This window comes from Cupressus sempervirens, chromosome 7 (genome assembly GCF_028749045.1).
Source record: "Cupressus sempervirens isolate cs-2001-9-10 chromosome 7, ASM2874904v1, whole genome shotgun sequence".
NCBI lineage: Eukaryota > Viridiplantae > Streptophyta > Pinopsida > Cupressales > Cupressaceae > Cupressus > Cupressus sempervirens.
The window spans coordinates 585,612,358-585,684,446 of record NC_143124.1 but is presented as its reverse complement, the minus strand read 5'-3'; the positions used below and the strand labels follow the sequence as shown (position 1 = coordinate 585,684,446).

General features: G+C 33.9%; 1 protein-coding gene across 1 annotated transcript; it reads right to left on the bottom strand.

Annotated features, from left to right (window-relative positions):
* Positions 1 to 50,271: 50,271 nt before the first annotated feature.
* On the bottom strand, positions 50,272 to 53,253 carry LOC149548121 (large ribosomal subunit protein eL8y-like). Its single transcript, XM_089792146.1, has 6 exons — positions 53,183 to 53,253; positions 52,842 to 53,111; positions 51,450 to 51,619; positions 51,162 to 51,290; positions 50,952 to 51,044; positions 50,272 to 50,833 (listed from the first exon to the last, which is right to left on the bottom strand). Exons 2-6 carry the CDS (start codon positions 53,095 to 53,097, stop codon positions 50,702 to 50,704), a joined length of 780 nt encoding a protein of 259 aa, XP_089648272.1. The 5' UTR covers positions 53,098 to 53,111; positions 53,183 to 53,253; the 3' UTR covers positions 50,272 to 50,701.
* Positions 53,254 to 72,089: the final 18,836 nt, after the last annotated feature.

The window sequence follows — 72,089 nt, the reverse complement described above, 5'->3', positions numbered from 1 at the left end:
GAGTTTGATGTGTAGGAAGAGGAACCATGAAAATTCTTGGGGGAAACAAGTGCCAAACCTTGTGAACATAGTTTAACCAAGGTGAATCTTTGGAAGATTCAAGAGCCTCGTTGTGAAAGTATTTTTCTTCGTAATTGTATGGTTGCTTGCTTGTGAATATGTTTAGTCATAATGTAGATGCATTAAGGACACATCATGGTGAAGTGTAATGTACTTTAATGTGTCACTTGACACTTGTATCTGTCTATGTGTGAATGACATGTCACCTAGAGTGTTGGTCACAAGGTCACTTAATCTTGGTCTTCTCCTTTTCTTCCAATTAATATTTAAGTACACCCACTTGGGAGAGAGTGTTAGGATGGGTCAACATCATGTTGATTTTCGAATTCAAGCTTGCTAGGGATTTCAGGGGGTCTAAATGGGATCCTAAAGTGTTATTTTATTGATAAAAATCCACCCAAATGGTAGTACAAAATGTTAGGGGCCTAAATTTAACTATTTTAGTGATTACCTAACTTAGGGGACCCCTTAAACAAAGCTCTCTTGAACCAATTCAAAATTTTGAGTTTCCCCATGAGAGTACCTTCACAATCCCACTTGGTCAACTTTCTTATTTTGGAGGAGCAACAATGTAATAAAGGGGAGGCTTGATGTTCCTACTAAAAAAGGGTAGTTGAGAGTCTTTTTAGTGTGGGGGTGGGGGGGGGGGGGTGACAAATTAGTGGGTTGTTCACCCACTCTCTAATTTTAGAGATATTTAGGTTTGAAGGGAGGTTAAGGGAGCCCTACTACAACCATCATTACCCTATCTTGGACCAAGGTTGGTGTTTTTTATTAAACTATGCTTCACTTTCCTTTCTTCTTTCTGTTAGTATGGCAAAGAAATCTGCAAGTGTGAAGGTTTTGTTGATGGAGCATGCATTTTGTTAGAATCTTGCATTGTGGGCTTTGGCATTTTGTTCTGTAAATGTGAAGGTGTTATGTGTTCTTGAAGATTTCCTTTAGGGTTTTTTTGCCTTCTTGATTTTCTTGTTTTGAATGTGAGTGCTAAATGTGTTTATGGGTGTGAAGGCTTCACTCACCCTTGGGAGGGAAGAGAAGCCTTGGATGAAGGGCATAGTTAGGCTCATCGTTGCAGTTGAGAGAGTTACCTCATGATGAGAATTTGTTTATTTCATGGAGTATGGGCTCCATTGAAGCCATATACCTTTGTTATTTTGGGAGATAGAAGGGGTTTTGTGTGAATAAGGAGATGTTTATGATGGCCTTGAGAGGCAAAATGCAATGGCAATATGTTGTTTATGTTTGGCAACGGCATCTCCTCTTTGAAGAGCCCACCTTCACCCAATGTGAGATGATTCCAATAGTGAATCATTGTGCAAGCCATGGGAGGGAGTTGTTTTGTGTTTTTGTAGTGTTTTTCATGCATTGGCAAGGATGTATGTGTCTAACCCATTTGGTTCTTGTTTCCCCTGCTCGGTGGGTGGCTTCTTAGAAGCCTAGGTTGGGAGGTGAGCCTCCATGGTTCCTTGTGTGGGTGTGTTATGTGCAATTCTTGAGAAGATGCAGCCTTTGGAAAGTATTAGGGCCTCACTTTGATAAGTGGAAAAGATCCAATTGTGTGAAGAAAGATCAATGTTCATGTCATCTCATTGGGTTGTGATTTTGTAAACCTCTATTGTTATTCATTGTGATGTAAGGAGATTGTAACATTTTTTATCACCTAAAAAATTGTTGAAGGAAAGATTAGGAAGTTGTGTATATATATTCATACCTTACCTATAAGGAAATGGTTATTAGAAAATTGATGTGTTATTGAAAAGTTTAGTTTGAGTTGTAAAAGAGATTTTATCATTGTTACCATTTGAAAATTGTGGAAGGAAGGGTTGAAGGGTTGTATACTTATATTTCTACTTGTAATGAAATCTTCTATGTTAAATTTCATGTGTTATGAAGAAAGATTGTATGAGCCTTTTCTCCTTGATGTATTTGTAGATATGTGCTTCATAAATGGCATGTAGAAGATTGTTATGAATAGAGTTGGTAAGAATCAAAATAGATAAGTTGCATTGAAAAGATATATGTTGTGCATTTCATAGCTTGGAATAAAATTATTATGTTTGGTAATTCACTATACATGCATAAATATTTATTCATTTGGCTCTCAAGTTCAATCAAGTTTTTTAAGAAGACATAACCATCCTACCAACAAATATTTTTCACTAAAAAGAAAAGAGAAAATTATGAAGGAATGAAATGAAATTTTGCATGAGTAGAGAAAATGCATATTCCAACCTTGCTATAGGTCCACATTTTCCTCTCTAGAAAATGTATGGGAAGGGAAACAAATTCTCCCCTAGAATATAGAGAAATATTTTAATCAAAGGATATTCTTAGATTCTGGTGCATCAAAAAAATTGTAGGATAATACTTTGCTCAAAAAACAAAAACAAAAAGAGACTCATACATTAATATTATACCTAGCCTTAATCAAAGAAGAAAACAACTCCCTTAGGATCCCGTGACCCACGTGATACCAATAATAATATATATATAAAGAAACAAATAAGATGGGGACAAAAGAAATATATATAAAATGCTTAAATCTAACATCTACTTTTTAAGTACTAGGGAGTATCCAATGGCAAGGATTCCCATCAAATGTAAATTTGAAATTACAATAATTTAAGAATCCTTCTTCTCCAAGTGTTTCCATGCCTTTTGAAGGCCTAGGTGTATATAGCAAGGACACAAGATGGGGGGAACATTGCTCACAAAAGTCAGCCCCCAAATCCCAATCTCCTCCCACCTTGGTTTAAGGGCCATGCATTGGGTTTGAGAAAAAAATGTTATGCAATGAAGGAAATGCTGGCACTAGCTAAATAGCTGAATATTTGCACCGGCTCGCCAGTGCCCGTTCCCCATCGACATCCCAATCCATGCCCACCATACCATGCTACTATCACATCAGGGCCATACACTCATCCTTTGTTCCCGTATTTTATTGTAGAGGCTAGCGTTGCTGTCATTTAAACTAATCAATTTCTATGCCATGTGAATATTGAATACTAGTTGATGACTGGTTATTCTAAAATTTTAAGGGGCTTGTTAAACTATTGACAATTGGAAATAAAGCTCAAGGCAATTCAAATTTTATATGCCAATTAAATTTATTATGTTTTATTCTAATCTTATTTATGAATTTATATTTGTGTTTAATGAGTATTAAAAATAAAACCTTTATTCTTTTAAGTAATTGCATAAATAATAAGACGATATAAAATTTTATTAATTTTTTTTAATTAAATATATAATTTTATACTTAGAATACAAAATTTATTAGTTTAGAATTTATTTGATGTAATCTTTATCAAATTAAACATATAATTAAATTATAATTATATTTACATATTATTTAATTTATATCTTATGCATAATGATTTTCAATGAAAGTTTCTCATGGTTTTGATGTTTTCTAATTTGTATCTTCTTTGACTTAAAGTTGTGTGTGTAATCTATTAAATATTATTGTAAATTTTAATAAATTATTTTTAAAAACTAATATTTATTATAGAATTACTTTTTATTTAGTTAATAATTTATTTGATGTAATCTTTATCAAATTAAACATATAATTAAATTATAATTATATTTACATATTATTTAATTTATATCTTATGCATAATGTTTTTCATTGAAAGTTTCTCGTGGTTTTGATATTTTTTTAATTTTTATCTTCTTTGACTTAAAGTTATATGTGTGTAATCTATTAAATATTATTGTAAATTTTAATAAATTATTTTTAAAAACTAATATTTATTATAGAATTACTTTTTATTTAGTTAATAATTTATTGAAAATTTTGAAAACTATAACCAAAATAAATTATTTTTCATAAAATACAAAATCATTTTATTTTTTAAAAATGGATATAAGAACTATATTAATATTTATATTAAAAGTTATAAATGTATTAACAAATATTATGATGGTTTTATATTATACGATTTTAATATTATATATAATCTAAAATCTTGAAGCAATGTTATCCCTAGTAGTTAAATTAATTCTATGTAATTTTAAAAATAATAGTAGTATGTATGTTACAATCTTAATAAGTATAAAACATAATATATATCATGTTTTAAAAAAATTATACTTAGAGATAGAATTCAAATAAAATAAATCTAATTGAAACTAGAACTTTTTTAATTTTAAAAATTTAAAATAGAGTTCAAACATAATAAAGCATAAAAAGAATAATTCAAATGTGAAAAGGTTTTTAATTATAATATTAAAATATGATGGAATGAGAACGTCAGCGACTGAGGAGGAAATGCAACTACATTTGAAGCTCGCGGGCGAGTTTTTCCTGCTCTGCTAGGGCCTATGTAGCCTAGCCCGCATCTGTCCTGGTTTTGGTTGCGTCTGTCTCTGGTTTTGGGGGTCGTTGTTTGCATGCTCCTATTTCAAACGCAAGTTCTCCCTCTTTCCATGAGTGAATGCCTATTATTTTTTGGCCATTGCTACATTTTTTTTTTTTTGGGGGGGCAGGGGGGGATCAGTGGTGTTGTGGGTTGAGGGGCTTTTTCCCTATCCTTCCCTCTTTTGCTTGTTAAATCGGGGTTAGGGGTGAATGGGAGATCTTGGGGTCGCTTCTCCCTTGCCTCCTGGTGAAGATTTGGAGATGGGTGAGCCAGCTTTGATGGTGCATGCCAGTAGTAAGGCTCTGAATGGTTTACCCCAATTGGGGGAAGGAGAATCTTCTTCAAATGGGAAGCTCTGATTACAAAAAATCAATGGATGTTTGCAGAAAGCTGAGGTCTGGCCAATCTTGGTTATCCAACTAGAACAGGTTTCAAAGGATGTCGAGTACTAGAGCAATCATGCTCTTATTTACAAATTTCTAGGCCTCTGCCTTTCATTGCCTATGTTGGATTCTTGGGCCTGTCAGGTGTGAAACCCAAAAGGAGATATGGAGATTTTGATAGCAGCTAATAATTATTTTATGCTTATCTTCTCATGCATGTCGAACAAGAATAAGGCTTTTGAAGGCGGCCCTTATTTCTTTAATCAGGTGGGGCTCTTCATCAAACCCTGGCACACAAGCTTTAACTCTATGGAAGAAATCGTCTCTTGAGTTTCGGTGTGGGTTCGCCTACTGAGACTTCCTTTGGAATTTTGGAGGGAAGATATTCTCCACTCAATCTCAATGCTTCTATGAAAACCTGTGGGATCAACTTCACAGACTCAAGATCGTAAGGTAATCCCTTTTGCTCATATTTGTGTAGAAGTTGATTTAAATAATCCATTGCCAAATTCTTTGGAGATTTGTATGGGCTCAATTTCATGGATTCAACAGTTGGACTATGAGACCTTACCATTTAGATGCAGAATCTGTCATGAATATGGGCATCTACTTTGTAGATGTCCCAGGTATAAGAACCCCCCCTTGGATACTCCAAGATCCCCTAGGGAGGACAAGGGAAAGGCTAAGGGATCTAACGAACCTATTGAGAATGAGGGATTTATGCAAGTTATATCTTGCAATAAGGGAAAAGGTAAGAAGAGAACTTGGATGGATAGGCAGACTGATGACACCTTTAACAGGTTTGAGGCTCTTGGAGACATGGTCCAAGAGGAAGGCATCCCAGTTGAGCTCTCTTCTGAGGCCAAAAGTTAGCATGAGATTCAAGTAGGGGATTCGTAGAGAGAGGATCAAATTCCATCTATAGGGGACCTACAGGCCAGGCAGTTGGATATCAATTTGCTCCCTCTTGTTTAGGATATCAAAGATCTTCATGGATCATAGGGTTCAAAGGGCCTAATTTTTGTGGCTCTGGACCCCCCCATGCCTAAGGGGACCTCCAATTCTGCAAAGAGTAATAAGGCTCCCCTTGTTTTAGGCATACATCAAAAACCCTTCAAAAAGGGGCCTTTAGATAAACCATCAAAAAGTGGTAGGAAGACTGATCAGGAGAAAGTGAAGATAATGGGTGAGAATTTGGTTGAGCTTGGGTCTATGAAACCCATTGATTCTCATTTCACCCACCCCCATAAATGATTGTGTTATCATGGAATGTAAGGGGGTTGAACAACAGCCCCAGACAAAAGGTTGTTCATAAATTAATTGAGTCTCAGTCTCTTGATATGGTCTTTATTCAGGAAACCAAACTTTCTTTGGATGGATTGGCTAATTGTTCTACGTATATCTAGCCCCAGGGCTCTTGGTAGGGGGTGGAGGCTGTGAATAGTTCAGGTGGGATGGCTTGCTTCTAGGACCCAAGGAAAGTCTCCCCAATATGGTGGAGCTCCATTCGGTCCTCCATGTCTTTGATCGTCACTAGCTTTGAGAATGGAGAAAGGTGCCTTTTATCCAATATTTATGCTCCTACAAACTTTGCAGGTAAATCCTAGTTATGGGCTCACATTAGATTCATCCGATCTCTAGAACCTTTTTTACCATGGATTATGGTGGGAGATTTTAATGCAATTACTAGCCTGGAGGAAAAAAAAGGTGGGCTAGCTAGGCTGGACCCATCTTCAAATCTGCTTAGAGATATGATTGGCTCACTATTTCTCATTGATGTGAAGCCAACCAACGGTGTTTTTACATGGAATAATCAGAGATGTGGTGGTGAGGCTATCTCAAAAAGGCTTGACAGATTTTTGGTATCCTGTTATTGGATGGACAACAAGTGGATTACTAGTTTTGAAATTCTTGACTGGAGGGCATCAGACCATTGGCCCATTAAGCTTTCCATCACTTCATACAGAGTCACCAAGAATCATTTCAAATTCTAGTTGATGTGATTCTGAGACTTGTCTTTACCTAATCTTATGGTGGATTGGTGGTATGAGGGGATGCCTATCATGGTATAGCCATGTATACTTTCAATAAGAGGCTCCAACATGTGAAGTACAGACTTAAGAGATGGAATAAATAGTGTCTTGGGTATCTACATGTGCAAAAGGTTGCTTCTCAAACCAAGCTAGATAATATCACCTGCCAGATATGTGACCATGGGTTGAGCTCTGAGTTGAGTATAACTGATTCCTCAACTCTTAAGGATCTGGAAGAATGGGAGCTCCAAGAGGAGATTTTCTGGAAGCAGAAATCTCATGTTGATTGGCTTCAGGAGGGGGATAGGAACACTGCTTTTTTCCACAACTCTATTAAGGCACGAAGGCATGGGAAATCTCTACCCTCTCTGGTCCTAACTAATGGGACCCAAATCTATTCTAGTGATGATATTTCTAGGGAAGTTGTCAATTACTTCTCTGATCTCTTTTCTAGGGAAGATCCTAGGTGCAGGACATCCTTGATTATATCCCTCACCTAGTCTCTATTGAGATGAATGACACCCTCTTATGCCCTATCTTACTTCCAGAATTGGAGAAAGTCATGTTTAATATGAAGAAAGGTAAGGCCCCAGGTCTAGACGAGTTTCCAATTGAGTTTTTCCAAGAATTCTAGGAGATAATTAAGTATGATCTCTTAGATGTGGTCCAGGAATCATATAGTAATAAACAAATGTTGAAGTATTTGAATTCCACTTTCTTGGCTCTCATACCTAAGAAGGAAGGGGCTAATTGGTTGGATCAATTTAGGCCTATAGCTTTATGTAATGTTGTCTACAAGATCATCACCAAATTGATTGTTGAGAGGCTCAAGCCTATCCTTGGTTCTTTGATCTCTGCTAAACAAGATGGCTTTGTTGATGGAAGACAAATCTTGGATGGGGTTTTGATAGCAACAGAGGCAGTCCACTCTATGGATACTTCTAAGGAGAAAGCTATGTTCATTAAGTTGGACATGGCCAAAGCTTATGATAGGGTGAGTTGGCAGTTCTTACAGAAAATTCTTTTGAGTTTTGGATTTGCTGCAGAGTGGGTCAATTGGGTTCTTAGTTGTGTGACCTCGGCCTCCTTCTCAGCTCTTATTAATGGAGAACCTTTAGACTTGTTTGGGGCCTCTTGAGGACTTTGGTAGGGAGACTCGCTATCTCCATACTTGTTCATTATATGGTAGAGGGTCTTGGCAGGTTTTTAAAAGCTTAGGTGCGACAGGGTCTTATCCAAGGATGGAGCTGGAAAAATGATCTTTCCTCATATTCTCATCTTCAGTTTGTGGATGATACCATTTTTATGGGCATGGCTAGAATCGATGAGGTAGTGAATATTAGGAAAGCTCTAGATACCTATTTGAAAGCCTCAGGTCAGAGAATTAATGATGATAAGTCTTCTATTTATTTCTTTAACATGCCTCATCTTATTCAAAATAGAATTTCTAGAATTCTTAGGTTCCAAATTGGCTCTCTTCTACTTATGTACCTCGAGGTCCCTTTGGTCTTGGGTGCTTAGTGGAGGGACTATTGGTAGGGGATTTTGGACAAATTCAAGCGTAAGGTTAGTCACTGGACTTACAAATGGTTATCTTCTATTGGGAGAGTGGTTCTACTAAAGACTATGGTGCAATCTCTCTCGATTTATAGGTGGTGTGTTTAGGTTCCCCCCTCTAATCTTGTGAGGGACTTTGATCCTTTATCCCAATAATTCCTTTGGTCTGGTAATCTTCTATCCTTGAAATGGAGCTTGGTCAAGTGGGAGTTTGTGTGTAGACCGAAGCAGGCTAGTGGTCTTGGGCTTCGCTCAGTGGCTCTTGTTGCCATGGCCTTGGCTACCAAGTTGTATTGGCGATGGTGTAATAATCAAGATCAAGATTGGGCCAAGATTCTTTCCCAGAAGTACTTTCCTGGTACAAATTGCTCTGAGGTGCCAGGACTTCCTTTGGTGGGTAAAGGCTCCTATATTTGGGATACACTTAAGAAGGGAGCCCAACTAGTGAAGGAGGGTCTCTTCTAGTTTTATAATGGAGGCTCGGATACTCTATTTTGGCAGAACTCTTGGGACGGCCATCCTCCCATTCTCTCTAGTTTTCCCCAGCTTCTTCCCCTTTCCCATTCTTTTACTAATGCAAGTTGGCTTAAAGTGGAGCATTTTAAGATTGTCATACGCCTAGGTCAGGTTGAGGTGGCTTGCTAGAAGGATTCTCAGGAGTGGCTAGTTGGTGGCTCTAATGAGGACCATGCCCTTCTCTCTAGAGTTTTGGAAAATAGGTTTTGTAGCTCTCTCAAGGGGAGGGACAACTTGGCTTGGATTCCTAGTCCAAAAGGTAAATTTACAGTGGCCCATGGCTATGCTACTCTTGACAGGAACCTACACGGGCTAACTAAAGTGCACTAGTGGAAGGTTTGGAGCATCTTTTCATGGCCCAAATGTAACTTTTTCTTATGGTTGTTGGCTCAGAAGAAATGTCTCACTTGGGAGAATCTTCACAAACAAGGCTTTCAGGGACCTTTGGTTTGTTGTCTTTGTTGGCACAATGAGGAGTGTGCTTCTCATTTTTTTTTTCTCTACCCCTTTTTGAGAGAGATATGGCATAGATGGTGGGAGGTTTGGTGTCATGGTTGTATTCATGCTTCTTCACTTATTGATTTTTGGGAAAGTTTGGGCTGACCTCCATTGAAGACTCCTTTCTTACAAGTTGCCTAGATTGTTGGACCGATCTTCATTCTTTGGAACCTCTAGTTGGAAAGGAATCATAGAATTTTTTGTGATTCCAAATTAGGAAGCTACCAACTATGGGAGAAGATTCTCAATAGGCTTCAGGAGATGATTTATGCAAAGTGTGATATGTCTGTTACTATTGATCCTGGGGATCAAGCTATTGTGAGGAATCTGAACCTAAGAGATAACAGCTGAGGATGCACTCCCAGAAAAGGACCTAGCCATGTTAAGCAAAGGGTTTGTCAAGATGGGAGGCGATCTCCTCCCCCGGTTGGGTTCTTGAAGATCAATACAGATGGGTCTTCTCGGGGGAACCCTGGTCATGCTAGTATTGGGGCTATTGGTAGAGGTAATGACGGTGGTGCAGTTTTTCTCCTCTCTATGTATAAGGGTCAAAATTCTAATAATTTGATGGAGGCCCTGGCTCTTAAAGTTTCTATTGAGCATGGTTTCTCTTTAGGGTGGCAAAGGATCATCTATGAGTCAGACTCTTAGATTGTTATTGATATGCTAAATAACCAGAGGTTGGAGGATGTCAATTGGCAACTTGCCTCTTTGGCCAGACAAATTGTTAGCCTTTGTAGCTCCTTAGACTCTATCTCCTTTCTTCATATCCCTCGTGAATGGAATAGAGTGGTAGACTATCTGGAAAAGTGGGCTTTGGAGAAGGTAGATAGATGGCATATTAATGGTAGGGATGAGTTACCTTCTGAGTATTTTGAGATTATTGATCAATTGTTATTGGAGGACAGGAGTATGTAGTGTGGTTTTGGGCCTTTGGCCATTGCTTTGTAACTTGCATTTGATTCAATAAATTTTTACCCCTCTTTTTCCAAAAATTATAATATTAAAATATAAATTAATAACTATATATATATAATATTTAGTTCATTTAATTTGAAATATATTTATAATATTTAAGTATAAATTATCAAATGAATAATAATAACACTAGAATCTTTTTATATTATATTTGATCTTTCAAAAATATTATTTAATATAATAATTCAAATGTGAAATTTTTTTTAATTATAATATTAAAATCATACAATTATAAATTAATAGTAATATTTATTAAATATATATGTTTTATATTAAGTTCATTTAACGTGAAATATATTTATAATATTTCAATATAAATTATCAAATTACTAATAATAACATAAGCTTTTATATTATATTTGATCATTGAAAAATATTACTTAATAGAATACTTATTATTAATATGTTGAATATAACTATAGTTTAATTATATAATTGATTTATGAAGGATTATATTAAAATATAGTTATAAACTAATAGATTATTTTACTTGTAGTAAAATTAAATATCTCTCTTCTATAGATCTAGAAGAGTAGAAGAGTTATTGTACTCTTTTTGGTTATTAACCCAACATGATTGTACTCAACTTTGTTTCCTAACTTACATAACTTATTGATGTTTTCCAATTAGGTAACTTTGATTTAATATCCATAGTTTTTTATATCTATCACAAGTTGTAACTTGATTATATCTCTAACATTTACATAGTTTTTACATATGTTCTACTTTATGCCCAAATTAATAGATGAATCACCTTCCTTTCATGAGTATGATTTAAAATGTCAACCTCAAAATTAATTTCAATTTAAATAAATACCTAACTACTAATTTCAAGCGATAATCTATCACCATTTTCTTTTTTATTGTAAGTCTACATTGACTAAAAAAATTTAACTTGTTGTATTGTTATGCCACCAATATAAATTTAAAATTAAACCAAATTCTAATTAGTAGAAACAAATCAATCAAACTATTTTGTTTATTTTATTTCAATTTAAAGGGAAAGATCGATTTACATAAATTTCCATAACCAACAAAAGAAATTGTAAAATTGGACAAGGAAACAACCATCATTTATGAATCTACACAGACTCCAATGTTCATGTGGCATACCAAATTACTTATTTGATTGACAACAGCACTCTGACTTCTACGTGAGTTAGTACGAAAGTGAAGACTGAGTGTGCAGTCGTGACATGACAGCTGCATGGTATGGTGGGCATGGATGGGGATGTCGATGGAGAATGGGCACTGGCAGGCCAATGAAAATACTCGACTATTTAGCCAGTGGCAAAAATGCTTACCCAATTTGTGAGCAGCTACATCTCCCTAGGTGCCAAGATGGGCATACACTTAAGTGGTGATAAATTAACCCCATCAAAAAAAACAATGCCTACCTTGCTCAAGTCGACTAGGTCATGATTATGGCTCTAACATGATGTTAAGAAACATTCCCCATGATGTCGCCCTTGGACTTTGGAAGAAAGGGCCACCCACCTAGGTATAAACATTGAATAGGTGGCAAGTAGAGTATTTAAAAATAAATGTAGTTAAGCTAGGTGTAAAATAGGGTACTTGGGATCTAGTTATCATGTTTAATAAAGAAAAGAAAAGGGTTTATCTGCATGGGTAGTCACATGTTAAAGAGTATTTGATGATATAGTATTTTTCTAAGGTTAGTAATCAAATTGGTCTTTCTCTATTTATTTTTAGAGGTGTCTATTGTTAAAATTTTCTATTAAGCCCCACTTCATATGTTAATAATTAAATTATCATGATATAATTAAATAATATGGAAAGGGAAGATTATAAATAAAATGGAATAATATTAAACAATAAATGTTAGAATTGAACAAAGTAAGAATAGAGGAATAAATTAAATTAGAATTATTGAATAAGGACAATGATTCTTTTGAAAGTATCATTGTATAAGATTATGAGGGAATAAATAATGAAGGATCGAATCGTATGCGGAATTATCTAATCATAACCTAGATTATTAGGTATTAACAGATGGTCATGTAATTTTAGGATGCAGTTAGTAAAATTAAAGAATAAGTTTAATAATAATGATAATAAAAATAATTGAATATTCTACTCTGCTTATGAACGAAAATGTCGAACTTCCTCAAACCTATGAAAAACTCAGGGAAGAAGTTCCTACAAAAGAGATGGAAAAAGAATTCAGGCACTCAAGGGAATAATTGGCAGAGATTCCCTCTAGCCAATGGTCAAAAATGGCAACATAAGAACCCCATAAACATACAAGATGATAGATTTGCAGTTGAAAGAAGAAATAGGTTTGAAGTTTTTAATCATCTCGTTGGAGAGCCTCACAGTCATCAACGGGATAGAGGGCTTCAATGGCAAAAGAAAGAAAACATTTGCATGGATCCCATTTCGAAAATTCCTTTTGCATACATAGAGGTATCTGAAATCCCTAATCTTTGTTCTTTTTTCACAGTCAAACATTTAGATAATCAGCTCTGAGTCTTCAACTTAACAAAATATGCACACCCGGAGCCTCATAAACACTATTTAATCACATTGGGTTAGTCACATCCTGAAACACCTCAGTTTGGAGGGCTTTCATCTAATTCAAACCTTCCTTCATCTTATATCCCTCCACATCACCGAATCACAAACAAGTCTCCTCCATCAAACCCTAATCCACCTGCTGGTGTGACCCTACATAAAACTATAGATAAGCCATTCAGTATTTCAATTAAAGAAGTTGAAGATACCTAGAATGAATGTCTTAAGGGAGTATTTTTCACAATATGGAATGGTCTACAGAGAGGCTTCCCTCTATTATCTAATTGGCTAGAGGAAAACTACAAGGACCAAGTAAGTATTTTCCACTTTTCGGATAGAATTTTGTATTTACAATGTTTAGAAGAATCTATTAAAAAAGAGTTTCTTTCAGTCTCTAAATGTTTTTTTAATGGACATTGTGTTAAATTCATAGAATGGTCACAAATTTTTAATAAAGAAAAGGTAGAATGTATGATTCCTTCCTAGTTTGTTTTGCCATCTCTCCCTTTGGAGCTATGTCATGTAGATATTATTAAATCTATAGGATTTTTGGTTAGTGAAGCCATAGGTATTGAAGCATCCCTTTATTGTTGTAATAGTGTTAAGATACTAATCAATGTAAATTTTAATTGTCCAGCAGAATTTAAGGAATTTATCACTAACAAGGCTTCATATGATATCAACTTTCAAATATATAAAGGGAAAATAGTCGACATATTGAAATTTGATGAATTACATAAAATTAGACCCAAAATCCTCCCCATCACTTTTGATTTTAGAAGTAAGTTCCCCTAGATGAGAATAATGAAGAACAAAAGAATTCAGGACCACAAAGAATAGACTTCTCCAATAAAATATCAAAAAGATCATGTAGTTCAGAATGAGCCGTTGCATATTAAAGATACTAAAGAGTGCTTATCAAACAAAAGAAGGCTTAAATCAGTAGTAGTAACTAAATCCAAAGACAATATAGAGATGGGTTTGGATGGAATGTCCCCAAAAAAATAGAAAGGAAAAAAGAAAAAGGAAGCAAAGAAAATCGGTAAGGACACAAGCAGAATTGAAAATGGAAAACTTGGCTCTTTATAGAAGCAACAAATAATTAGTGATAGAATATTTGATGTTTTAGAAAAGATTGATACATCAATTATAAAGGCCACAAACAAGGACACAGAGCAAGAGGAAACTTTATATATTGTCCAAATAGAACTCGATGATGAAAGCAAACGAACAGATACTGGAAGAATAGGGAACCATTCAAAAATAGATATCACAGAGGATCCTTTAATACAAGAGAATCTAAAAGAGACAACAAGGAATGTCAAGGATGTTTCCCCTAATAAGGATCAAAAAAGGGATTTGAATCAAAACAAGGAATTATTAAGCCAAGTAAGAAAGACAGATAAAGGAGTAGAAGAATTAGGAGAGTCACAAATCAAGGCTTCAGCAACATTAGAGATTCATGATATAGTTGAGGTAGAAAATGCTCTTCTTTTTTCCTCACCTAAGGCTAGGGTGGAGGAAACTCCTCCTAGGACAGAAAATTAGGTTTTTCAATAGTAGGCACTGGGTAAAAGTGTTGAGGCAGAATCATCTACTCCACAAAATGAAGGATCCAGAGGAGCCTCTAAATTTTGGCAGACACTTGAATATCATATCTCTTCACCTTTTACTCCAGTGGTTAACCAGCCCGATATGCATGATATGGATAGAAATTTAGAAGGATCTATTGTTAAAAAGGTTTAGAATTTTCTAAACAAGGAACTAAATTCCCCTCTAGAGGAGGGCATGCCATATGCAGATGACGAATAACTAGATCAGCTAGCTGAGGAACTAATCCAAGTCATCAGTTTGGACAATATAAATAATAGCATTGTCTCTCAAAAAGAGAAATTGATACAAAGAATCATCAAATTGGGGGGGGAAGACTATACAATAGAGGATCTCAAAAGAGATATATCAAAGATTGAGATGGAGGACAATTTAATGGATCAGTATGAGAAGGATGGGATCAGCCCAAAAGTAAATCAGGAAAAGAATAGGATAAGCAATGGCAATATGGCAAAACTCAACCATGAGGGTTTGGATAAAGATGACATTGGAAGTAAGATCTGCAAGGAACTAGAAAATGAGGAGTTTAGAAAAATAGAGGATATTCGTCTCCTTTAGCACATAGCCTAATTGAATATCAGCAAGACCTTAGTTTACATATGAATCAGGAAGGACTAAGCTCTCCAATTTATGGCAAGTTAAAAGGAAAAAGAGGTAGGAAATCATTAAAGGAGTTATGAGAGACTGAAGGAATTTGTAGGGAATAGAGGAAAATTGATGAACTTCTTAATATGGGGAAGGGCAAGTGCCTTCCCAAGGCACCACGAGGATTACCACATGGAATGCTAGGCACCTAAATGTTCCTAGTAAAAAAAGGTTAATCAAACAATATCTAAAGAATTTTAACTTAGAGGTAATTTTAATACAAGAAACAAAATTAAACAAGTTAGAAGGTACTAAATTAAATAAGATGCTAGGTATATGGGATTCAATTTTCCTAGAGGCAATAGGCGCATCTGGTGGGTTAGATATTATTTGGAATTTGAAGAAAGTAGATTTGAATTACCTAGTGAATAGTAGTAATTGGATGTGTGTTAGTACACAGAGTTTAAAATCTGGTATGAAATTTATTCTACTTAATGTATATGGTCCAAATAGTGTCATAGGGAAAAAATCTATGTGGGATGAATTAAGTTTAGTTTTACTTAATTATAAAGAAAGTCCTATTATTATGGGTGGTGACTTTAACACCATTATAAGCCTGGACAAAAAAGTAGGAGGTACACAACATCTTGCACCTTCATCTCTAAAATTTAAAGCATGGATTGATAAACATAGTTTGATAGAAATCCCATTCAGTAATGGCTCATATACATGGAATAATAAAAGATAGGATGACGCTTATATTGCAAAAAAGCTAGCTAGATTTTTTATAGTAGGTAACTTTACGGATTATAATAAAAACTTCATGTCCTCTATCCTGCCTTATGCAAGATTAGATCTTTTTTGGTGTGCGTTGAGCTCTCTAAACTATCTAAACCTCCCAGAAATCTATTCAATGTGAAAAGATGTGGTTTCAAGATTCAAAATTTCTTGAACTCATCAGGATGTGGTGGACTTAAGCAAGCTTTGAAGGATCTAAAATGTTTATTTTTGTCTCTAAGCTCAAATTGCTGAAAGAAAACATTCTAAGGTAGAATAGAGAACACTTCAATAATATTTTCAAAGAAAAGTTGGAGACTGAAGAAAAACTAAAGAATTTGAATCAGGAGATTAAAAGATATGGTATGAATTATGAGAGTTACCTTTTAGAAAAAGAACTTCTTGCAAAACAGGAACATATCCTCTCAAAAGAAGAAAGTTTTTGGAGGCAAAAATCTAGGGACAAATGGTTGGATGAGGGAGATCGTAACACAATTTTTTTTCATAACTCAACCATTTATAACAGATCTCTAAATAAAATTACTAGCATCACTAACCCTTTGGGTTTACGCATAGAGAACCCACAAGAAATAGAAGACACGTTAGTCTCCCATTTCAAAAGTTTACTTAATAATGACAAAGGATCAAATAGGGAGGCACATGCCAAAATGCTTAAATTTATCCCAAAACTGATTACACCTAAAGATAACAAAAACCTAAATAAACCAATAACTCTGGAGGAGGTTTGAATTGTGGTTTTTAATATGAATCCTAACAAATCACCAAGGCCTGATGGTTTTCAGGCCTTTTTCTTCCAAAAGTGTTGAGATATTCTAGGGGAAGACCTATGGAAAGCTATTGAAGCATCAAGAAATGGAGGATCATTGTTGGCAGAAATCAACTACTCCTTTATTACCTTGATTCCCAAAAAGGATGGTTCAGAACACCATGGTGACTTCTACCCTATAGCCTTATGCAATACAATTTACAAAGTCTTCTCAAAAATTTTGGCCAATAGGCTCAAGGGTCTTTTGCCAAAGTTGATTTCTGAAGAACAAATAGGTTTTGTTCCAGGGAGATCTATCTTGGATGGTATTCTTACAATTCAAGAAACCATCCATTCGGCATCTAAAGACAAAGTCGCATGTATGTTTATGAAGTTAGACATACAAAAGGCTTACGACATGGTTGATTGGCATTTTCTTTGCAAGGTCTTAGAAGCTTTCGGCTTTTCTCATCAATGGATTAATCTAATCTTCAAGTTTATTTCCACCCCTAAGATTTTGGTTCTTATAAATGGGATGCCTGAAGGTTTCTTTGAAATTTCTAGGGGCATTAGACAAGGAGATCCATTATCTCCTTCTCTCTTCATACTAATGGCTGAAGCTTTTGGTAGAGAAATTTTGAATGCATATTTGAAATGGAAGATCTCAAGAATTACTGTAACTAGAAATGGTGGTTGTTTGGATTAGGATGCATGTTGCTTCTCTCACAAGGTATATTTTTGTTAGGTTGTAGACATCTCATTGTTTACTAACTATTCTAATAGAAGAAATGATAACAATGTTTAGGACCTTTGTACTTTGCTTCAGGGAGCACCACCAATAGTATGCAGATGATAGTATTTTACCTGGCAAGAGGTCTATTCAAGCTTTGGGATTTTAATATATTTTATAAACCTATATGGATGCTTTAGGCCAGAAGGTGAACAAGGAAAAGCCTGAGATATTCTTCCTGAACACCAATTCAGATATGGACAACTTGATTTGTAGGATCATGGGTTTTTAAAAGGGACTTTTTTCGTGTAAGTATTTGGGCATTTCCTTGGAAAAGGGCTTGAAATATAGCAATGTTTGGTTGGACACAATTGAGAAGGTGGATAAGCGGATTAAAAGTTGGAAAGATAAATGGCTCTCTAAGGCTGGTAAAATTACTAAGATTAGATTGGTCCTTTCAGCCATTCCAATCTTTCCTATGGCTTGTCTGCCCCTTTCTAATTGGATGTCCATGAAATTTGAATCCAAACTCAAAATTTTCTTATGGAAAAATAAAGAAGATGACAAGAAATTAGCCCTTATGAAATGGGATAATTTATGCAAATCTAAAGAATTTGGGGATTTAGGGATTAAGAAGCCACAATGGCAAAATGAGGCTTTGGGATAAAAACTTATATGGAGGTTAGACAAGGAATATGATCACAAATGGGACAAGATCATATATAATAAATATCTTGATCCAACAGATTCTGAGTCACTTTTTAGAATGAAAAGACTGCCAAAGGATTAGAGTGCTAGAATTTTATGTCTAAGTGTCAGAAACTGATTAGTAAATTTTTAACATGGGATGTGGGTTCAAGTGATAAAACCCTATTTTGGGAAGATTCTTGGGACAGGCACCCTCTGATCCTGTCCTCCCCTAATAATGAAAATCTTAAACTAAGATTGACATCTGTATGGGGCAGTAAGGTAAGGGACTATAAAACCAAGGAGGTATCGGATGGGGTACTAAAATGGAGGTGGCATTTGCTGGATGAGATAGGTTTAGATCCAAATTACTAAAGGCCTTTGAGAAGATTATTTCCAATAGAAATATCAAAAAATTTGAAAGGTCAAACAATCTTATCTAGGTTGGATCTAAGGATGGTATTTATAGTGTAAAATAGGGGTATAAGGCTATTATCCATTCCCAGAGCTAGAATATTGTTGAGCTACTGCTAAATTTGTGTTGGGATGTAGCCTGTCTTCCAAAGGCTAGTTTCTTTTTGTGGCTAACTCTACAAAATAGAGTCTTAACCACTAACAAATTAATGAAATTTGGCATTATAGGCCCTTTTTGGTGTGTTCTATGTAAACAAAGTAGTGAAGATGTTGATCACCTATTCCTCAATTGTCCATTTGCACTTAATTATTGGGAATAGCTCAGGGCTCAACTTGCTTGGGCCACCCCTTTTCAAAACTCCCTCAAGGGGGGTCTATAACAAGCTTTGGAATAATTTCCCCTCCATAATGGTATGGGAGTTGTGGAAGGAGAGAAATCATCATATTTTTCAGGAAAAAGAAATGAATGTGGATAGGTTTTTACTAAAACTAGAAGCTTCCATTGTTGAGGTGTTAAATGCTCGTCTTAGGAAATCTATTAAAGAAGAAAGCTCATTCTCTATTTGGGATGGAATTATGAAAAAGAACTAGTCCAATCTTATCAGTCCACCCCTGGTATACTCGTAAAGAAATAAGGAGGCAAGGGCTGATTGTAAGTGGGCCCCTCCTCCACAAGGATGGCATAAACTCAATTTTGATGGCGTGGCAAGAGGAAATCTAAGAGTGGCTAGAATTGGATGCATAATAAACTATGAGTGTGGCAAGTGGATAGAAAAGCTAGCATCGCCCCTATCCCCTTTCTCTAACAACTTGGTCAAATTAGAAGCATTAGAGAAAGGTTTACAACTTTGCTATAAACTAGGTCTATCTAAGATCATCATCAAGGGTGATTCTCAGATCGTCCTTAATGTAATAAGGAAGTGAAACACTCCTAATTGGGTCCTGAACTTAAAGCTTCAAGAAGTTCTCATGATATTATATAATTTTGAGGAAATCCAAATTGGTCATATATTTCAAGAAAGGTAATAAAAAAGTAGATAGGCTAGCAAATAAAGGCGCTGATGGAGAATCGATATTGATTTATAATAATCAGTAGCCTATTTAGGTATATCTTTACAATGGCCTAATATAACCAGATTTGTTTTGGAAGATAAAATAGACATATAAGAATAAATAAGTGCAATAGGCCATATATTTACTCTTAATCTTATTTATGCTACCATCAGGTCTCTTTACTCCACAATAATTAGGCATACCTAGTCTGTATGGATGGGTTGCGACTTATCATTATATTCTAGCTAAGATGGTATATACTTTTCCTCCAAGCTTCTTAGACTAACTTTCTATCATTTGGAGGTCTTGGTGGGATACCATTATCTAAGAGAATAGTTAAAGTATTCCTAATATTATGAAGTTCTAGTATGATGAGTAAGTGCAACTACACATGTGAGGTGTCAACAATAGCTGTCATGATCATCTAAGATCATTGTCGAGTATAGGCATTCATTGCAATTTAAAGGTGACATAAACCAAGGTCAAAGTATGATGAGAAACTATTGGAGAATGGTTTTTGAAGTCTTTGTAGGATCTTTGCACAGAAGCCTTTAGGATTTCCATCAACTACATATCCTATTTTTGCACCGATGGAGATGAACATCCATGTTTATCATACGATTGAGGAGAGAACCATGGCCTTTTTAGGGAAGGTCAAACCTAAGAGATGGAGTTGCCTCCTTAGATCTGCAGATGACATGACCTGCTTTGTTGTAAGTAGATCCATAGGTGAAGAATTTTTTGATTACAAGGCTACTTGGAGGACCAATAGCACCATAATTGATTCATTCATAGGTGTCATGGTAAGGGTGAAGATTGGTAGAGAAGATATAGTAAGGCTCTATTTTGACATATTGAACCCTGTTTGGAGGAAAGGGCTTGACAAGGCAATTCATAGCATCGACAAAAAATTTAGAATCCCATTACTCGAAAAGTACATGGGCCTCCCTCTGGGTGCAGCTGATCTAGAGATGGCTCCCCATCAACAATCCCTTATTGCTAGGGAAAGTTTGGCATTTTATAAGGAATGGCCACACATGGAAGCTAGTGTCAATTTCCTCTTGTGCTGGTGGAAGATCATTATGGATGATAACAAGGAATGGGTCATTAATTATCTAAAGATGTTCAAAGCATATGTGCAACCGAGTGTGGCTTTCGATGACCTCAATGCCCTGAATTTTTGCATCCTCAATTCAAAAAAGATGAGCAAAGCCAAGGTAAATTTTGAATTACCTCCAAATTTCTTCACGAACGATTCAGATGATGTCCCTGAGATGATAATGGTAACTTGGAAAAAGTAGGATATGGGTCGGATTGGCAATTTTTGTAACCAGTAATAGGGTTTGGATGATATATGTTTTGTTGTATAGGAATGTATGTAGTAGGATTATGGGTTTTTCAAAAGCCCCATGAAATAGTGAAGTATGGGGGATTTTGAGGAATTCTAAATACTGTAATTTAAAGACTTCTATATACTCAATATTTTGCCCTTATTATATACTTACTATTTGGTGCTTTCTGGGGTTTTTAATTTTGGGATATATGTTTATTTGGTAGAATATTTAGATTAATATGTGCTCAAAGAATGAGATTTTTATGAATAACAATGTCTTGCTTATGATTTGATGGGATATACTACGTATAAAAACATACATTCTTGTGTTCAAATGGATTATTATATGTATGGCATCCTAGCTTATTTTGCAATTATCTTACTATTTTGTCAAGAATCGAATTCGGGATACTTACAGTTAACATGTTTTAGGATTAGATACAGAGTGAATTAATCTATTTTTATGAATTGAAACCACAAAATTAGGGCTAAATGAAGTAAGAATGACTTTTCTCTGAAAGATGGCTACTGGATATGATTGTATTGCATAGGATTTTGTGAGAATGAAACCGATTCATCCTCAATAGTTAGAATTTGAATATGGACAATTATTTTAGGACCTGATGTGATTCGGTTTATTATTATTAATTAATTTTGATGCTTTGTGTTAGAATAGATGTCTGAGTTTCATTGTCCCCCAGGTGTATGGTTCTATCAGGGCTAAGATTTCTCCTAGCTTAGTATCATGGTGAGTTTAGGATGTTGTTGTTCTCATATAGTTAGATTTATTTAGGTAATATTTTATGCTATGTGGCACTGAATTAGATATGACACCAAGTGGTATGATATATTGGAAAGATAAAAATATGCCATAGGATTTCTATTATGTTTAATTTTGGTTTGCTTCCTTATAGATGAAACAATGAAATTATCGTATCAAATTAGTGATTTCCTTTGCATGGTTAAAATTTGACAAAGGATTAGCTAACCTAGTTAATGCTTTAAGATGTTTTGGAGATAGTTTTTTTAGATAAGTACATTTGTGCAAATTGGGAGTCGACATAGGCTTCCTAGACTAAAATATGGCGAGAGATTTGTATTAAGATAAATTTATTACCCATGGGAATGCCCATGTACATTTTTGTAATTATTATAAGGATAGGGGTATGCCCCTTTGAATATGTAATAATATAGGACAAAAGTCTCGAGCAAGACTGGAGGTTTTCTTCTCCGTTCTTTCCTACCAATGCTCGTTTGAATGGAGTAATGCTATGTAACTTTAATCTTTTATTTAATGAAATGATTCAAGGCCTTGGCTGTTTATCGATCAAAAAAAATGATAATAAAAGAAAAATAAAAAAATAAATGAATAAAAAATAAAAATAAAGTAAAGAGACAGATGATATCTCAGGAGTTCATTAAAGGGATACACAAACATGTGCAATTACATGCAAATGAAAGATTAATGAGGAGGGCAACTATTTTTTAACCACATTATAAAACATATCTGCATTTTTAAAAAAACTAGAAATAATGCTACTCCATCAATACGAAAATTGAATCTTCAATTACTGTGGCAAAGTGCCTTAAATTAAGAGCAAAGAAGATGGAAGGTGTTATATCTGCAATATCGTTAGAATTTAGTATGGAAACCTAGTAAGTCAAATAGGTGTTCCCTTATAACAACACTTAAAAATCTAGTTTTCAATTTAAACTGATTTTGTTTCATTGACTACTCTACCATATTTAAAATTAGTGGGAATACATATTGACAAGTCACCATTCAATAAGAACGTTCATTATCAACCTAGAACTTTACATAAAACCTATAGTACACCCTTCAAAAAAAAAAAAATTGCAATGTTTTGCCTCATAAATTTAGGGCATGACACACACACATTATTCTAAGGAAATCACCAACAAATAGAATGAAGTATATATCACCATAACATATTTGCACTCTAATAGGACCACATAAATTAGTATGAACTAACTCCAAAATATCATCAAAACAATAAGTCTTGCTCTTAAAACTAGGCTTTTTCATTTTTCCCATTTAACATAGTTTGCACACTCTTTTATCAGATTTTCTCAATCTTGGTAACCCTCTTACTCTTTTCATCTTACTAATGCTTGCCAAATTATCAAATTTCATGTGACACAACCTCCTATGCCATAACCAATATCTTCAAAATGTCCAAATAGAAAAGTATCCTCATATAGGTCTAGGTAGAACAAGTAACCTCTTGTTTGATCTTCACTTCCAAATGGTTCACTAGTAGCATCATAAATCTTTGTCTTCTTGTTTTGAAATTCAACGCGGTATCCTAAATTGTTCAATTTTGCCACAATCAACAAGTTATTTTTTGAACCATCAACACGATATGCATTGTCACATCTAATCTTGTCATTTAGCATAATTGAACCTGCACCTTTCACATAACATGGTGCATCATTTCCAAACTTAATACTACTTCCATTATAATGTTATATATTTTCAAACTTACTTTTATCACCAATCATATGATGTGAATAACTACAATAAATTATCTAGCTATAATTCTTATTCACATGTGAATTTAAAGCAGTTTTCTCATCTTTATTAGATTCATCTTCCATTGCAACATAAGCAACTTCTTCATCATTTTCATTAAAATCACTATCAGAACCATCTTCTTCAGCAATGTTATAAGATTTTTTACATTTGTCTTTGTATTATTTTCTTCATCTCTCTTTCCTCAGTATTTGTTGTCTTTCCTTTCTTCCTTCTCATCTCTATCAGGACATCTTGTAGTAATAGGACCAACTTTTTTACATGTAAAGTAGATTATGAGTTTGCCTTTGTATTTTCCTTTTCATCTCGATAGCCTTCTTGCTAATAATGTTTCTAACTCATCAAGATCATCATCTAATTCACTATCACTATCTGCATACTCTTCTTCTTTATTTTAGATCTATGAAGGATTATTTGATACTTGAAAGTACATTCAACACTAGAAGGTGTATAGTTATCAAAATTTGATAACTCAAATGTAGTAAGTCTACCAATTAGACTATCCAGGGTCAGAGGATTACTAGGTGTACATATCAGTTCTTGAATTGTAGATACTCTAATTGCATAGATATAAAGTAAATTCCTCAATACCTTTCTTATCGCAGTATGATTAGATATGTCTACTCGAGCTCCTCTAATAGGATTCACCACTTCCTTGATTCAACTACAATAATGTTTAACAATTTATCCTTATTTCATTCTCATGTCATCAAACTTGCCTCTCTATTCTAGGAGCATCATGGGTTTCCTTTCCATCATGCTCATTTTTATTCATTATGCATGTTAATGTCTAGTTACAATTATTGTTGAGTTCTTGTGTGTGTTGAGCTATCCAATATTGGCCAAGCATTCCTATTTGTGCTGAGTTATCTAGTGTTGGTCAAGTATTCCTATATGCATTGAGTGAACCTAATGTTATTGATGCTCAGTTTCTTCTTGGGCCAATTTTTTCTTTGATTGGTTCCTAGTTTGAGCTTATTGATGTATCTAATTTGGATCATATATTTGATGTAAGGATCTTGTCTTGGGATGTGTGCAAACCATTTTAAGGTCAACTTTCTATTATGTAATGACCTAGAATCTTGTGTAAGTCATTTTGGCAAGCATATCTAGGGGTGTTTATTTTTAGATTAGGTATTACTTAGAGATGTTTAGAGGAAGAGTGTGAAGTAGAAGAGTTGGAAGTCCAAATTAAGGACATATGAAAATTCTAAATTTGGGATTTCATAAATCTTATTGGTCATAACCCAAAGGGCCTTATAGTTGGGCATGTATATTTATAATTATATGAATCAATAAATCATTTTTTTGTTTCTTCTCTCCTTGGTGTTCTTTACTATATTTTTTTCTTTCATTATGTTTACCCAACAAGGTGGTTGGGTAGTTAGGTGTGTCTTTGGCCTAGCTTTTTATCCCTCCTTGCGTCAAGTGGTATAAGAGCTCAAGGTTCATCCTTGAAGAGATTGGATCATCTAGAACCCTAAATTGATTTGGTTGTAGGGTGGAAAATCTACATTTTTGAGCTATCACTTGTCAAGGGTCACAATCTTGCAGGAACCTATTTGTCAAGATGGTTGTAGGTAGAGGAAATGTTGACGGTGCTATTATGGACATGTTGAGACAAATTATAACCAAATTATATATTTTGGAGATAGCTCAAAGGAGAGGAGCACATATTCATTATGTGAGTGATGATGAAGAAATTACACCAAACCCTAATCCAAAACCTGAGGAAGATCAAGATGAAGAAATATTGTTCGGAGTATTGTCTAGGGAACATTCAAAGCCTATTGTGGAAGTTGCATCTTATGATGAAAATTTGGATACCAATCTTGTGTTGGATTGGAACTTTGAGATGGAGAAGTTTTTGAGTTTGAAAACACTCCTGATAATATGAAGGTGAAGATTGCAATCACTAGGTTGAAAGTTCGTGCCTCACTATGGTGGGAGCATTTACAAACGGATAGAAAGAAGAAGAAAAATAAATATCAGAACCTGGTTGAAAATAGTGAACAAGGTGAAGCAGAAGTTCCTCCCTATTGATTACCAAGTTATCTTGTTGGGAAAGATGCAAAATTTGAGACAAAAGAACATGACTGTGAAGGAGTACACTAAGGAATTCTATAGATCAGATATCAGACCTGGACATGTAGATGATGACATTGAGAAAGTTATAAGATACTTGAATGGATTGAGATCTAGAATTCAAGATGAGATAAGTTTTGTAAAATTGGAAAGTATGGAAGAAACATACCAATATTTCTTGAAAGCTAAGGAAATATTGACAAAGAAGTAGGAAAAAAGATAGAGGGGTAGAGGTGGTAGATTCTAGAGAGGCAGATATAGATCTTATGAAGAATATGAAAGATCTAATAATTATGTGTGAGATAAGGGAAAATATAAATGGAAAACTGATGAGAAATGCAAGACCGAGTGGAAATGTGGTAATTCTTTCCAAGGAGGTACTAACCCTTAGCAAGGAAGAGGTAATTCGTATTCTAGAGGTGGTTTTTGTGGTAGTTGTTTTAAATGTGGCAAAGAAGGGTATAGATCCTTTGAGTGTAGATACTTTAGTAAAAATGAACAAGGTAATAGAAATGTTGTAATTCAAGGAGATCTTTAGGGTTCACCTTGTGGACCTAAGGTTGGAGAAAACATGATGGTAAGGAGAAATTTATAATAAGATAGTTGATGAGGAGCTTGTCCTAAGGAGAAGTCTTTTTAAGACCAAATTCAAGATGGCATGACAATGTTGCAAAGTGATTCTTGATAGTGACATTTCAATAAATTTGGCATCCAAGGAACTGGTTACAAAGTTGTAGTTGCAGAGGTTGAGACAACCTAAACCCTATCATGTTTCATGGGTCAAGGATGAGCATAAATTATTGGTAAGTGGGCAATGTGTTATGAAATTCAAGATTGCAAACTATATTGATGAAGATTTGTGTGATATTATGCCTATGGATTGTTTACATATTTAGTTGGGTAGACCTTGGTAGTATGATCGAAATGTTGTGCATGATGGTAGACTAAATCAATATATACTTTGGGTGAATGGAGAAAAGAAAGTATTGTGTCCTTTGATCAAAGATCCTGATGAGATGAATTGTACTACTATTAGAGTTTACATGGTTAATGGAAAACAATTTGAGAAAGGGATGAAAAAGAACCATGTTTGTTTTGCTATAATTCCTAGAGGGCCGAGTTGTGATCATAATGACCAAGCAATAGATAGAGGCCGAGTGACAAAAGAAATTGATAGTTTTAGTTGAGTGTCAATAGAAATTGAAAGGTTGTAAAATGAATACAAGGAAAGTTTTGTAGATGATATTCTTAATGGTTTACCACCAATAAGAAGCATAATTCATTGTATGGATCTAATTCCTGGAGCTACTTTTTTGAATTTAAAGCACATACATGATTGACACCTATACTGAATGAAGAACTTAACAAACAAGTGTAGGAATTGTTACAAAAAGGTTTGATTAGAGAAAACTTGAATCCATGTGTTGTACTAGATGTATTAGCACCTTAAAAAAATGGAGAATGGAGAATGTGTAGAGATTCCAAAACTATTAACAAGATAACATTGAAATATAAGTTTCCTATGCCAAGGATGGATAACATAATGGATTACTTGAGTGGAGAAAAGTATTTTACAAAGATTAATTTGAAGAGTGGTTATCATCATATCATAATCAACAAATGTGATGAGTGGAAGACTGCTTTCAAGAAAAAAAGATAGTTTGCATGAATGGTTGGTTATGTCTTTTGGTTTGACTAATGCACCTAGTACTTTCATGAGCTTGATGAACGAAGTTCTCAGGAGATTCTTGTGTAAGTTTGTGGTTATTTATTTGGATGATATTCTGATATTCATTTGGAAGTGCATATTAAGCATATTAGATAAGTATTAATTAAAGAGATTGAAAGAGGAGAAGTTGCTAATTAATTTGAAGAAGTGTTCCTTTAGGAAAGAGGAGATTGTGTATCTAGGATTTATGATTTTAGACGATAGTTTGAGAACGGATCCTAAGAATGTTAAAGAAATTTTGGAATGGCCTACACCTGAGAATGTGGTTAAGGTAAGATTATTCCATGGTTTGGCTAGTTTCTATAGGAAGTTTATCAAGAATTTTAGTTTTGTTTGTAATGCTATGACTGAGAGAATGAGAGGAGATGAAAAGTATTTCAAGTGGACACATAGAGCTGACAAGAGTTTTGAGACATTGAAACAAAAGGTTGTTGAGTTACCTAGATTGGTTTTTCCTTATTTCAATCACTGGAAATATAAGAGGGGGTAACTAAGAGGGGAGGGGTGAACTAGTTACTGCTAAAATAAATCCCAGATCCCTTAGATGTTAGTACAAAATACAAACTAAAAACTAAAATCTGTTAATGCTCAGTAAACACAAAACGTTGTAACTTGGTAATTACTAAAAGTGTTCAATAAATACTTAACATGCAATCTTTAGATGTTATCTATGATTACCATTACTTTAACTTAGATGCAAACATATAAAAGAAAATAGCATGAACACATTTGACACTAGGATTTAACACGGAAACCCAATTTGGGAAAAACCACCAATTGCAACTAGTTACTATTTTCACTCTTTTAAAGTGAGCCCTATTAAGAGCCAACCCTGTTAAAGGCTAAAAAACACATTGTTAGGTGTGACCATATTAAAGGATTTAATCACTCTATTAGGAGTGGCCTTGTTAGAGGTCTTTAAAAAATTCAATAGAACTACCACCTTGTTAAAGGATTTACAAATAGCTATTAAGCCAACTCTGTAAGGATATTTAGATCACTACTACAATGGTTAGAGAGTAATAATGAGATGACTTGATTTGAATGCAACTAAATTGTTAATTACAGATCTCTATTATGGCTTGTACTTGATCCTTCCTAATTGAATATAGCTTTTTTGCTCCACAAGGATATTTTGCTTATCCTTCAAATTTGCTTCCTCTCTTCATCTTCAATTCATTGACCATATTAAAAGATTTAATCACCCTATTAGGAGTGGTCTTGTTAGAGGTCTTTAGACAATTTAATAGAATTGCCACCTTGTTAGAGGATTTGCAAATAGCTATCAAGCCAACTCTGTTAGGAGATTTAGATCACTGCTAATATGGTTAGAGAATAATAATGAGATGACCTAATTTGAATGCAACTAAATTATTGATTACAGATCTCTATTATGGCTTGTACTTGATCCTTCATGATTGAATATAACTTTTCTACTCCACAATGATATTATGCTTATCCTTCAAATTCACTTCCTCTCTTCATCTTCAATTCATTCATAACATCTTTATTGCTTACTCTTTTTCAAATTCTCAACTTGACCTTATACATATATCTTTGATATTGTCAAGTCAGCTCAAATACAACTTAGAATAGTTAATATTCATCACCTCAATTAGCTAGAATTAATAGATAAATCAATTAAGCTTAATATACCAAAATAAGAAAATTCTTCGTTAACTGTCCCAGCTCGGTAGAAACTAACTCAGAAATGATTTCCTGTATTAACCAACAAAAGTTCAGTTAACATTGCAGATTCATGAAAATCCTTTGGCAACTAAGTGAGCTTATTTAGCACTGGTTCCATCCAACTTTCCTTCATTAACTAAGTGAGCTCAGTTAACACTCATCTTCTACATACTTTCCTTTGACACCTGAGTGAACTTAGTAGACACTACCTTCTGAACTAGGCAACCACAAGAATGCTCAGTAGACATAAAAAACTATCTTTACTACCCGAGTGAGTTCGACATATACTGACTGATAATGATATGAAATTTGTGTAACATCAAAGACAATACACAACTAATCAATTGTATCCAACAATCTCTCTGTTTGGCATTGATGGCCACAACATGTCATAACACAATGAATTTTTGGATTTATTCTTGGGAACTCCCTCTATCATTATGAGCTCTTTCTTTTATTAAATTCTTCCTCTGTTTGCAACAACTTCTATCAAGTTCTTTCACAGAACTTTCTCCCTCTTACAGCAAATTTCTCCTTCTTTGAATGTCAACAATTTCTCAGAGATATGACAGTAAACTTCTCCCTCTTTGACAACACATGCCAAAGATAATAACTTTGTCAATATCATTGTACCTTAAGTACTAATTCATTTTCAATATGCCCTTGTCAGTTTTGCATCAATTGATTGATCTTCAACTTAGCTCTTATTGATGTATCACTAAGCTTTATTTAGTGAACTCCAGATAGGGGAATAACCCCTAGCTTACTTACCTCTTAGATATAGAAATGCATCCTTAGGTAATGGCTTGGTGAATATGTCTACAATCTATTCTTTTGTATTAACATATTCCAATATGACTTCTCTATTCTGCATAAACTCTCTTAAGAAATGATATTTTATAGCAATGTGCTTTGTTTTGGCATGCATCACTAGATTCTTTGATAAATTGCATCGATGTTGTCATAGTACATGATTATTGGATCCTTGATCTCTATCTTCATTCCTTCCAATAGTTGTTTGAACTAAACAATGTTAGAACAATTAACTACTACTACCACATATTCTACCTCTGTTGTAGATTGAGATGTATAATTTTGCTTCTTGCTTATCCAAGACACTGATCTTTTACCAAGAAAGAATGTTCCACCACTAGTGTTTTTTCTGTCATCAATACTTCCTACCCAATCAAAATCAATAAATACCTTCAAGTCTAAATTGCCTCCAAGTTTATATCATAAGCCACAGTCTTAAGTACCTTTAAGATATCTCATGATTCTCTCAATTGTCATCATGTAATTTTCTTTAGGATTTGCTAAAAATCTTGCCACTATACCAACAGCTAGAGCAATATCAAGCCTTGTATGTACTAGATACTACAATTTTTGTATCATTGATCTATATTTGGTTTGATCTACTTTTTTAGAATCATCATTCTTGGAAAGCTTATATCTAGTAGACATAGGGGTTCCAACTAGTCTTGAATCTTCCATTTCAAACTTCTTTAGTATCTCCTTGATATACTTAGATTGAGTGATGTAGATACCATTTTTGTTCTGCTATATCCACAATCCAATAAATAATTTTATCTCACCAAACATGGACATCTCAAATTCTTTACTCATTTCTTTTAAAAATTCTTTGCATAAGTCATCATTTTCTATAAATAGAGTATCATCAATGAATATCTCTGCCAACACAATCTTCTTGTCTAGTCCTCCCTTGATATACAAACTACTATTATTATTTGTTCTTTGAAAGCCAATCTATACTAAGTAATTATGAAGTCTTTCATACCAAGCTCTGGGAGCTTGCTTGAGACCATATAATTCTTTGTGTTCTAGTTGTTCAATGTAGGCTTCCTCATCAAGAATTCCATTCAAGAATGCAGATTTAACATCCATTTGATACACTTTAAATCCTCTATGTGATACATATGCTAGTAAAGTTCTAACACCTTCTAATCTTTCTATAGGAGCAAAAGTCTCACCATAATCAATACCTTCTTCTTGAGAATAACCTTTACATACTAGTCTTGCCTTGTTTCTTGAAACTATTTCATCTTCATTTAGCTTATTTCTAAATACCCACTTTGTGCCAATTACATTTTTATCTTTGGGTCTAGGAACAAAAGTCCAAGTTTTGTCCTTTTCTATCGATTTTATCTCTTCATTCATTGGTTCAATATAGCTTTCATTTTCTAGAGCATCTTTAACATTTCTAGGTTCAAATTGAGCAAGTAAACATGTACCTTTTAATTTGCTTCTTATTATTGTTCCATCAAATTTGTCTCCAATGATCTAATCAAGTGCATGATGCTTTCTAACATATCTTTCTAAGTGATTTGAGTTCATCAAACTCGATTTGAAATAGCTCGGTAGCCTCTGACTATGACTCTGGTCCTTCAAACTATGGCTTGAGTTGCATTGTCTAAAACTCGATAACCATTAGAGATTTTAGGGACTCTAGAGATGAAGCTTCCTTTCTTTCAGACAAGTTTGGTAGGGTATTAGGTTCATAGTAAATAAATCTTCTATAATCCTCTAACTCCTTGTTGCTTTCTTCTTCACTCTTTTCTGCAAATTCTTCAATTCTAACATGTACACTTTCTATTATTTTATAAATAGAAAAATTCAAACATTTGTATGCTTTACTTCTACAAGAGTATCCTAGAAATATGCCTTCATCACCTTTTACATCAAATTTTCCTTTTCTAGACTCTTTCAAGATATAATGTTTGTTGTCAAATACTTTTAAGTAACTTATATTAGGTTTGTAGTCATACCATAGTTGATAAAGAGTTTTGCTTGATTCTTTCTTCAATCGTACTCAATTCAAGTTATGAATTGTAGTGCTAATAGCTTCTTTCTAGTATTTGAGATCAACATTCTTTTCAATCATTAGGATTCTTGCACAATCCATGATGGATCTATTTCTTCTTTCAGCTATACCATTCTATTGTGATGTACTAGGGGCTGATACTTGTCTTTTAATTCCTCTTTCAATGCAATAATTATTGAATTCATTAGAGATGAATTCACCACCTCTGTCTAATCTTAAATATTTCAACCTCTTTCTAGTTTCTTTTTCTACTCTTGCCAGATACCACTTGAACTCTTGAAAGGCTTCTGATTTTTCTTTTAGATACATTATAGTCATCATTCTAGAATAGTCATCAACAAAAAGAATGAAAAACTTTTCTCCATTGTAACTCTCTATTCCCAAAGGTCCAAATAAGTTTGTATGAACAATTTCTAAGACTTCTTTTGACTAATAGTTTTTTCTTTTGAAACTAGTATTTCCCATCTTACCAATTTGGCAATTCTTTCATAGACTCATATCAGGCTTCTTCAAAATAGGAATACGTCTTACTCTTTTATGTTTGCTTATCTTAACCTAATTATCAAATTTAACATGGCATGGCCTTTTGTTCCATAACCATCTTTCTTCTACTTGAGCAATAAAACATGAACAATCATTGAGATCAAGATAAAATAGATTACCTTTTGTTTGCTTTCCAGATCCAACCAGATTTCCTTTTCCATCTAGTAGTTTGGCCTATCCATTCATAAATATTACCTTGAATTCAATGTTATTCAATTGTGCCACACTTAGTAGATTGTGCTTTATTCCTTCAACCTAATAAGCATTGTCACATACAAGTTATTTAGTCAATGAAATACATCTTTTTCCTTTTATGTTACAAGGTTCATTCTTTCCAAATCTCACACTACCTCCATCATAATATTCCATGTGCTCAAAATTTTATTTTATCTCCAATCATATGATGTGAACATCCACTATCAATAATCCATATATCATTTTTGCTAACATGAGAGATAAGTGTCACATTATCTCCTTCATCATCAAATTCATCTTTTATAGCAATATATACCATTTCATCTTCACTGCTATCAGAATCTTTAGCTATAAAACAAGATTTCTTACCTTTGTCCTTGTAGTTCTTGTAGTTCTTGGAATCCTTCTTACATTTGTTCTTAATGATTTTCTTTTCATCTTTGATTTCTCTATTTGGACACCTTGCAGCAATGTGACCAACTTCTTCATAGGAAAAGCAGATTAGAGGAACTTTATCTTTGTACTTTCCTCTACCTTTGGAATACTTCTTTGCAAGTAGGGCTTTAACAACTTTAAGATCACTATCTGAACTTTCTTCTAATTCTTCTTCTTCACTTCTTGATTGACTAGTCTTTGATTTCTTACTCTTTTCTTTGAGTGAGAGTTTAGCTTTAAAAGTAGATTGAATAACCTTTGAACTAGGAACATAGTTTTCAAAGTTGTCTAACTCGAAAGCTATCAATCTTCCAACTAGAGCATCCAAAGATATTTTATTATTTGGATCACATCTCATATCTTGAATAGCAGATACTCTAATTGCATAAATATGAAGAAGAGTTCTAAGTACCTTGCTTACAATTGTTTTCTCTTCAATGTCTCCTCTAGAGGCTTTGATTGCACTTACACTTGCTTTGATTGTTTCCACATATATTGTAGTGTTCTCATCTTCTCTCATTTTCATCTTATCAAAGTGACCTCTAAGACTTTCAGTCTTAGCCCTTCTTACATTGTCATCTCCTCCATATATGTCTTTTAGTTTGATTCACATCTCATGAGTTGTCTTGTAGTCTTTGACTTCATCAAATTCAACATAACTGAGAGAAGAAGCAATATCAATCATCATGATGTTATGATTCTTCTTTTTAGCAATATTTTCAATAGATAATGTTTTGGTGGGATTCTTGTACTCGATATCAAGATATTTTCCCCTAGAGTCACTGATGGTAGCCAAGTATAACCTCATAAGTCTTTGCCATGCTACAAAATTGTCTCTATTTAGCTTGGGAATCTCTCTTTTATAAGACATCCTAATCTTTGGCTTAGGTCCTTGAACCTTCTTTGCAAGCACTAAAAGATCTGATACCAATTATTGGAAATATAAGAGGAGTAACTAAGAGGGAAGGGGTGAATCAATTACTACTAAAATAAATCCCAGATCTCTTAGATGTTAGTACAAAATACAAACTAAAAATTGAATACTATTGATGCTTAGTAAACATAAAATTTTGTAACTCGATAATTACTAAAAGTGCTCGGTAAGTTCTTAACATGTTATCTTTAGATGTTATCTGTAATTACCATTACTTTAACTTAGATGCAAACATATAAAAGAATAGCATGAACACATTTGACACCAAGATTTAACGTGGAAACCTAATTTGAAAAAAACCACCAATTGCAACTAGTTACTATTTTCACTCTTCTAAAGTGAGCACAGTTAGGAACCAACCCTAGTAAAGGTTACAAAACACATTGTTATGTCTAACCTTGTTAAAAGATTTAATCACACTATTAGGAGTGGCCTTGTTAGAGGTCTTTAGACAATTCAATAGAACTGTCACCTTGTTAGAGGATTTGCAAATAGTTGTTAAGCCAACTTTGTTAGGAGATTTAGATCACTACTACAATGGTTAGAGAGTAACAATGAGATGACCTAATTTAAATACAACTAAATTGTTGATTACAAATCTCTATTTTGGCTTGTACTTGATTCTTCCTGATTGAATATAGCTTTTATGTTCCACAAGTATATTCTACTTATCCTTCAAATTCACTTTCCCTCTTCATCTTCAATTCATTCATAACATCTTCATTGTTTACTCTTTTTCAAATTCTCAACTTGACCTTATACATATATCTTTCATATTGTCAAGTTGGCTCAAATACAACTTAGAATAGTTAATATTCATCATCTTAGTCAATTGGAATCAATAGATAAATCAATTAAGCTTTATATTCCAAAATAAGAAAATCCTTCATTAGCTTACCCAGCTTAGTAGAAACTAACTCAGAAATGATTTCCTGTGTTAACCAATAGAAGCTCAGTTAACACTACAGATTCGTAAAAATCATTTGGCAACTGAGTGAGCTTGGTTAGCACTGGTTCTATCCAATTTTCCTCCATTAATTGAGTGGGCTCAGTTAACACTCATCTTCTACATACTTTCCTTCGACGCCCGAGTGAACTCAATAGACACTGCCTTCTGAACAAGGCAACCACAGGAATGATTGGTAGACACAGAAAATTGTCTTTACTACCTAAGTGAGCTCAACATATACTGACTGATAATAATATGATATTTGTGTAACATCAAAGACAATACATAATTAATCAATTGTATCCAACATTCAATAAGGTATTTCAAGTTGAATGTGATGCAAGTGGTAGTGCAATAGGAGTTATGTTGAGTCAAGAAGGTAAACCTGTTGCTTTCTTCAATGAGAAGTTGAATGGTGCTAAAAAGAAGTATTATGTGTATGATAAAGAGTTTTATGTTATTGTTTAATCCTTGTAAAAATGGAGACATTATTTGATTCCTAAGGAGTTTGTGTTGTATATTGATCATGAAGCATTATACTATTTGGGAAGTCAACATAAGTTAAATTAGAGACATATGAAGTTGGTTGAGTATTTACGAAGTTTCAAATATGTGATAAAGTATAAAAGTGGAGTCAATAACTGAGTTGTAGATGCATTGAGTAGATGCATTTTTTATCCTTTTTCGCATGTCCCTGGAAAATGGAAGTAGGTGCAAATTCTCCTAATTTGTGGTTTATCATACCATTTGTTATAAAAATGGGTAAATGTACCTTTCCATTATAAACAGCAATGGTATGACCAATCATTGCGGGTACAATGGCAGATCTACGGGACCAGGTTACTATTTGAATTCCATCTCTATTTCAGAACCGGATATGAAGGTTGAATTTCTTGGTTTTGATGAGATGACAGAGTTGTATGATAGTGACCCTAATTTTTCTAAGGCATGGAAAGAGTGCAAAGCACCAAATCTATTTGATCAACTAAGTAAGTATGATGAGTATTTCACTCAAGAAGGTATGTTTTTCAGAGGAATTCAGTTGTCTATACCAAGAAGCTCTATGAGATTAACAAAAAACATTCTGGTGGAGTGGTTGGATATTTTGGCATTGATAAGACATTGAGTTTTCTTAGGATAAGTACTATTGGCCACAAATGTATAAGAATGTTCAAAATTTTATAAGGAGTTGTGGAATTCTTCAAGTTATAAAAGAAGTCATAAGATTGGATTGTATACACCTATTTCTATTCCTAAGAAACCTTGAAGTGATATCAGTATGGATTTCGTTATTGGATTACCTAAGACAAAAAGAAGGTATGATTCCATATTTTTTGTTGTGGATAGATTTTCTAAGACAAAATTCCATACCATGTAAGAAGAAATTAGATGTTGTGCATGATGCTAAGATTTTTTTCAGAGAGATTGTTAGATTGCATAAATTACAAAGAAGTATTATTTCTGACAAAGGCAGTAAGTTTGTTGATTTTTTTGGAGGACTTAGTGGAAGAAGATGGATACTAAGTTGAATTTTAGTTCTATATTCCATCCATGAATATATGGACAAACAGAGGTTGTGAATAGAATCTTGGGTAATTTGTTGAGATGTTTAGTTGGAGATAATTTGAGTAATTGGGATATGGTATTGGCAAGAGATGAGTTTGCATATAATAATTCTATGAATAGGAGTTATCGAAAAACATCTTTTGATATTGTTACTAGAATAGAGCCTAGAAGTGTATCAAATTTGAAGGATGTATTTGTTGATTTTATGAAGTATTTGCATCAGAAAGTAAAGTTGAAGTTGAAATAGAGTAATCAGAAGTATAAGGAGAATGATGATAAGTCTAGAAGATTTCATGAGGTGATGGTTCATATGAAGAAAGGAAGATTTCATGTTGGAACATAAAATAAGCTAAGAATGAAGAATTTTGGTCCTTGTAGAGTTTTGAGGAATTTTGACAATGGTAATGTTGATGAAGTTGAGTTGCTTGATCACATGGATATATCTCCTATATTCAATGTTGTTGATTTTCATAGGCACCATGAGTTGGATGATGAAGTTATCGTACCAAATGATTATCCTAAGCATATTGAAGAGGTTGAATAGATATTAGATTAGAGAATTGGAAAAAGAATAAGAGGAAAAGATTACTATGAACAATTGGTGAAGTGGAAGAGTAGACCACTGGAAGATGCTACATGGATTTCTCAATCTAAGTTAGGTTCATCTCCAATTATGACATCTAAATGATTCAAGAGAATCATTTTCTTTCAACCCCAATTGTCTAATACAAGACCATCCTAGGTTGCCTTGATGTCCTGCTCATCTTTGTTCATTCTCCTATTAATGTTGAGTTCCAATGGTTTCCAAGTTATAGTCATTGTCAAGTTCTTGTGTGTGTCAAGCTGTCTAGTGATGGTTGAGCATCCATGTGTGGGTTGATTTTTCTAGTGTTGGCCAAGAATTCTTGTATGCATCGAGTGAACTTGATGTTGTTGATGCTTAATTCCTTCTTTGACCAATTTTGTCTGTGACTAGTTCCTAGTATGAGACAACTTTTGTATTTAATTTGGATCATAGATTTAATGTAAGGATATTGTCTTAGGATGTGTGTAAACCATTTTAAGGTTGATGCTCTATTATGTAATGATTTTGTAAGCCATTTTGGCAAGCATAAATAGGGGGTTTTAGGTTTAGGTTAGGTATTACTTAGAGATATTTAGAGGAAGAGTGTGAAGTAGAAGAGTTGGAAGTTTGAATTAAGGACCTGTGAAAATTCTAAGTCTGGGATTTCATAAATCTTGTTGGTTGTAATCCAGAAGGCCTTACAGCTGGGCATGTATGTTGATAATTGAATGAATCAATAAATCATTTTGGTGTTTCTTCTCTCCTTGGTGTTTTTCTCTATATTGTTTGTTTCTATTGTATTTACTCAACAAGGTGGTTGGATAGTTAGGTGTGCCTCTAGCCCCAACTTTTATCCCTCCTTGTGTCACTCTCAAACCTTTTGCTTTAGCCCTTAACATAGTTTTGTCTCCTCTATATATTTGAGCTAACTTGTCTCACATTTTCTTTACATTAGTGTAGTCCTTTACATCATTAAATTCAGCATAACTTAGGGAAGATGTCAAATATATCATCATTTGATTGTGCTCATGCTTCTGCTTTATTTTCTCAACTGTCATGGGTCTAGGAACTTCAATATATTCATTTTCCAAGTAGTACAATGCAGAATCTCCAACTTCAGATAGATGTAATCTCATCAACCTTTTTCATGTTGGGAAGTTCTCTTTATTCAACTTAGGTACCTCTCTCCTGTACATCTTGATCTTTAGCTTAAGTCCCTTCAAAATTACCTTATGAGCACCAAAACACTAATACTAATTGTTGGAATGATTAGAATAACTAAGAGAGGGGGTGAATCAATTATTCTTGGGTCTAGATGTACCACTTCAACTTTTATTAACTTCAAACAACTTACTCAAACTCATAAAACCACTCAGCTAAAATAGCAACTCATCAACAACTTAACTTATTCATTCATTAATTAGCTCTTTGTTTAGTATATGCCAACTAATAGTAATAAAAAATAGTAAATAGCATGCATCACACATATATGACACCAAGATTTAATGTGGAAACCCAATTTGGGAAAAAAATACCTAGTAACATGCTACCACTTTTCACTCTTCTGTGTTGAGCTCAGTTAAGAGCCAACCCTATTAAAGATTACAAAACATACTATTAGGTGTGACCTTGGTAAAGGATTTGATCACCTTGTTAGGAATAGCCTAGTTGGAGGTCTTTAGATCATTCCGTTAGAATTTCACCTTGGTTAAAGGATTTACAAAATGATTGTTAGGTCAACCTTGATTAAAGGATTTACAAAATGATTGTTAGGTTAGCCTTGATTAAAGGATTTTATTGCCACAATGGTTGGAAAGTAATATCTAGGTTTCATTTGTTAAGATACAACTCACTTTGCAAATTCATATCTCTATTCAGCTCAATTATTGGTTCATTGATTGGATTTCATTATAATCCACATCTTTGATCTATTTAACAACCCTTCAAGTAATCACACTTCACTAATCTTCTCACTTTTCCTCTACTACTATGTTCTTCATAGGTTCTCCACAAAATCTCCAATCAATAATTAACCAACCTTAGAAAAATTCCCTTGTACCTCCTTAAATAGGTACCTTTGATATTTTTCTTTTAAACATCACCATATATCTTAGGGTTTGATCAAATTCATTGAACCTATCCATCGTTTCTACTCCTTTCTTGACACTTTTAGAAACTTCTTTTTGAATCCTTGTCTTTGATCACATAACAAACTCAATTCATGCATTAAATACACTAGCTCATCAATCCTTATAATCCATGTATTTTGATCAATCCAAAAATTTAGTTGTCAACCTCAAACTTGTTTATTTCACAAACTGTTATTTTTCTAACACTTAGTCATCATTGTGTTCTTCTTCTCGATCAATATTGGGTAGCTCAATCTCTACTATTTGGTCTTTCTCAACTTTCATTGGCTTGTTCAGTCACTACTAAATTTTCCTTCTTCATATTTCTCAATCATAACTATCACTCGATTGATATTGTTTGCTCGACTATCTCTCAAGTTCTTTAATCTTCTACTTCATTAACCATAATTTACTTGGTCATGCTTATGTTTCACTCAGCTCTTCTATACTTCATACAATGATCAAATAACACATTAACTTGTCAAAGACTAATTGATCAAGTGCCCATTGTAATTCTAGCATACTTTCTCATCTTAACTCAACAACTTCACTAGTTCATCTAGTTTTCTCTCTTTTCAAATCCTCTTCATCAATCAATTGATATGACACAATACACTGTTAGCAAATGTCCTATCAGTAAGGTTTGACATTAATGACAACATAAAAATTATTCCAATTGTATTTTCAATATATTTATGCTACTAACTATTACAAAATCAATTTTTTTTGCATGATTCATTGGTTTTCAACATTGCTTGACCAATACTAGTTAGTGTTAAACCATGCTCATTTGGACATTAATTTTTTGCTCTTCAATTTTCAATAACTTTTCTTCAATCAAATCGTCTTTAATCAAGCATTTTTCATGTTGTTTCATGCACCCCTCTTCAACCATTTGAAGAGTACAAATGAGAAACTTATACATCCTTCATGCCAATTACATTTAAAATGGATTTTTCATTTTTTCCTTGTGCATTGCTTGTTTCTTTCATTGTCATTTTTAGGTTTCTCACAACTTTCTATGCTTGGTGTTTCAAGTTCATGCAGTGGACCATCTTCATTTGGAGGATTATTTCCATCAAACATAAAAATCGTATTAGATGAGTCAATAGTAATATTTCCAGGATTGATCGCTTGATCTTTACTAAATGTGGTGTCCATTGTATCATAAAGTTCAACAATGAACATTTCAAGAAGTTTCTTTTAATCCTTTTCTGACTTGTCATATTCTAGTAACTTTCATGCCCAAATAGAATTTGTGTTCATAGTCTCTAATCCTTTTGTAGTCAAGTTGAATGTACTCCCAACAATCACAACATTGGTTTTTCATGTGGAGAACACCATGAGAAGAGAAATATTCATAATTAATTCTCCACTTTTCAATGGCATTTAGTGCCTTTCTCATTGCACCACTAATTGATTGTGTTTCTCTCTCAATTCTTTTAGCTTCAATAAGAACCAATGTGCTTGGAATGCTCCAACAAACTGTTCTTTTTGTTTAATTTTTTTGAGCAAGTACAGGATATTGACTTTCTTTAACATACTTCACTAGTTGGAATTTCCTTTTTAGTTATCACTTCTTCGATGACCACTTCTTCTATGTTCACTTGTGTACTAGGAAAAAACTCTGGGCAATAGTCATTATTTGAGAAAATGAATTTTCCATCCATATTGTCTTCTGAAACCATTGCAGTGAAATTCATGAAACCATATTGAGTGTTAGAGTAATAAGGTGTTTTCTTATTAGCCTTAAGTCACTTATTATCTTTGTTTTACTTAAGCTAAACTTTAAGCATATAATAATTATCATGCAACCTAGGTTAGTTACCTTTTAGGGTTTTGTTCTTCTTTTGTAAGGATTGATCTCTCTTTGTAATTTACACTTTGTGATTGAATAGAAATTTCTATTTCGCACATCAAGAATGTCTCCTCTATCATGCATCTCTGAATTTGAGCCTCTAGAGATTTGTCTCTCATTCTGTGACAAGTGTTTTGCATGAAAGTGATTCTTCAGAGCAATAGATTGAGCTTTCCTCAACTTCAACATGGTATTAGAGCATCATACTTGCATGCCCTTATTCTCTTCATGAGAGGTTCGGGCTTAGTTTTAAATATCTATATTTTCTTTAATGAATTTTGTATTTGATGTGGGGGAATTTTATTTTGGGTTGCTTTGAGCCCAAACAGATATCATTATTGAGCTCAAACTACCCAAAAACCCCCATTACCATATAACATGTCTAGTTTGGACGACATGTTTTTTTTTTTTTTTATCTATTTTTTTGGTAAAAAATAATGTGCACATGTTTTTTGGGGGGTGGGTGCATTAAACTTTGTCCTAATTTTTGGGGAGCACTTTTAATTAAAAGTGTTATCATTGGCACTTTTTTGATTTAATAACTAAGTTAAACTTGAGGAATTAGATGATATGTAACTTTGGCTATTAAAAGTAATTGTTGATACCTACCGTAAAAGAACTTAGTTTGTGAGAAACGGAACTATTAACCCCCATTAAAGTGTCATTATTTACTCCTAATGTAAACCCAAACAAGAAACACTTTTTTGTAAGGATTGATCTCTCTTTGTAATTTACACTTTGTGTCAAAAAAACTATATGAAAATGATGCACTTTCAAAAGGAAAAGCTTGACTAAAAATTACTATAAGATCCTCCACAAATAATACTTCTAGGTCTAGAAGTACAAGTAATATCACTATTTTTGTCTAGATTTCTAATTTATTAGCAAGAAAAGGATAGTGGTATGGTACTTCCAACAAAGAGAACTATAATGCATGTATTTTCTAACATGAATATGTTGTTAGAATAAATATTACAATATTATAATATGACAACATTAGTTAGTTGTGAGGGGGTTAGTAAGTTGTGATTAGTTACTCAGTTATGAGTAATCTTATAACTATTCATCATGTATAATAGAATGTCTCCTCAATAATTCTTTGTAGCAATTGTGCCCTCATGTTTTACATGCATTCACAATATGATATCAAAGAGGTTGAATACTCCTATACCTTGAAAGAAAGAAAGTGGTTCTTGTTATTGTTATGTTTTTTACTACCACCAATCCTAATACCAACCTGAGCAAAGAATTTAATACAAAAATAGATATTAGAAGCATACAATTATTGACATATTGGGGGCATCAATGTCTGATGAAGTCTGTAGGATACATTCTTTGTAAAAAATGAAGTACCAAAAAAAGCATTTATCACCTATAAGATGGACTTAAGGATTTAAGTAGACACTCTTGTGGAAAAGGGTCTGAGCAACAATCTAGACTCATTGAATGTACTCTAACAACAACCATTACCAATAGATTAATTATGGTAAGGTGATCGTCTGAACCTACTCAATTCTAAGGCCAATACATCGTGCTTTGTGCTGACACCATGAACCTAATTGAACTTATTATTTCTTTTCCCTTGGAATGAAAAAAGTAAAACCATAAAAACAAATAGTTCTTCAAAAATTTGAGAGAGATTTTGATTTCGCTACAAAAAATACCAATTTAAAATTGTAAGCATACAAAAAAAAATCATGGCCTTATCGACACAAATAAAAAGAACAATAAAATATACAACTACATGGGGCTTTATATGGTCTATCACCTAAATAGAATCTATTTGAAGAGTTTCACCAACTATGACTAGTATCTACAGAATCACACTTCTTATTATTCAAATTGCTCATAAAGATTTCATTTTTAATCTTATGTATTCAATAATTTTTGGGTCCTATTTTGTGCATGAAGAGAATGTGGTAATTATTTTTGAGTATCGTTAGAGCACCAAACTGCAAGGGAACTTGTTGGTTAAATGTTATCAAAGACTCAACAACCCTTCCCATCAAAAGGTAACCTACCTAGTCAGTATCCTCAAAGAATTATCTCCTTTCTGAACATAGATGGACCTCCCTAATTGTGGGTCCTATTTTCTGCATGAAGAGAATATGGACATTGTTCTTTCTTCAAGAGTTATGAGTATTGTTAGAGCACCAAGCTGCAAGAGAACCTATTGGTTAAATGTTATTAGATATTCAACAACTCTTCCTACCAAAAGGTAACCTTCCTAGTCAGTATACTCAAAGAATTATCTCTTTTCTAAACATAGATGGACCTCTCTAATTCTACTTATGTTGAGAGCTCATAGGTTTTTTTTAGAGATTTCAATACCAATTCAAAGTTCCAAAAGAACGAATTAAAAAACCACAAGCTTTTAGCAAAATACCCATCAAATCAAGTGCAAGGGAAAGTCATTTAATAAAAAGATGTTGTAGATGAGCACTTGTTTTTTCAAAACCAGGAGAGTTACTATTCTGTCCTATATTCATAGTCCACTGATTAATTCGAGTTAATTCGTAATTGCCAACAATGCTTCTCAAGAGAGAGTTTTAGATAATTACTTCCTTTCATGATATTAGTAGCTCAAGGCATACATAATCAAACTGAGTATGACTTGTATTCAAATGATCTATTCATACTATAGAGAAAAGAAATGTATTTATGTTGCCAGTATGATTAAGGAACCCATCTTCACAACCATAAGGGAATCTCTTAATTGAGTACACCAATGTTGGTTAAAACTATTTACTGCTATATATTATAATCTAGTTCATGAGATAAATGCTATGTTAATCCTCCGCTCAAGCTATACAAATGGTATACCTCTATTTTTTGTTGGGTTATAGACAATTATTTCCCTAGTACAATGATAAGTTGTATTCTAGCAAATTGTCATTTTATATAACTAGTTGGTTTTACTATTTATGCTCCTAAAATTATTGTTGGTGGGTGTGGGGTTTTAAACAAATGAGGCAATAGCAATACTAGGTCAAATTTAGTTTGAGATAAAAGCAATTAAAATATGCTCCAACACATTCAACCACCCACATTATTCTTCTACCTCTACACTTTTCGTTGTCAAAAGTATGAGTTGAGTAGTTTGGGATTTAAAATAATCTCGAAGGGAAATAGGAGGGAAATAGGAAGGATGTAGCAAAGAAAAATGTGCAGAGAAGTTAAGCCCAAACTATTGAAAGAAAAAAAAATGATCACCTCCACAAAATTAAGGTATGTAACATCACTACATTTAAATATGACTTATGACTACCAATTAGATTGATTGTATGCACTATCAAAATGAGAGTTTCCAAATTGTATAAAGTGGTCTTTGGGATACCATTAATAATTAAGAGCAAAGAGAAAGGTTAATACAAATTTTGTTACCCAACCGGCATTAAAAGCTTGTAGTTGAGGCTAGGAGAAGATAGAATTTTAATCCACACATTAAAATGACTTTGCCATGTCTATTTAAGAATTGAGATTTTATTTTGGTTCCAATCATAGATATCAAGAAGGATATAGCAACAAGTTTATAACAATAGCAATTTCAAAAGGTTTTCAAGAGAAAAGTACAATGTAGATTTTTAAAAAATTGAGTTGTTGGCTTCAAGGAAAAACATTAGAAATCTCACACACATTAAGAATGACTTTGCCATGTTTACTTAAGAATTGAGATTTTATTTTGGTTCCAATCAAAGATATCAAGAAGGATATAGCAACAAGTTTATAACAATAGCAATTTCAAAAGGTTTTCAAGAGAAAAGCACAATGTAGATTAAAAGAATTTGAGTTGTTGGCTTCAAGGAAAAACATTAGAAATCTCATCGGAAGGAAACAAACTTTAAACCAAGTTATAGAATATACAAAATTTATTTTTTAAGATAGTGAAAAAAATTGACCCAAAATGAGAATTACTCACTTCTGAATTCACACAATCTAGCTGAAATATTTCAATCTACAACATACGAATGATGAAATTTTAAGAGCAAACTTTTTAATTTATAAAAATTGATGTACATAAATTTTGGAGGGGAGAAGATTAGAGGGAAATATAAAAATGGAGGGAAGAAAATTTGTGGAGACACTGCCCTTTTTTCATTATGCAATTGTTGCTTAACTTCAAACTCTCCCTTTTTCAACAACTTATTATCAATAGTAAAGTGAGAGTTGCACCATCAAAATAGGAGGAAATTCTTGAGTTATCCTTTTGAGCTAAATAAAAAATTGCATGGGGACCACTTTTATGCTTTTTTTTTAGCACAAAACTAGGTTAAGCAATCGAATAGGGACATCAGAACCATTAGTCCCATGAAAGCAAAATTTCTACTTTTTTTTAGCACTTGTTTTAAATGAAATTTTCAAATAAATGTGTCACAAATCAAGTTTGGAAGAAAAAAAAATTCCTCGCTACTAAAAGTAACATGACTTCTCAAGATATTTTCCTTCCTCCCTCTTTGCTGTCTCCTTTTTTTTCAAATTATTTATTTACAATTTATTTTATTAAAATTTTGTTTTAATATTTTAATTTAATTATTTAATAATAAATAAATAGAAAAACTCAATAACCATAAACTTAATAGCCACATGAAGACTTGCCCAAAAGCGGAAGGGCATAGAATTAGATTGAGATTTTGAAACAGTGATCACTAATCTCTCCATACGAAATGGGCTAAGAAATAGAAAAATAAATTAAAAAGATGTTGAAACCACACCATCATTTCTCCATACGAAATGGGCTACGAAATAGAAAAATAAATAAAAAAGATGTTGAAACCACACCATTATTTCTCCATCCGAAATGGGCTAAGAAATAGAAAAATAAATAAAAAAGATGTTGAAACCACACCATTATTTCTCCGTACAAAATGGGCTAAGAATAGAAAAATCAATAATAATAAAATGTTTAAACCACACCATTATTTTAATAGGTTTATATGGATTTACAACCAAAAGTGCATTTCGCTCAAAAGATAGCTGCATCCTTTTAAAACTCAGTCTTCCACCCATGCTTAACAAGAGGCGCAAGTGCCAAAGTTCCTGCCGAATTTGATGATTTCAAGATATTAAATGTGTCGTAGTCTAGAGATCTATGAAGTTAAGTTTGTGAGATATGAAATGTTTGTTTAGAAGATTTATAATTTCTAAGAATATATTTATGATTGTTCAATTTGCATTATGCCGAAAAATAATAACCATAAAATAGGGTTGAATTAAAAATAAATATGAATATTATACTTTCAATTGCTTCCTTCAAAAATATGTATAAGTTTTGCTTAATTAAATGTTCTAAAGTGCAAAAGTAGTAAAAATAGCAACAAAATTGAAAATAACATGAAAATTATAGAAATATGAAGATTTTTTTAATTACTAAAATCACACTTATGCACATGAGTAGATTTTTTTGTACATGCAATTTAATATAATATTTTCAAATCTTTAGAATCTTAGAAGCTGTGAGAATTTGAGAATTTTGTTATAGTAGAGTTATTGCATGATGTGGACATAATAAAGTTTTTCAAACTTTGTATTTTTTTTAGTAATGTAAATATAAAATACATGCATGAGAATTTTTTGAAAACCAATTTAATAAATAAATAAAGCATAATTTCTATTTAAATTGACTAATTACTAATTTACCAATTACTTTGACATTTAATTGACCTTATAAAATAGCGTGGGCATTCAAACGGGTATCGAAGAAGGGATAAAAAACAAAAGTATTAAATTTACTTCCTAACTAATGCATAAAAATAAATAAACATAAATTGATTTAAAAATAATATTTATACTTTTAAAAAACTAAACACACTTATAAAAATATCAATATAATAAAAATTATATATGTTAAATAAATGTATAATCTAATAAAATTATATATAAAAATAAAAAATAAAAGAAAATCTATTAAAAGCATTCTTTTAGATATGTAAAAATAAAAATAAATAAATTTTAATTTAAACTATATATAAATTAAAATTAAAATAAATATGAAATTAAAGTATATAAAAAATAATTTTTAAAAATTAACAATTTAGAAGAGTTCAAATGTTATATTTGATTAAAATATCTATATTTGAATAACATTTTACAAATAACAAAAATAAACATCAATTAAAACTATTATCTTCTTTTAAAAAGTTTATCCACTCGTCACAAATGTGGAAAAGATAAGATCAAAATTAATGCATTAATTAATAGAAATAAAGTTGCAATTAATGCTTGCATTAATAGAGGTGTTCAAAAAATAGTTGTTTTTTTATTGAAGGAAAATGAATTTTTTCATTGCTTTTTTCATCATGATTTCAGTTTAATGGTATTTTGTTTTTCATTAAATAAGATGAAAATGTGAACTTTATAATAAATTTTGATCTCAGAATAATTCTGAAATCTTATTTGGACCAATTAATTGGTTTTAGAAATGGAAGAGATCCAATAGATTTCCTGCCAAAGGCAGTAACTAATAAAGAAAATTTTAATAGTAACGATTAATAATATTCAGAAAGGGTTAAAATTTACGTGGAACTCAAGTAAATTTGTGACATTGTGGCGGATGATTGGAACTAATGACCCCTTCTTGGGTTCCATAATATCCACTCTACTTGCAATGTAAATATACCATTTTCATTATACTTCAGAGCTTTACAGTTGAAAAAGGGTGTCTTAAATTTACACTTGACAATTCAAAAAGGTTTTGTCTTTAAATTACACAATTCAGAAAGGGTTAAATTACATTTTTTCATAATGAATCTCCGAATGTATCACGAGGTAGTTGTAATGGCCAAACTTGAAACTCTTGCCTTCTTAGAGTTTAATCAAAAACCTTCACTTCTTAAATTCACAATTAATTTTCTCCGATAGAAAATTAAATTGCCTACTACTCTCTTGCTCCATCTAATAGGATTTACTTAAGCACAGAAATTCCAGCATTGCATTGTGTACTTCCAAGCTTTACAGTTGAAACAGGGATCTTTTTTGTCTGCAATTTACTCTTACAAATTCAAAAAGTTAAATTACATTTTATTGGTATCTTGGTTTTTCAATGAAGGCAAACAATCTCAAAACTTGAAAATCTTCCAGTCTGTAACAATTTAATCAATAGCCATCGCTTCTTAAATCTGCAATTTATCTGATACAAAATTGAATTGCCTTCTAAATTTATAGCTCCATTCAATGTTGCTAGATATAACAATGCTTGCACTTAACAAACACGGAAATTGCAGCATTGCATTAACGGCTCTGTGGATTGGTCTACCGAAAGAAAACTTAAAGAGAATTTACACTTGACTCATCCCTAAAACTTAAAGAGAATTTACACTTGACTCATCCCTGCAAATATAACAAACAGCAATACTAGTTTCGCTTAAATCATCATAGAAATTTCTAATAGACACACTTGTAACTCGATCTCTTGTGAGTTTGTCTAAAGATTCATTACAGTGATTAATTTTGAGGCCCAAAACTGACTTAGAGTCGGCTCTCCAAAAATCTCTTCAATTGTGTCAGGTTTAAACTATTTTTTGTTCCTTTTTTTACCAGAGAAAGAAGTTTAAAATGAGATGGTTGGTGAGCTCCATTGTCAAGAGCGTATAAACTAGGTGTCTCACAGGAGAAAAATTGGAAGAAAATCCAATCACAAACAACAAAACCCCTCCTGCACTATTCCAGTCACAAATGCAGGCACTACACCATGTACACAACATCTATCTTATAAAAGCACTCTTTACCTTTTCCCACCTGAGCTTCTCCCTGCCCTCCATGTTTTCAGATTTTCTCTCTCAAATCTTATGCATCTAATGAAACATGGCATCCTCCAGAGCCATACAGTTGCTCTAACAAAATCAAGCATCCTTGGGTGAACATCAAAAGTGTGCCACAACTGCTTGCAACAACTTGTGGTAAATTCTACTAAGCATAGGTCAGCACAACAAAACCTTCACGTTATCCCAAGGCAGTCTTCTCAGAGAGGAATGGCTTGTACTCGGTAAATTTTCGGACCATTTTTGCTTCGAGTACCTTTTCCTCAGTTCGCTGCATTTTATTGCATGTGTAAACCATTTCCAGACCTTCGAAGTACAAAAATTTGACAGATTTATTAGTCTTGTCTAATATCATCATAAAAGTTTAACATCATCATATATGGGGGAAGCAGCCGACAGAATGGGTATTTATTTATTACTTAATATTATTTTAAAATTATAAGTTAACCGTTTTGTAAATTTCAAATGATTATTAAATTATAATACACAACCGTTCTGTCAGCTGCATAGCCAATTCGATATATGGATGTTCAATCTCTGTAATAAAAGGCAGCAAGCTAAGCTGAACTGTCTTAACATCATTAAATTGAGAGAAACTCCGAGAATTGTTCTTGACACACTTCCCAAGATGTCCCAATGGTTCACCCCTTGAGCATCACCTAGAAGCAGTTAGTGACGAGTCGATCATTTGTGCTGTGGGTTTGTGAATCAGCCTCATGAAATATGGATGGCTAACTAAAAATTAGGCAGTTGAAAACCAACAAGACATCGTTATCAACAGTAAATAAATGCCTCCAGGTTGTCAGAGGCATCCCATTTCAAGATAAAAGGAAGCACATGCTTTCTGAAGCCTTTGATATCAAGTATACCAAAAAAAATATGAAGTTGGCTTTTCTAGACCTGGCACAACTGTTGCATTCTCTAGCAATAACTTGATCCATTAACAGAAGGGAAATAATATTGGCCAAACATAACACATTATCCAGTTATGGAATATCTCTCACTAAAGAGCAATGTTAATTTCATCTTCTAGGTTACCCATTTCATAACATGGTGGGAGACTTCTAGCATTTCTGATGACATTCTTAGCATGCACCCTTTGGTAATTTATCCAAAGTGTTCTTATAATGCAAAGTCGGAAATTAACTTACAGTGTGCTTGGGTCAGAAAAGCAAACCTGTAAATTTACTTCAAATGTGCTCAGGTGAAAAAAGCCAGCTTCTCATATTTTAAACATAATTATATCAGGGGCTTCAGAAACATCACCAATTGTAAACACATCTCAAACATCTTAGAAAGAGTACATGTTATCCATTAAGTATTTTATGTCAGGTTCAAAAAAACATATCAATTCAGATCTTACTGTTGAGAGGGCCTTCATATTAATTTATGTTTCTTCTAGAATTGACAAATTAAATACCTTTGGAAAGAGAACAGATGATCCAAAGACGAATTGCAATTAACATGGGTTAAATATGATATACTAAAAACAGTTTGCTCTGAACCAGAAAGGCGACAACCTTACCAGCTAAACAACAACAATATATGGAAAGAGAACAGATAATCCAAAGAACAAGTTGCAATTAACAAGGGTAAAATATGATATCCTCAAAAACAGTTTCCTCTAAACCCAACACGATACAACTTTAGAGCTAAACAACAATATAACATCCTCGAGCAATAATTTCCCCATTCTGGCAGAACACAATCCGGCAGCTAAACAAGAACAAAATATGATCCTCTGATCCTCAAATTAATTTCTCTAAATCTGGGAGAACAGAACCTTGCACCTATCAAGAACAACCTAGCATCCTTCTGCAATTATATCTCTTTAACCATAAGAAAGGAAGAACTAAATTTAATGTATAACCATCCGTACAAAAAAAAAATGAGAAACAGAAACATCGACACCAGTTTAACATTCAATACTCTTCTACCCCCCCTTAAACAAATTTGGGATAGATGTTCATTAACTATTTAAAATCAAAATCCTAAGTTAGCCTTTGTGCTGCCTCCTTGGCCAAAAGCTTTTCCTTGGCCTTTGATTTCGCCTGAGACTTCGAGCCCATAATGCCACCTCCCCATTGTCGCCGGTACTCATCAAACTTATCATTGAAGTTAGCCTGCCAAAAAGAATAAATCCAATTATATACCATTCAATTTCTATTTTTTTCAACTGCGAGCAGTAATTGATAAACAGTATGCAACAAAGTAAGCACGCCCTGTCAATTGGATGCACACCTTTATTGCCTCAACAATCCTGCTAAACTCCATCTTGTCTTCATTCTTCACAGACGTCAAGCATAGAGCAGTGGCATTTTTCTTGTGCACAATCTGCAAAGAATAAGAATACATTTTTTATGCATGGAAAAAATATTCTCAAATAAAAACATCAATCAGAAGCCATAACTTTGAAAGATAATTTTCAAAGAGACTGTTAAAGATACATACAGTTCCAAGTCGTGCCTTCCCCTTAACAATGCAGTAAGGAATGTTCATTTTCCTACAAAGTGCAGGAAGCCACACTACAAGCTCTATGGGATCAACATCGTGTGCAATTACAACCAATTGAGCTTTACTCTGAAAGAAACCAAATAATTGTTTCATGACCATGAGCATTGAAATTAACTAAATTACTTAATAGTAAGCCACTACACTTCATTTCCAAAAATTAAAAATTTATCTTGTGGAGATCAAAACTTAAGTCCAGAATGATTATAGCACGGGAACCAGTAATACCTGTTCAATAAGGTAAGTTACGTGATTGATACCATATTTAACAACAATGGGCTTCTTGACTTCAATTGGCTTTCCTTCTGCCTCTGACTGTGCCTTCTTCAAAAGTCTTTCCTTTTTTGCAGATTTGTCTTCTGGTCTGTATTTCAGAAGCATCTTAAACAGGTTTGATGCTACATTTCAAACACAAGAATGTAATATCAATACCACATAAGTATACAATACAAAACTCGGAACAAAAATGAATATATAATTATAATATAATCAATGACACGTATGGCAATATTGCAGCATACAGAACAAACACTGCCTAAAAACTTTTTGTTATGCGTTTAGTATTGGTTATTTTAAGTGTCCTTAAAACTTTAAATTGAGTGGATTAGACTTGGAAAGTGAATTGTAAAGTTATTGCCACCAAGCTCTCCTGCTAAAATGTCCCACCGATTCTAAGATTTTTAAAACGGGATTGGTAATCATTTTCAAAGATTGCAGATGTGGGAAGAAATATAGGCTGTAAAACTGATGGAAAACCCTAAGTGCTATTGAAGATTCATATTCTGTAACAATCAGGGTTTTTCTTTCAAATTATTGTAGGTGATTCTCAAGGGTTCGAGGACTGGACTTCTGGGTTTAAATACAAAAGTGAGATCAAAGCCAACAATTGACATTTGATATTCAATGTTGATCGTCACATCCTACGTGTTAATGACAATTGATGTATTAACATATAAGCGAAATTCATAGTAACATTATACCGTCTGAATGTTAAATTAACATTGTTGTAGAATGGATTTCAAAAACTGCAGATGCGGGGAGATAAATTGGGCGTAATTTTTTTTAAATACATCATTGGTTTCAATTTTAGATCCTAGAACAATCAGGATTTTTCTTCTAGATACTACTCAGTATTTCTGAAAGGTTAGGAGACTGGATTTCAGTGAGAAATACAGCACTGATACCACAGCCAACAATTGACATTTGATTTTTCAATGTTAATTGCCACATCGTATATGTTAACAACAATTAATATATTAACATGGTTTACATCAAAATCATAGTCGAGTTATAAAGCTTAAAAATTGGATCAGTCCAATTATCACCACTACAAAAAGAAATGCATCGTTAAATCTCATACAGAATTTGTACTGAAATTCATTATGAAATTGCATATAGCAAAGCATTTGTTTAACTAAAAACGGAAAGGTAAATGGCACTGCTTCTACTATCCTAACTAATCAAAATCATGTGCCCTATACACCTGCGGCACAAAACAACGATGAAATTCGAAGTCGCAGTCCGATATTTGAGAAAGAAAAAACAAGAAGATTTGGCGACAGGGAGCTACTATTTTACAAGACCCGTGAAGAAAAATAGGTAAGGGAGCGGAAAATGTACCGAGATTCTTGTCGAGAGTCTTGGTGAACTGGTTAAGAGCGGGGGGAACCTTGAGGCGCTGCTTGAGAATGCGTCGCTGCCGTTGGATGCGGATGATCTTGGGCCATTTGACGAAGCGGTGCAGATCCTTCTTGGGCGGCAGCGCTCCTCCGATTCCAAACTGCTTGGGGCGCTTTTCAAACAAAGGATTGACCACTTTGGCCAGCTTCTTCTTCGCAGGCGCCGCTGGCTTCACCCCTCTCTTTGGTGCCTGCATTCATCCTCGCACCTCTTCAACCCCAATCTTCAATGTTTAAAACATAAAATTGGCAAAAAAAAAGGAAATACATTCATCTTCTTACCATTATTCGTTGAACTGTCGCTCCTCCTCGTTGTCTGCCTCTCTGGGCAAAATTGGTATGATGGCTGCGACTTCGAATTTCATCGTTGTTTTGTATTGATAAACCCTAATTCGACAAACCCCTAACCCTCCTTGGGTAACTTTGAGGTAACTCTCAACTCTAGGTTACAGATCTACCTCTCTCCTCTCCCCTCCTAATCGGGATTTAAAGTTTTCAAATAGAGTAGTTATGTCATATATAATAACAATAAAAATATTTTTACTTATACAATAAAAGATTTAATAAATAATTGAATTTTATTTTTATATAAGACATTATTACATATAAATATTAAAAATTTAAAATAAATTTTTACATTCTAATAGATTTAAATTTTAAATATTATTTTAAAATGTATACTTAAAAGATTTTATTTTCAATCGTAGTACGATGTGACGGCTTCCCAATGGATGTTAGGGTTTCTCATATTCTTATGGGTGTTCTCGAGATAGGCAGGTGATGGGGGCAGTTTTCTTCAGGTGAAGGGTCCTACTTGTTCTATTGATGGATGAAATTTGTCATTACAAGTTGTTGTGTTGGATGAAAGGTATGAGCCTTTGAAATGGAGAATGAAGTGGCTAGGGTTTGGGTGATTTGAGATTGGGGCTCGTCCCTCATGACGCATGGAAAAGTCAAGGGTCATGCAAATGATCTGTAGGTGTAGAAGAACAATGTATCAAAGCTTGGAATGGGGTTTTGGGGGCAACCACGTGCAAAGATGGGTTCTCCTGAGCATGGTGAAATGTTGCAGCAACATGGTGTAACAGGAGTTCCTCATGGGCACCCCATGAGAAGGGTTCAAACGAGACAAATCCCCTTTATTCTAATCCAAAATATCATAGTGTCGGCAGCCAAAACCTGCTTAGTGATGTTAGAAGTTGAGTTGTAAATCACACCTTGGTTATTTTTGTAGATTTAGGTTTGATTAGGCATTTTAGGGGCTTTTGACCAAGTTTGCTTGATCTTCATAGATGGATTTCAAATTTTTGGGATTGATTCTTGATGGTTATGTGCAGGTTTACCTTGCAGCAAAAATGTTTTTATTATTGTGTTTGAAAAGGAACATGATAGGAAAAAGGTTTGGTGTGACCACTAATGGTGATTAGAGAACAAATACACTATGATATAGAAGCCATGACACCTAGATTCCAACCCAAATAGTTTTTTATAAAACTCCACTATGGGCAAGGCTCCCTAATCTACCTTTACGTCTATGGTTTGATTCTTGCCTTGAAGAAGTGGGTTATGTTATAAGGAATTGTTTATTGTAAATAAAGGCCTCTTTTAAATTGCTCCACTCTATTTTTTCTCAAATCTTGATGGAGATGGGCATTTATAAAGCGCTTCCTGATGATTTTGATCAAAACTTCTAAAGGAAACAAGACTCCACCCTTAGATTATGAAGGCATTTCATTCAAATGTAGATTGTGTTTCCAGACTAGCCATATGGTTCGGGAGTATGGCAGGAAGAGTGCACAAGCCAACTTTGTGGTGGAAGGAACCTAGTACCACACAATTTAGAAGAAGATGGAGTAACAAAATATCTTTGTTAAAGTTGTGTCTAGGGATCCAAAATAGCCATTTCCTAAGGAGAAAGCAGAGAAACCCACATCAAGCATTGACAGAATGGTCAAAGTGGCTTGTGATGAGGGGTTCCAGAGTAATGGGGTTGTCACTCCAGCTTAGAAAGAAAAAAATAGTCTAGTGGGGACTTGAATGGATGGTCAGGGGATATATAGAGGTTGATCCTAGCAAGATGTGAATTATGTAGAGAAGGCCTAGGATTATATTGATTGTAATTTGGAATAGCAAGATGAGGCTACCGGAATAGAAGATGGGTGGTGTATTTTGAATGTGGTTTTTTTTTTAATATGACTCTTCACTCTCATAGATAGGAAGGTGAAAATTATAATTATGTTAATGGACTTTATTGTCTTTCCCAATATGTAGTAATGCAGTGTTGAATGATAAAGTTAAGTGGAAAGTGGGGTGTAGGTGGGCCTATGTTATGGCTTTTAGTTGAATATAATTGGGTGGAGATTGATGAAGTTGAACCATATGTAAATCTTTTTATTATGATCAAAATAAAATCTATTACCAAGCAAAAAAAATTACACCTTAAAAGTATGTTTGAAGTGTTGATTTTTGTTTAATTTCAAGAAAGTCAAAAAAATGTTTTATATAGAAACATGTGTATTAAAGCATGGGACATCTTTTGGGAATAATTACCATAATCATTTTTATCACACTATATTTATTGCATATTTTATCCCTAATGTTTTATAGTGCCTATTTTTAGAGAACTTTTAGTATGTTATCTTTGACTACCTTCAACCTTTTAGCTTGTGTGCATTATGTTTGAAGCTAGAACTTTTTAATTTAAAAACTATAAAGAATTTAAATTATGACTATTAGGAAATATTTAGATTATGTGGATTATAGTTATCAAGATTAGGAGATTGTTATTCCCATGACATGTATCATCATTGATTCCATATGTTAATTGTTCTCATGTTGTAATTTTCAAAGTAATGCAAATGAGGTGTAAAGCACCTTTGAGTCTACATACGTCATGAAATATATAAAGGAATATAAAGTATGAATCATGCACATAAATGTGCTTAATACCAGGGCATACATAAGCAAGGTACTCATGCTAAAGACACATGAATCGCCAGTCATAATAAAGGTATTCATGGAGTAGACAGTTGTATGCTAAAAACACATCAACCATGAGGCATACATTAGGAGAATTTGGGGTTTAATGTCACCATCTACAAGTTGAGAAACATGAAGAGTTGAAGAGTCATGGCACCTCTTGGAGAAGATCTTATAATTTTTATTTTACGTATTGTTAGCACTAGTTACAATCATTTTGATGGCTTAGTAAAACTATTGATGCTAATGGTTGTAATGATAAGGGTGAGGTTATTGAGTTTAAGACTTATAACACTTTAATGTTTGAGAAAACATGGAAGGTGCACAATCTCTCATTTACTACACAAATCACCAATATTCGCACATGAGACATGTTTCCTATGAAAGTCCACATAGCCTATAAGTTTGTCTAATGTATCCTCAAGTGCTCAAAAAATCATCAAAATCTATGACACATTGCCTAGTACATGAATACCTTTCTCATGATTGATGATTGGTGTATGTTCAACATGAGTACTCATCTCATGTATGTCTTGGTCTTAAATGTATTTATGTGAATAATTCATGCCTTCCAAGTGTTCCTCTATATATTTCAATCTTATAACTAATGTGTTTTCCACATGTCTACTCCATAAACACATTTCTTGTGATTGATTATTGAATTATTTTCAACATGACTATCTTTCTCTTAATTGATATTTACTTAAATTTGTCATAACTAGGGATATAAAAAATATCAAAATGGACACAAATATTATCAAATTGGTAATATTGATTATGCAGGTCTACATCGTCAAAATATCCCTAAAGTTGCCACAATGAAATAGAACAATTTACACCAAAATAAATTGACTTATAAATTTCATTTCACTTATCATCAAAATATCCCTAAACTTGCCTAGTCCACGAATATCTTTCTCATGATTTCCTAAGGAGACTCGTCCTCACCTTCTTCTTTAGTCGCTCCTCCCTTTTAAAAAAAATCTGACTCTAGATTATCCTCCTCCTCCTCACCCATTTGCTACAGTTAGGGATCATAAGAAACCTTGTATGAAATTGTTCAAAAAGCAACAAAATGATCCCTTGGTGAAGAATTGACTTGTTGGGGTTCTTCCAATGCTCAACAATCTTGGCATCAAGGGATGAAAGTAGAAAATATGGAAAAGAAACAAATGTATTATGCCTAAAATGATTGATAAAAACAAATGATATCCATGGACTCTAGCATATCTACTATCAATAGTGATATACTCCATTATAGCTTGTAAAACCTTAGTCCATGATAGCTTAATGTGATTTTGGATCATAATAGGTACTGTTACCATTGACCAATGCTTCCTTCTCATCCTCTATTTTGGGAAATTTTTGCAAGACATAATTAGATATATTCCTCTCATTAAAAAACTTCATACTCTTCAGAGACAAACCCACAACAAAGAAGATAACCTTTTCATCAATAACAAAATCCTTACCAAATAGGGAAACAAAGTCATTAATCTTAGACAAAATTTTGGATATTTTTTATGGCATGTCCATGCAACCTCTCGAGGTAAGGGGTAATCCCCCCTTTCTTTAGATTCTTCCAAACATCTTCATCCCACTTCCAATCCTCATATATGGTTGCCTCATGTTTTTTGAGTCTCCTCCCATTTTTAGAATTGCAAAGTATATTTTATTGGAGTATAATGAAAATGCTAATGATGGAAAGGAAACCCAAGAATATAAGCCCCAGAAATGTGCAAAAAGCATGTGAGATGTACTTATCAATTATGAGGCTCTACCTTGTAGGATGATCTCCACTTTTCTCTGAGTCTAATATCTCTCTATCTATCATTTCCATAATTAATCTCAACATCTCCAACTCTGAAATGTGTTCAATCGTTATGAATGAGGGCCTTTATATCATTATTAAAATTCACTTCACCCTCCAATTTAGTTTTATTATCTAAATGGACCCCAAGGTTAGTGAGCCCAATGTGTGTGATATTTGTGCCTACAAATGCAACACAACACTTCAATGAGACATTAGCTTGTTATTTCATCATAATTAATCAACAATTCAAATTGTAAATAACAAAAGTGTCATGTTGGTCTCTATCTAGAAAGAGTATGATTAAGATCATTCAATTTCTCTCAGATTGTAGATCCTAACCAATGACAATTTAGTCATAGAATGAGAAATTTAATTCTTTTATTATTTAATTAATAAAACTAAGATGAGTAAAGTAAACTATCATGATCAATTTCTATTGTGCAATTGAAAGATTAAGCTAAGTAAAAGTGCACATTAAGCTAAATGAGTTATGCAAGGAGCATATTGGGTACTTTGGCAATCTTGCATCAACCAAAAGGATTTAATATTTATTGTTCTATCTATTATTCATGGAATGGGATTTGTTGTTTTTGTTTTCTCTTTCTACACACTTGGATCCTTAATGCGGACCTATTGTGGACATTGTTCTCATGTTCACAGAGACTGTTTTCTTATTTGCGAGAATTATCCTTCTCTTTGTTTGAGGCACGCTTGTTTCCTGACAACTTGAGTAAAGTGCAAGTTTGGCTTCAACAATATTTTGTATGGCATCAAGGCTTTTTTTACCTTGTTTTTGCTTCTTGGATCATGTGTGGACCTATCTTTGCCTCTGCAGATGTTTATTTTCTTAATTGTAAGATTGTTAATTTCTCCTTTGAGGCAGGACCTATATTTTGTAATAAGTTTCCTGGCAGGCTGACTTGTGGTCTTGCTAGCTATATATTTTGAGATCTAGTATTAAGGAAAGTATAATGAAGATAGATAGAAGGAAGATAATAAGAATTTGGTGTCGGAATACTTTATAATAACTGAAGAGGGGGGGCGGGGGGTGTGGAGGGGGTGGGGGTGTGGGGGTGGGGGGTGAATTAGTTATCCAAGGTCCAAATGTCCTAATAACACTTTTTAGCACTTAACAAAACTCATACATATATATATCCTTATCATGTATCTTGCATGCATCCATTAGATCATCCAATGCTTAAACTTGTAGGTTACTATCCTAGGTCAAAATAACATTGTACAAATGTAAACATAAAACATAACAGAATCATTCACACATTTGACACAATGATTTTACATGGAAAACCAATTTGGGAAAAACCACCAGTAACATGCTACTAATTCTCACTCTTCTGAAGCGATCCCTTATGAAAGGTCAACCCCATTAAAGGTTACAATACACACTATTAAATGTGACGTGGTTAATGGATTTCAATCACCTTAGGAGTGAGCATTGTTAGAGGACTTTAGAACATTCCATTAGAATATCACCCGATTAAAGGATTTACAAATGACTATTAGGTCAAACTTAATCCAAAGGATTTATCCTAAATTGGTACAATGATTAGAAAGTAATAGTAGGACTTGATTTGATAACAAATCACAACTCACTTGCAGATTATAGATCTATGTTTTAGTCCTCCATTATATTTGGCTTCATTCACTTTAGCTCTGATAGCTTGTTCACCCTTCAAGCATTCATCTTCTTAAGCCTTCTTGCTTTGCATGCCAATTACAGACTCTCTTAGTCAGCCACCATATGAAGCAACACCCTAGACAATTCGTCTTCCTTGGGTTCTCACACATGCCAACTATTGCTTCAAGCCTTATATCCCCTTAAAAAGAGAATTTAGGTCTTTTGTCGCTCAATACCAATCATCCATTTTAGGGTTAGGTCATATTCATTGAATCTTCTTTCTTTTCCATTTTGTTCCCTCAATTTTGTGCCTCCAGCTCATCAAGATTATCTTCCACACACTTCACACAATCCAAGAAATCAACTTTGTCAACTCAGATTCAGTGAATCCATGATCAAATTCATAATGTTGTCACTCGGCTTCAACTAACCTCTAATGCTCAGCACATACTATGTTGCTCGACATCCACTAACATTCACTTGACACATACTATCTTTTATTAACACTTGACACACACTAGAATTACTTGGCATGCACTAGATCTTTGCTTTGCTCAACACTAACTAATTTTTTGCTTGGCTTGAGCTAACTTTTCTCGGCATCAACTGATCATTCAGTCAAGCTTAGCAGACACATTTTTCTTTCTTTGTTCTTTCTTTGCTCTTCCAAACTGTTAAGTCTACCTTGTGAAAGGATTTAACTGATCCACCTGTTAGGATGAAATAGTGGCTGATCTTTGATCTGCAACTTGGTTTGCTAAATGAGATTCCTTTGAGTGTAATGATCACCTTCCTATGATAGATAATTTTTTTCTACTCCTTACACTATTGTAGCCTTGTATTTCACACTTCTGCTCTTCTCTACTAATTACATACCATACATGCTTCTTATTGGATGTGATACAATGCATTACATATATACCAATCCAATTTACAAATCAACAAAGTCGACTACAATACAGGTTTACACAAAAATGCATAAAGTTGGCTCAACTGCAAGAACTCAAGTTCTGTAAACTAGCTCGGTGACATTCTAATACTCAACATCTATTGTCAATGCTCGACATCATCATGTATTTGGTAGACGTAGAAGCTCAGTCCATACTAATCACTTCCAAGTAGTCTGAACTTGGTCTACACTGGTGACTCGATAAATACTATGAAACTCGACATATAAAATGAATCACTTGATCCATATTGCATAACTCAACCAATGTTATCATAATGAGCTCGATATAAACTGAGTCACTTGGTTAACACTAAGTGGCTCGGTTAACACTAGATTCACATCACTATAACTGCGAACTCGGTAAGCATTGCCTAACTCAGTTTGCATTGAGGAATTTGGTAAACCTTATGTACCTTGGTTTACATTTCTTATCACCATCATGATAGAAACTACTCCACGCAAACTAAATATTGTCCCTTGAACTTAGTAGCCATTGTAGAACTCGGTAGAGTCTGAAATGCTTGGTTAACACTATTAACTATACAATATGCTTGGTAGATACTTACAATCTAAATAAGTGTGTGTCACTAATAACAAACTTGACTATAATGTCAACAATCTCCCCCTTTGGCATTAGTGACAAAAACACTTATCAAAAACTGAATTCGAAAAGTTCAAGAACACCTTTTATCCATCATCTTGTGTCTCTAACTCGACAGAGTACCCTGTTTTTGGGATTTTTTGAAATTTCTTTTGTCAAAGATGTATCTGTATGATGCAGGAGCATCCTAGGTTGCCTTGTTATCCTTCTCATTTTTGTTCATTCTATAGTTGGTGCCGAGTTATTGTAGCACTCTTAATGCATCGAGTTACTGTAACACTCTTCATGTGCCCAGTTGCTGTAGCACTCTTCATGTGCCCAGTTGTTGTAGCACTCTTCATGTGTCGAGTTGCTATAGCACTCTTCATGTGCCGAGTTGTTGTAGCACTCTTCATGTGCTGAGTTGCCCAGTGTATGCCGAGTGCTAGTTTTGGAAAGCTTTCTTTTGCTGAGTAATCTGTGTTTGGTTCCTATTTGGGCCAACTTTGCTTGCATTTAATTTTGAGATAGGTAGTTATATTTGCTGAGAGCCGACTTGTGGCTTCTCTATGTTCTAGAATGTTTTGTAAGCCATTTTGGCAATTATATATAGAGTATTTAGGCTTAGATTTAGGCAAGTTTTTGGGGACAAGAAGTTTTTGGAAGAAGATTAGAGAGCAGAACTGAAAGTGTGAATTTACAGTTGGATCTTTGAATGTGAATGTATTTGTAATTGGTCGTAACCCAAAAGGCCTTACAGCTGGGCATGTATGAAGATATCTTGATGAATCAATAAAAGTAGTTCACTCTTCTTCCTCCTTTGGTTGCTATTCTTTGTGTTTATTTTCATTGTGTTAACTCTTGCAAGGTGGTTTGGATAGCTGGGTGAGCCTTTAGCCCTAGTTATTCACCCTCTTGCCTGCATCAATTAGTATCAGAGCTTGAGGTTCATCCTTGTGGAGATTGGATCATCTGAAATCTTGATTTGGATTTGGTTGTAGGGTGGTAGATATGTGGATTTGACCTATAACTTGCAGAGGGTTATGATCTTGCAGGAACCTGATTTGTGAAGATGGTTCATGGTAGAGGAAATAATGTTGATAATGCTATATTGGATCAGTTGAGACAAATTGCAGCCAGATTAGATGCTATGGAGACAACCCAGAGGAGAGGAGCACATCTTCAAGATGTGAGTGATGATGAAGTAGCAGCACCAAATCATAATCCAGAACCTGAAGAAGATCAAGATGAGGAAAGATTATTGCGAGTATTGTCTAGGGAAAATTCAAAACCTATTGTAGAAGTTGTTCCTTATGATGGAAAATTGGATGCCAATGTTGTGTTGGATTGGATCTCTGATATGGAGAAGTTCTTTGAGTATGAAAACACTCCTGATAATAGAAAGGTGAAGATTGTAGTCACTAGGCTGAAAGGTCATGCATCGCTATGGTGGGAGCACTTGCAAACTAATAGACAAAGGAGAGGCAAGGAGAAGATCAAAACTTGGCCAAAGATGGTGAACAAGGTAAAGAACAAATTCCTTCCAATTGATTACCAGGTTAGCTTGTTGAGAAAGATGCAAAATTTGAAACAAAAGGACATGACTGTAAAAGAATATACCGAGGAATTCTATAGATTAGATATCAGATCTGGACATGTGATGATGATGTTGAGAAAATTCCAAGGTACATTAATGGATTGAGATTTGGAATACAAGATGAAATAAGTTTTGTGAAGTTGGAAAGTGTAGAAGAAGCATATCAATATGTCTTGAAAGCTGAGGAGATCTTGACAAAGAAGCATGAACAAAGACAGAGAGGTAGAGGTGGTAGATTCCAAAGAGGCAGAGGTAGATGTTATGGAGAAAGTGGCAGATCGAACAGTTCTATGTAGGATAAAGGAAAATCTGAATGGAAGAATGATGACAAAGGCAAGACTGAATGGAAAAGTGGTAATTCCTACCGAGGAGGCACGAATTCTTATTGAGGAAAAGGTAATTATTATTCTAGAGGTGGATTTCATGGTAATTATTTTAAATGTGGCAAAGAAGGGCATAGATCCTTTGAATGTAGATATTCTGAAGGTGGGCAGAATAATAGAAATGCTATGATTCAAGAAGACATTGAGAGTTCACTAAGTGGACTTGAGGTTGGAGAAAATTTAATGGTGAGAAGAACCTTATGTAATAAGGGAGGGGATGAGGAACCTATTTTAAGGAGAAGTCTTTTCAAGACAAGATGTAAGATGGCTAGAAAATACTGTAAAGTGATCATTGACAGTGGAAGTTCTACAAATCTGGCATCAGAAGAGCTAGTTACAAAGTTGCAGTTGCAGAGGCTGAAACATCCCAAACCTTATCATGTTTCATGGATCAAAGATGAGCATAAGATATTGGTAAGTGAGCAATGCCTTGTGAAGTTCAAAATTGGACATTACTTTGATGAAGTTTTGTGTGATATTATGCCCATGGATTGTTGTCATATTTTGTCGGGTAGACCTTGGCAATATGATAGATATGTTGTACATGATGGAAGATTGAATCGATATACTCTTTGGGTAAATGGGAAGAAACAAACATTGTTGCCTTTGATCAAAGTCCAGATGAGGTTAATTATACTGCTGTAAAAATTTGCATGGTTAATGGGAAACAATTTGAAAAGGAAATGAAAAAGAATCAAGTTTGTTTTGCTATAATTCCAAGAAAATTGAGTTTTGTCAATAGAGACCAAGTGCAAGAAAATAGTGTTAACCAAGTGCTAGTTAGTGGTGACCGAATGACAGATGGTAGTATTGACCGAGTGCCAGAAGAAATTGCAGAGTTGTTGAATGAGTATAAAAAAATTATTATTGATGATATTCTTGATGGTTTACCTCCAGTAAGAAGTATAAGTCATTGTATGGATTTGATCCTTCGAGCTAGTTTGTCAAACAAAGCACCATATAGATTGACACTTGCAGAGAATGAAGAACTTAACAGACAAGTGCATGAGTTGTTGCAGAAAGGTTTGATCAGAGAAAGTTTCAGTCCATGTGCTATACCTATTGTATTAGCACCTAAAAAGAATGGAGAATGGAGAATGTGTACTGATTCCAGAGCCATTAACAAGATAACAATGAAATATAGGTTTCCTATGCCGAGGATGGATGACATAATGGATTATTTGAGTGGAGCAAAGTATTTTACCAAGATTGATTTGAAGAGTGGCTATCATTAGATCATAATCAGAGAAGGTGATGAATGGAAGACTGCTTTCAAGACAAAAGATGGTTTGTATGAATGGTTGGTTATGCCTTTTGGTTTGACTAATGCACCTAGTACTTTTGTGAGGTTGATGAATGAAGTTCTGAAAAGATTCTTGGGTAAATTTGTGATTATTTATTTGGATGATATTCTAATATTCAGCAAGACTAAGGAAGAACATCTTGAGCATATTAGACAACTATTGCAGAGGTTGAAAAAGGAAAAGTTGTTGATTAATCTGAAAAAGTGTTCTTTTATGGAAGAGGAGATTGTGTATTTGGGATTTGTAATTTCAGTTAATGGTTTGAAGATGGATCCTGAGAAGGTTAGAGCAATTTTGGAATGGCCTACACTTGAGAATGTGAGTGAGGTAAGATCATTTCATGGTTTGGCTAGTTTTTATAGAAAGTTTATAAATAATTTAAGTGTTGTTTGTAATGCTATGACTGAAATAATGAGGAGAGTTAAAAAGGAATTCAATTGGACACATGGAGTTGTTAAGAGTTTTGAGACTTTGAAACAAAAGGTTGTTGAATTACCTGTATTGGCTTTACTTGATTTCAACAAAGTATTTCAAGTTGAATGTGATGCAAGTGGTAATGCAATAGGAGCTGTATTAAGTCAAGAAGGTAAGCATGTTGCTTTCTTTAGTGAAAAGTTGAATAATGCTAAAAAGAAATATTCTATGTATGATCAAGAATTTTATGCCATTGTTCAAGCATTGAAGAAATGGAGATATTATGTGATGCCTAAGGAGTTTGTGTTGTATACTGATCATAAAGCTTTACAATACTTGGGAAGTCAACATAAATTGAATCAAAGACATATGAAGTGGGTTGAGTATTTGCAGAGTTTTACATTTGTGATCAAGCACAAGAGTGGAGTTACTAACAAAGTTGCTGATGCATTGAGTAGAAGGTGTTCTTTGTTGACTGAAATGAAGGTTTAAGTTCTTGGTTTTGATGAAATGAAAGAATTGTATGATGTTGATCCTAATTTTTCTGAGGCATGGAGAGAGTGCAGAGCACCAAATTTGATAGATCACATAAGTAAGTATGATCAGTATTTCATTCAAGAAGGTATGTTGTTCAAAGATATCCAATTGTGTATTCCTAGAAGTCTTATGAGGTTGAATTTGATTAAGGAAAAGCATAGTGGTGGATTAGCTGGACATTTTGGAATTGATAAGACATTGAGTTTGCTGAAAGAGAAGTATTATTGGCCACAAATGTATAAGGATGTTCAAAAATTTGTAAAGAGTTGTGGAGTTTGTGAAGTTGCAAAGGGAGTGAGTCAAAATACTAGTTTGTATACACCTATTACTATTCCTGAGAAACCTTGGACTAACATTAGTATGGATTTTGTTCTTGGATTGCCTAAAATAGTGAAAGGGTATGATTCCATCTTTGTTGTGATGGATAGATTTTCTAAGGTGGCTCATTTTATACCATGTAAGAAGACATCAGATGCTGAGCATGTTGCTAAACTTTTCTTTAAAGAGATTGTGAGATTGCATGGATTACCAAGAAGCATTATTTCAGACACAGATAGTAAGCTTTTTGGTTATTTTTTGAAGACTTTGTGGAAAAAGATGGGTATTGAGCTGAAGTTCAGTTCTATATTCCATCCACAAATAGATGGACAGACAGAGGTTGTGAATAGAAGCTTGGGAAATTTGCTGAGATGTTTAGTTGGGAATAAGCCAAGTAATTAGGAGATGGTATTGGCACAAGTTGACTTTGCATATAACAATTCTGTGAAGACACCTTTTGAGATTGTTACTAGAATGCATCCTAGAGGTATATCAAATTTGAGAGATGTTGCTAGTGAAGAAAAAAAAAGCGTTGCAGGAGAAGAATTTGCTAATTTTATGGAGTCCTTGCATAAGGAAGTGAAGTTGAGGTTGGAACAAAGCAATCAGAAGTATAAGGAGAATGTTGATTAGTCTAGAAGACACCATGATTTTCAAGTTGGTGATGAGGTGATGGTTCATCTAAAGAAAGGAAGATTCCCGGTTAGAACATACAGCAAGCTGAAGATGAAGAAATTTGGACCTTGTAAGATCTTGAAAAAGTTTGATAGTGGTAATGCTTATGAAGTTGAGTTACTTGATGACATGGATACATCTCCTATATTCAATATTGTTGATTTGTATAAGTATCATGAGCCAGATGATGAAGTTGTTGTATTAGAAGATTATCCTAAGAAGCAAATTGAAGAAGTTGAACAGATATTGGATCAGAGAGTTGGCAGGAGCACAAGAGGAAAAGATTACTATGAATATTTGGTAAAGTGGAAGAATAGGCCTATTGAAGATGCTTCATGGATTTCTCAATCTGAGTTGGATTCCACTCAGATTGTGATATCTCAATGATTCAAGAGAATCATCTCTTTCAACCCTCGTTGTCTGATGCAGGAGCATCTTGGGTTGCCTTGTTATCCTACTCATTTTTGTTCATTCTATAGTTGGTGCCAAGTTATTATAGCACTCTTCATGTGTCGAGTTGTTGTAGCACTCTTCATGTGCTGAGTTGCTGTAGCACTCTTCATGTGTCAAGTTACTATAGCATTCCTTCATGTGCCGAGTTACTGTAGCACTTTTCATGTGCCGAGTTACCCATTGTATGTCGAGTGCCAGTTTTGGAAAGCTTTCTTTTGCCGAGTAATTTGTGTATGGTTCCTATTTGGGCCGACTTTGCTCGCATTTAATTTTGGGATAAGTAGTTATATTTGTTGAGAGCTGACTTGTGGCTTCTCTATGTTCTAGAATGTTTTGTAAACCATTTTGGCAAGTATATATAGAGTATTTAGGCTTATATTTAGGCAAGTTTTTGGGGAGAAGAAGTTATTGGAAGAAGATTAGAGAGCGGAACTGAAAGTGTGAATTTGCAATTGGATCTTTGAATGTGAATGTATTTGTAATTGGCCATAACCCAGAAGGCCTTACAGTTGGGCATGTATGAAGATATCTTGATGAATCAATAAAAGTAGTTCGCTCTTCTTCCTCCTTTGGTTGTTTTTCTTTGTGTTCATTTTTGTTGTGTTAACTCTTGCAAGGTGGTTTGGATAGCTGGGTGAACCTTTGGCCCTAGTTATTCACCCTATTGCCCGCGTCACTGTACATATATGATACGACAATGCTCCCCCATACATATACATACAATATACTTTACATCTTTTCACATCTTCTCATATTTACATATGCTATATACATTTTCTCCCCCTTTATGTATACTATATATTATATTACATCTTCTCCCCTTTACAATATACATCTTCTCCCCCCTTTTGACATTAATGTCAAAGATGTATGCTATATACTATATAGTAATGCCAAAATATGAAAAGAATTTTGAATGTCCCTTTAGGATTAGTGTCATTGTTTTGTCCCAATTTTCTTGCAACACCTTGCATGTGTGCAATGCAACTTGAACTTCTACTAAAAGTTATATCGTATGATCTGCAATTGAGAAGTTGTTATCATGGATGAGTGTTTTAGCATGTGCAATATGTTTCTACAATGCATCCATATTTGGGAGAATCATGCCCTATATATCTACCAATATAGCTCTTATTCTGGCTTCCTCTCTTAGCAATTCTACCTGCATATTAGTTAAGAATCTGATCTTTGTGTAGTGGGCAGAGCTATAACTCGGGTCAAGTTGCAACTGTTGTGCACATGCTTTCAAATCTTCATCAATCTTTGAAATTTTATCTTTAATTTCCTTGGTGAAAATTGAAGTATCACAGAGTTTACCAAATAATGAATTCACATTGTTGCAAGATGTCTCCAATGAGCCTAGAATAGTAGACAAGTCTACTTGATGAATAGCAATTTGATGTGCTACTAGTTTTAAAACTTTATTCTCAAACTTCTTTTATACTCTTTGCAATAGTTTCTCGTGTCCATTCAAATCTTCATTGAATTTGTGGACTACCTCTACTAACTGAGCCAAAATTGGTTGAGAAGTGTCAACCTCTGTGTTGAGTGCTTCTACTAGAATATTCTTTGCATCTTCAAGCACTTGAAATTCCTTATTTCTTTCATCTCCAAGCCTTTGTTGCTTAGCTTTCTTTTGAAAAAGTTCTCCAAATATATGCATCTGATTAGGATTTAGATTGGTGATATCCCAAATCAGAATAACAATCTCCTCATCAAGATCAATTTCTTCTTCCTTCTTTTTGCCTTAAAAATTTTGTGCTCAGTTGAGGCTTGGTCTCAATTGTCCTTGCACTTATTAATTGCATGCTGGGAATGGAAACAATAGTAGAAATAGTAGGACTAGTTGAAAAGTAGATACTGCACTTATTGATGGAATACATTGTGTAACCAAAACTAATGGAGGAGGAAGTGTTGTCTTCTCGATAGATGAAGTGCTTGTCACTTCTGTCAATGAATTATTGAGCTGAACAGGTGCAAAAATTGATTGAGTGCTTGTAATTATAATGTTTGACACAATTAGTTTTGTAGTAGCTTTCTCTGGGCTTGATGTTTTTAATGCTTTGCTAGGAGAATGAGGAAGTGAGGCTATGACTGCTACTACAATCTTCTCTAGGTCGGTCTCCTCAATGTTCTAAACTTTAGGTAAGTCTTCCTTGGTAGCTTCCTATTCTTGTTCCTATTCCTCATCATCTATGTTGTCAAAATATGTTACTTCTTCATCATCAATTTCCTCATCTTTTTCATGTCCATCATCATGTTCATCCTTATCACTCACATTGACAACAAAATCACTCTCCTTGTGAAGAACATAAATGTTCTTCCATGTATTGGTGGCATTTCTTACCACATGTTCAATGTCATTCATTAATATAAGACAAGTGTTGAATCTTAAGGTAAGTTTTTCTTCATTCTTCTTAATGGATTCTTTCACCTCCTTCTCATTCAAGCTCAACATTAGTTGCCTCAGGGTTTGCTCATATATGTCTTTAGCAGTTTTCATAGATACTCCCATCTTGGCTTGACCTTATCCATTAAATCACTCAGAATCTACTGAGCATGCTAGTTTGGGGAATACTTCCATTTACCCATCTTAGACATTATCATGTCTTCTATTTGCTTCTACTCCTCTGCAGTCCTAGTCTCATACTTTAGTGATTTGAAGTTTGTTATGCCTGCTCTTGACTCTATTTCTTTCAATCTTTCTCTAAAAGGTGGGTGGAGGTCATTTTAAGATCACATCTCCTCCTTCTATATCAAGTTTCTTCCTAGATGTCCTTCTTGTGAACACAACAGTAGATGGTTTGGCAGGTTTGGTTATAATAACCTTACCCTTCTTTATAGGTTCTTCTTCTTCTGACTTCTCTTCATCTTCTGTTTCATCATCCTTAATGTCATCACCTTTGCCTTTAGTCAATAGAAGAGTGGAGCTAGTTTTCAATTTTGCAATTCTCTTCTTTCCTTTGTTGACCGCCTGAGGGAGTTTTATTTCAAGTTCTATTCTTGCTTTTGCTTCATCATAGGTGCCAAAGTATACAACATTTGGGTCAATAGGCTCATTAATTAGTGCTTCAATGATGTCCTTGGTTTCATCTATGTTAACCTCATAACCTAGAGGCTTAACCCATACAATTCTTGGTCTTACTGCCTATATATATACTTTATCACTATTAACCATGAAACAAATATCATCTTTGTAATCATCAACAAGTTTCTTTGGGATCCTGAATCTTTTTATTCATCTTATCTTTGAATGCATCAAAGTAGTTATCCATAATATTAACATAAGTTTCTCCCATTTAAACTATATATTCATTAATCTGATAAAGAATAGGTACATCCTTCCTCCATATGACTGTACCTTTAGATGGGAAGAACTTTTGCACATAGAAAAATAAACAAGTTAAGAGTGAACCGAACTTACAAGGATTGTTCTTTGAAGTTCTTATACTTTCCATATTCTTGTTGAACTGATTCAACATCAACTTGATAAGGTCAAGTGATAGGTTATTCTTGACCACTTTGTATACGAGATCCAATGCTTCTCATGATACACCGCTGAGTCTGCTCAAGCTATATATTTTGTGCATGATGACATGTATCCTAAACTTTAGTTCCACATTTGTGACACAACTGATCTTCATTCCCCTTCCATCCCACTCGACAAGGGTTTTCTTCTCTAGTCCGACCTAACTTAGGGCTTTAGTTGTTTTAGCTTTTGCCAACATTGGAAGACTAGTGATCCTATGGATCATCTTCTTTGTTATCACAATGGTTTGTTCCAACCATAGCTGACCATTATGCACACGACTAAGGATAAATCTTATCCATTTCATTTGAAAGTCTCGCAACATGTGCGAAATGTGAGTCAAACCCTTCGCTTCAAGATGTTGATGCTCCAGTTTTAACACACCATTCACACACAATTCTCTCAACAACTCATCCATTTCTAGTGTTCCAATATCAAGAATAACACAATTAAAATGTGAACGAATGTCATTAATCAACAGTACCTTTGATAGAGTTTGAGATTGAACTCCACTCGGATCTAGGGTTTCTATGACAACTAGACTCAGCTTGAAGTCTGGTGCCTTTCATTCGTTGCCTTGAACCAACATATCAGATCCTTTCTTAGATTTGCTACTAATGGATGCCATTTTTCTCAATAGGGCTTGAGAGAACATGAAAATCTTTAATAGTAATTCACACAAATTGCTTGGATGCACTAAGAACATTTTGTACAAATAGTTTTGAAGAATTTGCAGTGACAAATGACTTTTATTTCATCTTTTTATCAAATTTTACCTTTCAATCACTATAGATACCTAGTATGATTGTTTGCTCAAATGATAGACTATCATCCATTTCACTTGCATTAAGTGCTCTGCTAAGTCATCCATGTCTCGATGTCCACATAAAACTTAGTAGCTCTTGACCTTGCTTGGCAGGGTCTTGTAACCCGACCTCAATCAATAATAACTAACATCTTCCTGAATGCTCAGTGATCCCTTTGCATCTTGAATGATAATATGGATCTTTCATTCTATTGACTAGAACTAATGTTAGATATCTTCTTCAAAATCCTAGTTCCAATATTCCTTGTGGGAGATCAAGTAGAAATACTAGAGTTACCCAATTCTTGAGTGACATGTTCATCATTGTTCGAACTCGTATTCTTAGAAGATTTTGGAATCCATTGCTACTTTCTGATGTTATCAGCTTTGGCTTTCTTTTCATCTTTAATTCTTCTAGTATTCATACAGTTCTTGGCAAGATGACCAAGTTCTGTACAAATGAAACATCTTCTGGTAGTGTCTCTTGTCCTCATGTGACATTTTACACAATTCATTCCAATGTGTTTGAATTCTCCACAGTAATGACATCTGCACCAAGTGTTATAGTCCCAACCAAATATAGCTTTTACAATTTGTTCTATTAGGTTCAATATCTTAGTTTTGCATTTTAAGGATTTGTGCCCATGCTTCTTACATTTGTGATATTTTCCTTCAAAATTAGGTTTCTCTTTGCATTCATTAGCTTCATCTCAATTGCTTTCTGAATAAATGTCTTCAATTCTTTCTTCAATGTAGAGATGGTCATTCATTTGGATTGCAAGATCTTTTCTTCTTTTCAAGGATTGAGAGAGTTTCTCTTTTGCCTCCTTGAGTTGTCCAATAGCCAATTCCAAATCTAGATTTTCATTGTCAATAGCCTTATCAAGTTTGAATACCTCCATAGCCTCTGATCTTTTTGCTCAAGTTGTTAAACTTATTTCTTGAGAACTACAATGCTCTAATACCAATTGTTGGAAATATATATGATAGGATAAGTTATTGAGAGGGGAGGAGTGAATCAGTAACTAATAAAACTTTACTTTATCCACTAATTAATCCTTCATGTGAATTATGATCATGTGTAAGAAACTAAAAGCAATAAAACATTCATAACCCTTTGACACACAATATGGTGATCCAAAAACCTTCCAAATAGAAAGTAAGTGGGGATGATATCCACAAGCTTTAGTATTGCAGTATAAAGTTGGCATGTTAAG

Coding starts and splice junctions, on each gene's coding strand:
- LOC149548121 (XM_089792146.1), bottom strand. CDS start 53,097: ATGCAGGCACCAAAGAGAGGGGTGAAGCCAGCGGCGCCTGCGAAGAAG. Junction 51,291..51,449: donor TAACTTACCTTATTGAACAG/GTATTACTGGTT, acceptor GGTTTCTTTCAG/AGTAAAGCTCAATTGGTTGT. Junction 50,834..50,951: donor GGATTGTTGAGGCAATAAAG/GTGTGCATCCAA, acceptor TCTTTTTGGCAG/GCTAACTTCAATGATAAGTT.